The sequence below is a fragment of the Coptis chinensis genome, chromosome 6 (assembly GCF_015680905.1).
Source record: "Coptis chinensis isolate HL-2020 chromosome 6, ASM1568090v1, whole genome shotgun sequence".
In the NCBI taxonomy this organism is placed as follows: domain Eukaryota; kingdom Viridiplantae; phylum Streptophyta; class Magnoliopsida; order Ranunculales; family Ranunculaceae; genus Coptis; species Coptis chinensis.
The window spans coordinates 81,507,030-81,579,118 of NC_141461.1; the positions used below are offsets into that span (position 1 = coordinate 81,507,030).

The following is a 72,089-nucleotide window of genomic DNA, read 5'->3' on the forward strand; positions in this document are numbered from 1 at the left end:
CTTTTCACGTATGTAAAGTCAAAAAGTTTTAATTTTCTAAAAGTAGTCTCCCCATGCAAAAGCATATGTAGCCCATTTCTTGTTTCAACTTTCGAGATTAATGTAGCAGGTCAATGGCCAAAAACGTTGGTGGCTTAAGGCTAGAATTATATTACTGTTGTATTGTGTTCGACCATTCTGTTTTTATAAAATGTTTCTAGTGTCCAATTTCGTTTGACACAAAAAGTGCCCGAAAAACATATAGCAAACGAAAAAGTAAAATTTTATTATGCTAGCTGAAAAAAAATATATATCATGATTTGCAAATTAGACATGATTTATCACAAAATGTATCTTGTTCTTGACTTCTTTGGTGATCTAACTATTGTAGAAATAAAATAACAATATGCACTTGTTCCTTGATTCATTCATGGCTCAACCCACTTGTGTTTTCCATTTCGATTTCTTGTAAGTTTAATACACCTTAGACACGCCCACGTGCTCACGCTAAGTATATACTCCGGCACACCTCGTGCACTGTTAGTCGCTTATGAATGCTTTGCGTTAATTGTCAAGTTTGCCGCAGGCAAGCTGTTTTATCTCCGAGAACATGAGTCGGAGTTTTGAAAGGTTGAAAGGTCTCGGACACTGAGTGTTTTAAAAATGTATATTGTCCCTCAGTAATTTATAGAGTATATCAAGAAAATCCCCTCTCAGCTGCCACATGCGCACATATACCTTCTTAATTTCTTATACATCCAATTTTACCTCTTCTGCCCACCAAATGCAATTTATATACTCATCATCTTAGCTTAACGATCCCAATATTAACCAGTAGTGCAAGGTTTAATAAATACCCAACAATACCCTTACACCTGTTTAATAAAGCTTGTGGTTCCCCTCATAATGGTCTTAAACTGTTATTTGGATAATTAAATTTGAATACATATATAATTAGAGTAAATTTACTCAAAATAAGCAATCGATCATGATAACATCATGCTGACACTTACTTAGGTCAGTAAGTCAGTTACTTCCAAACAACTAAATAAGTGATCAAGTTAGGGATTTAAAGTTGGATTCCAAGAACGATGACGACTATATATGTTCCCAAAAGTTGGTGCTGCTAAAAGAAAGGCGCAGTTCTAATTGTCCAAGAGAGGTGATTAGGTTTTCCAATTGGGAATCTATTATTGCATTGAGCATGTATTGCCCATAGTAAAACTCAGTCTGTGTAGAAGATAAAAGTTAAAACTAAAAGCATCTTCGTTTTCCAATTTAAACTCACAACTAGATGGCAACATTCATGGCAATAAATGATAGTGAAAAACCAGTAAGGCTTGCAGGTGATGCTGTAGGAAATGTACAGAATTAATGAGAAAGAGAAGCACAGAGAGAGACCCTCGTGAGTCCATTAAAACTTGACTCTTATAGTAAAGGTTACCCCACAACAACTGTACTCTTCACGCACCTCAATCAAACACATCTCTCTCTCTCTCTTATCTTTTCAATCATCTCATCTCTCACTATTTGTATGTGTTGTTGTGCAGTACTGTGTACATTCACTGAAGTCTGATTGATTGGAAAAGCAAACATGCATGAAAGAAAAAGAAATAAAGAAAACCCAAACTCATTTTTGTTCTCTATATACTTACATAATGCTTGTACTTCAACAATCCTCTGATGAATATTATTAGGGATAAATTTAGATGACTATAAGCATTATATGAAATTGAGACTGCTTCCCTTTGATCGAAATAATCCACTTCAAAACCATAAATTGGCAATGACCCAACGAAAACTGCAAAACATTCATAACAAAAAACTCACAGCTGAAAACAAATGCTAGTACATAGTAATTATCAATGCCTATTTCATTTCCTTGTAATAGAAATAAATTTCTTAAATCATCAAATTTCGTGTACTGAATTACTGATATGAAATTTAAGGTGATTGAATGGAGAATAGCTTGCATTATAACTTCATGTATGATATCGCCAATTCATTTCTAAATCAGAAATACAAGATTAATAATCACCAGGAAGTTGCAACGTTGCAAGGTGGGTTTCAAATGAGTGAGCAAATGGCTAATAACTAATGTTGTTTCAAATTATATCTTTTTAGAGCAAATTGAGTTCCTGATCCACCTTCAATATTCACAAATGTTTTCTGATGAGAAACATTTACATTTTATTAAAACAAATTATTAGTCTTTAAGAAACACTGATTGATGACCATGATGCTAAACTTTTGGTTACATAGCTTCATCTCTAATCCTTGGTTGCAGCTCCATCTTTTCAACTATGCATGAATAAAAAAAAAGCCATATATTCTTAGAAATAAGTATCCTAATCCTGATAAAGAAGAATGAGATTCTGCAGAACAAAGAGATGAAAAAGGCTTTGTAATTCCACCCACCATCACCTAACAGTAACAAGTGTAAACATGAATACACAGATGGAGTGAATTAGAAGAATCAATTCCATTGACCAATATGTTCATGGGAATGTTATGATGAAAACCACACACCTCTACCAGTACAAAACAGCACACACACACCACAAATTTATTGTAAAAAGTACAAGAACTATTAAAGAACCAGATTCAAGAATTGCACAGCTACACACCACACACCACTTAACATTAAAAGCAACAAGCAAGTGCATGCAGAAAAAAGGCAGTTGAAGATATGTGATCAGAAACCATCTTGCCAATTCAACCATGATTTGGTTACCAATGTATATTATTAGTAGTTCATTCAAAGAAAAAACTGATAATATTGAGTTGTATGCCTAAAGAGTTTAGAGAAGATTACTTCCCTGATGAGTAGTTGATCGATGTATAGATCTTCATCAAGAAACCTGAAACCCTAAAGCAAAGTTAAGTTTTGAAACGGCAAAAACAGATCAGGGTTTCATATAGTCATAATGTAATGATGAACCACAACAGATAAGACTGACAACAGACTAATAGGGCTATCATAAGAAGATCTAGAAAGAAATGAGAGGGTAATGATGAAAAAACCTTTTTTTCATTCAGTCAGAAATAAAAAAGGCAAGAGAGAGAAAGATACAGAGAGAGAGAGAGAGAGTCAAAATCCTCCATCATTACACCAATCTGCACATGCCCAACCGCCTAAATTTCTGTTAATATCACGCCAAAAATAAAAACAAAATTGAGAGAAAAAAAGAAAAGAAAGAGAAACTACTCAACCTCAATAAGATCTAGATCATGATTCTGATTTATGTATGTGCATGTTGGAAAGCTGTGATTGGGGGGAATGAAGCCTGGTCCGAAGTCATCAACATATATAATAATCATGATCACTAAAAAAGAAAAAGATGAGCAAAAGTATATATCAAGATCCATATATTGATAGAGTTGATGGCCTCGAGCCAGACAACATTCCCCTCAAAGAAATAGCCCCCTGCACTCTCTTCATTAAAATCTAATCTTGTTTTTTTTACTCTTCAAGTAAAGGAGAGGAGTAAAGATAAGTGATGGGGAGGAATACATGATAATGATGAAGAGAATGATTTGAGTGATATTGGAAAGCTGAGAGAAAGCATTCAAGAAAGAGAGATATAAAAAGGCATAGAAGGAAAGACTGACCCAAAAAATGACAAAAGGAAACTGACCCCAACACTCCAGCTGGATTCCAAAAATGACCACGACACCATGCACGCATACTCTTTTTTTAATTCTCACAAAAGTTTTATTTATTCAATTTCGACCATTTTCTATTTATTTTTCTTTTTTATAGCGGATGACTCGGTTGTTCAATACTGCTAGTACTATTTGATCTGTGGAAATAATTTCCATAGAAAACATCCATTTTAATATGAAATTTGAGTTGCTGGGAACTTTTCACAACTCAATATAATTATAAGACTTAACAGGGAGCCAAACCTAGTGATATAGATAAGGGGGATGAGGTTGAGTGATGACCGGAGTCAGCAGGCACTCGAAGTGGCCGGTGACCAATACCTTTCTTTACCCCAAGCGGAAGTGTACCTCACATGGAAACTACCAACGCCACCACTCCTAGTGGTGACCAGCTTTCTGACTTTCCTTAAATGCCCTCACTCTCAAATTGGTATAATTAAGATGTAAAATGGAAATGTGGTTATAATGGTAATTGAAGAAGAAAATTATTACTTTATTTTTATTTAAGTGGAGCTCGCTCGCAATAAATTGATAGCTAGTTGGAGCGAGGAGCAACGTTTTTAGCCAGTTGGAGTGCTACCAATCCCTCAAAGTTCATCTCATATACAAGGTGAAATATGGGTATTTGCGGAAATGGAGTTGGCTTTATGCTGGTAGGGGGGATGTTGGAGCTTGATTAGGGAATGCGTTCCATTGGACATTTGGACCTAACCTAGCATGGTGTCCCAAGCTTTCTCACCAGCTGGTCTCATCTAACGTAATACTTTTTTGTACTTCGCTCCACAACCACCCACGCCAACAAATAACTTGAAATATGGGTTCACAACAACTTTGGCAATTCCCAAACTCTTGTTTAATAGTGATTAGGACTGGGTTGATCTCGTTACTTCAAAGTTCAAACTATCATGTAGTCAGAATTCGAACCCAACACGCTCTGAACCATTTGATACATAGTGATGATGATGTGATGATTGTTATGATGGAAAGCAACCAGACAAACACAAAGGAAATTGGAGTCAGAGTAGTAGTTGAGTTATTTAGTGGCCCAATAACGGAAAAAACATCACTTGAATATAAAACATTTCCAATATTTATGTTACTTACTTCGAATTTGTAAAAAGACTAGAAAGTGGAAAAATTTTATAATAAATTCACGGAGAATCGTCGCTGTCAAAAATCAAAATGTGTTGTACTCTTGGCGTGAAATGCAAGGCATTGCGCGCGCGGGGTCTAAGCTAATCGCCCAAATACTCCGCGACTGTATAACGATTAACGATATATATATCTATGGTCAAAGATCACGAGAAGACAAGTCCACGTTGGTTTCATTCTGGTTTTTTTTCTTTGTGGGCCTTCATACATGGCGTTGGCCCATCGTTAGATTATTTTACACTGTGGTCCATCTAGTCTCCCAAAAGCAATACTTAGGAGGCGGATTGGATCAAATTATCAGAATATCAGATAACATTGGCTGCAATTGTTGCTTATGGTTCTTAACTTCTTATTATCTTGTGTGTTGTTGGCCAAAACGTAGACTTGGGATTTTTCCCAGTCCATAGAGGTTTGTAGTCGGTGGCCAATACCACCTAACTCACTAACCAAACCTACCTCCTAATGGCAAGGAGGTAGCCGACCAAGTCAAGAGTATCCCCTGATTATCGAAAAAAAAAAAGTCAGAGTATCTCAAAAACCCACAATTATTGGAATTCTGCTGCCTGACCAGCTCACCAGCATATATATATGAGCTCATATTTAAGATTCTAAGAAGAGTGATTACAAGTTGAATTACTTGCGGATATGCACGCTTCATTGCTTCAAGGAATCAAGGCACAAAATGAGGTTTTCCAAAAAAAAATCAAGCTACATACGAAGAGATTGCATAGATAAATTTGATTTCACGTAAGGCGATGACTTTCTTTTTTGTTTAAGAAGAGTTATTTATTACTTCAAATATTTATATTAGAACAGGCATAATAGCATTAGGATCAGAGTTCCTATTCCTATACCAGTAGCTGTTGAGACAGATGAAACCTATCCCATATACATATATAAATGAAACTACCCCCTATACATACTAGCAAAAGGGCACATCCGTTGGACTTAGCAACACAGGCAAATTGAATAAGCGAAACAGAAGATTAACACATCGAAATCCTTATCTGTTTAAACCGATTCATACATGACCCAAAACCACGAGTACTTAAAAAAGAATAGTTACAATGTAAAAATTGAAAGAGAAAGCATCATTACAAAGATTAAACCCTGACAGATTTTGGGAACCTTTCCTTCAATTACCCTTGAGGTACACAACGCAAAAAGCTTCTAACAAATTGGTGGGTATCTTACATGCGAAGTATGACATTTATCCATCATTGACATTGAGTGCTTGCCATTGGCTATGAAGTACAGTCAATCGACCTCTTTAGTGATGGCTCTAACACTTGAGTTTCCAAGCAATGGGTTCTTATATGTTGTGATGTTGTCCATTCCTATAATTCTTTCAGCATCTTCGTGGAATCCATTACTCACCTAAACAAAACACAAAAGATACATAACATTTAATTTTTCGACAATAACAAGCAAAATGTATTTCTTTTTCTAACACTAATAAGTCTGCATGTGCAATATGCATCCGTTAACATGATTATATGTTTGCATGCGAAAAGAGATCAAACTCACCCTGCACCCTTATTAAGGAAATTGGGCACGCAGCCTTCCAAGAAGACATCTGAAGTTGATGATAATGTCATCAACATAGACCAACACCGCAGTAATAGAAGATCCTGAGTTGAGGTGAACAAAGAATAATCACAACGAGACTGCTTGAAACCAGCAATGCAAAGGGCAGATGAAAACTTTTCTCAAATTAGTTTCGAGAAGCTTGCTTGAGACCATAAATTGATTTGTGAAGTCGATATACCAAATTTTCCCTTGGTTGGCTTAAGCCTAGAGGTAACTTCATATAAACCTCTTCATAAAGATCACCGTGAAGAAATGCATTATTGACATCAAGCTGGTGTAGGGGCCAATCTTTTATAGCAGCTATAGAGAGAACGCATTGACCAGTAACTAACTTGGCGACAGATGCAAAATTTTCATGGTAATCAATCCCCTTCTTTTGTGAGTGTGAAACCTTTGGCAGCAAGATGGGCTTTGTACCTTCTAATACACCCGTTAGAACGGTATTTTATTCTAGACACACACATGCACTTAATTGGACTTTTCCTAGTAGGAAAGGAGGTAAGTGTCCATGTTCTGTTTTGTTCAAGAGCATTCGGTTCCGTAATTATTACCTCACGCCATTTTGGATTTTGAGAAGCTTGAGCAGGATCGGATGTCAGCTCAATTTTAGCAGACATAGCAGTAGTAAAAGCATAATGATTAGGAGAAATCATAAGAAATGTATTTATGCATAGGATATGGCAAATTTGAATGCAATGGTGCAGAACGATGCGTTAAAGATGAGTGCCAGTAAGAAAAGAACACACATAATCTTTTTCAAGGTGTGCTGGTTTATTATGTGGTCGTGTAGACCGACGAAGAGGAGCAAGAGTCTCATGAGTAGAGGTAAAGTGCCCTCATCAGCATGGGTGGAAAGAGTGGGTAAAACTTGACCAAGTGAATATGGAAGACTCTCAGTGTGACCTATCATGAGTGGAAATGGGAACATAGGAATTATTGTCAGGCGGTGGGGAGAACTACAGTAGGCTGTAGTGGTTGAATAGAGTGCTCCTGAAAAGGAAAAATAGATTCATGAAAGGTGACGTCTCTACTAGTAAATACAACATGTTTCTCTAAGTCATACACCCAATACCCGCGTTGTGCAAAACGATACCCAACGAACACTGATTAGTGACTAAGTTTGTGCACGTTTATAAACCTAGCTATATCAGCACTATCAAATATTATTTGTGCTTAACTCTGGATTTTAACGTAAAACCATACATTCTCTTTATTTCATGGCATTATGGCACAAATTTTCAATGCACAAATTTTGGCAGATGAACAGATGGACAATGCAGAGGTCATATCTCAGGTCATTGCTAAGGAAGTAGAACTGAACAATGCAAGCGACAACAGGGCAGTGATGTTGAAGCAAAAAAGTAGATTGAAATCAGATGAAGCAGGGGATAGAAATTCAGAATATTTCCACAATATATACAAAATCAGACAAGGTGCGGCTATGATGAGTACAAAATCAAAAGCCACATTATTCAGTACTATGAGAACAAGTTCAAGTGTTCACCTGTTCAAGATGACGATCTCCTAGACTCATAACTGATGAAGACAATTATCTTTTGACCAGAACTCCCGAGCACCTGGAAATACAGCAGACAGTCTAATGTTGATTAGAATTGTTTGTTTTTTGCGATTAGCATCAGTTGTTCATTTATCTTCATATTTTAGATCCCACAGACAGTGATTACAAATTGAAAGTATGATTTGAAACACAAAATGACTTACAAGTTTTCATCCACACAGCCTATTTTACACAATTGTGCTGCAGTTGTCCAGAAGTAAAAGGGAGATGTCCAATTGCGGAGACACACACAGTTGGTCCTTCCAGATACAAATACGACTTCATGAAAACTATATGAGTTTGAGATTTAAACTGCAGAGAAATACAAGAATGACACCTTGAACAAATGAAAATAAGCACAGCAATTGAGTTAATATAAAGTTAGAAATGGAACGACCGTGGCAGATACAATCTTTGCATAGAATCATTGTCCAGACCATTTGAGTCTTAGTTATTGGATTGGAACCACGTGCAGTTCCAGTTTTCAGAAGTAGTTAACCACTCTTCACAAGAATATTTGCTCCCAAAACAATGGTAACTTCCTGTTGATAATGAGTAGTATGCGTTGTCTTTCCCATGAAACCTTGGGAAGTATATCCTATTTTCTATCCCTTTCAGCCCTGCTGCAAGTACCAATATAGATGTAGTGTGGCTAAGAAAAAGCACGTGGTCACCCAGAGTTTCCAGTTTGACCCATTTCATCACTGACCTGTCCAGCTTAAAAACCCAAATCGGCTTACCCATAAGACCCCCAAAGACTGATACGATTTCATTATTAAACTCCACAACAAAACTCCTAATATTGGTCGATACAAAGTCTAAGATTGTTGAAGGAGTAACTTCAGGTATCGATATATTGAGGATGAGCCTCCAAACAGAGTTATCCTCAGTCTTGTTGGGATAAAAAACTCCCAACTTTCCATCTTTGCTCAGAGAATAAAATACACCATTGCGTTATACTGGATTGCAATCTGAAGGTACAAACGTGTACGGTACATCAAAATAATATGGATCCCAACTATCTTTACCTTTATGATAGACTAATATATCAAATTATCAATACAGGTCACTGAAGATTGATTATGGCCAAACACCACGCAACCTGCAGAAGTTGGTGGAGACGAGAAGGTGATGTTTTTAAAACAGTAACCACAAATTTCAAGATCAGGAAGTTTGATGGTTTCCAAACTAAAAGGGTTGAAAAAGAACACAGAATATTCCCCTTGTGACATTAACAACCACCCATGCTTGGCATGCCGAACAGTTGCTTGCTAGTTCAGGGAAATTCATGATATAGGAGTCACTGTAAATCGGGTGGTTAAACTGGCATACCGCATTCTTAGTCTTTGGGAAGAAAATCAACTGTGGTAACTGCTGAGAATCAGATTTGGATTGTAGAAAAAAGGGATGTTTGATCTGAGTGGTGGAATTATAGACATCCAGGCTTTGCAAGTAAGATGGAAACGAATACAATCACCTAAAAAGAGAGATCCTACGATCACCTCCAAGAGCTCTATAGGAAGATCCTCCCAGGTCTGCTTCTATTTGTTTACTTCATCTTTAATTTTCTTCTCTTCATTCTTTACCTGCAAACACGAATAAGGGACGTCAATTTTGAGTCATTTGACCCATTACTAGAAAACCAACCAATATACATGTAGGGATAGCAAAAACTGTTTGTACTAGAAAATGATGGAAATGTAATTTAAACACTTTTCTACAATCAAGAGACATAAGAAAGATTAAAAGAAGTTATGTTCCTATGTTAATATGCTAAGTTCTTACTAATACCCATGACTTAAAACTGATGCAAACCTAGAACATTTTGCTTTCTAATATTAACATGTTAAAACTTTCTTACTCATCCTCGCTATTCCATATTCTTCCAGCATAACTTCCTACATTTCTCTTAGAATAGTAATGTTGAGGTCCGATTCAAATATTTCTTAATAACTATCACTTTTGTCTTATGTTGAGTTAACACTTTTTTTTTGCTAAAGGGTAATTAAAATTTAATAGCAAAAAATGGTGTTACAGAGCTTAACAAGTTTTTTGCTTTAAAAGAGAGCTTATAGCCATCAATTCAGTGTATTTTCTTATCGCCATACAGTTCCAGCACATGCTGTGTAGTTGGGCATGAGAAGATACATAAACTTCTAAGCCAACTGAAAGAAGCAAAACTATATAGTGAACAAAACAAAAACTCAAAAGAAGATGTATAAACCATTACAAAGACAGTCAGCACTACAGGCATATCTGAAGGGCAGAATATAAACAAACAAATCAGAAGACATTGAAAACAAGGAAAGAGGAAATACCTGGAATTTGCAATTGGGTACTACCCAAAAAGGTCCATGTCAAATCTGTACAAGTGCGTGCATCCAAAAAGGAAGAAATATATACAATTTCCTTTAATTCTTGATTCAGTAGCAGAGAGTGACATAGAACTTTGACCTAACAAGAAGATTCGGTCACCTAAGCTCTGAACCTTCAACCAAACCATTCTAGAAAAATCCAGCTTAAAAACATCTACTGTCTTAATTATATTGTCTGAGAATGCCAAGAAAATCACTACTACTTGATAGATTTCCGTACCAGATGCAAGACAGAAAATACAAAAACGACTAGCTTCTACTGATAATTCGAATCCCCCCAGTCGATGTAATTTTCTAGAAAAAGAAGTACCATACTACCATGAACATCAACGACAACCAACCATCCATAAAAGAAAAGGTATATCTATCCGCTGCAACTAACTAAGCCATAAAAAAAAACCTTGCACAGCTTCACGAATTTTCCGTGGCAGTCCCAGTTATTCTTCAATCCAATTGTTATCACCAATACGACAAAAAATGCATGATTTTTTCTTGTTGCTAAAAAACATTACTACACATTTAGGATCACTAGGACGATATGTGAGAACACTAACACAATACGAACCATCTATCCAGACTTTTTCTAAAGAGATAGTATTGAAAAGATGACATTGGTCGGAAGTATATTTTCGCAAAATCAGCCAATTGTATAATGATGCAAAACAACCCATTTGAAGCATCTCTGGAACGCTTCTAGAATGATAGTCTCCATCACATAGAGTGCAAAATGTCTGATCACGACATCATATCTAGTGGCTCTGGTTTATGCCTGTAAATATCTGTTCCTTACAAGGAGAACCCGACATCATATCTATTAGAACATATTTTTTCAAAACCTACTCATAAATTTTGTTTAGCAAGATTATTTAAAGTTTAGCGGCGTCCTGTTCGTTTAATTATGTGGGATTGATGTGCTTGATCAATGAAATTACTGTACTAAAATCTACTACCCAGAAAGTACACAGTAAAAAAGAGATCATGTAACCTTTTCGATAACACATAAAGAGTCACATAGACATAGTTCACCATTGGCATTAAGTATTGGTTCAGATATGTACCTTCAACTTCTGTTCAGACTTTTGTCACTAGCTGAATTTTCCCCTTCCACGAATTTTGATAGCAACGTCTGCTTTCTTGACTTTGACTCACGGATTAATTTGCATGCACACGCCACGTGTCCATGTTTTTTAGCGGGGGAAGGAGCAAACTTGAGGCCCGGCGTTGGTAAGGGTGGCCAGAGCTAATGATCATTTTTAAAGATGATGAGCTAAAGGGCATCACCAACGGGGCATTTATCAAGTGAGCGGAGCGAAATTTTTTGAGAGGGGTGGGGGTACGCGGGACAATAAGTAGTTTGGCCTCTCCCTCTCCCTCCTTTCTTTCCTCTCCCTATTTGTCCTCACTTATTTCTCTCTCTCTCCTTCTCCCTCTCCCTCTCAACCAAATCCTAACTCTCTCTCCCCACCCACAAACCCATCTCTCCCTCTCTCTTCTCCACCCTCCGCTCACGCCCCCACTGCTTAGCAGTTATCTAGTATATACTAGCAAAATATAAATATGCACGGGACAAACATATGGTTAAGTTTTTAATGGCAATGAAGCCGAAGATACCCTGTGAAGCTGTGGTGATATGCCAAGTTAGAAATAATGGTGCACTGTTTAATGAATTAGTACTGATTGAAACACATGCGTTCCAACAGAGTTCCACTCAATTTTAACAACATGGGTCTACATATAGTTCTACAGAAACCTCCTGGTGAATTACAAGTTGAGAATTACATACTCAAAAAAGAACAACAGGTAATGCAGGTCAGACACTGGTCGTGACTTCATTTGATAGTTTTTTTTTTTAAAGTGAACATTAAGATTTATATTAAAAGAATAAGAAGGTTATATAGGTTGGGAAAAGGAGAAAGAAATAGGAAAAATGAAGAAAAAAGTATAACAAGAGGATTTGTAACAAATTGGCAATGTAACAACCCTATTAGGTAGGCTTCTTACCTTATACCACTTTGTACAAGCCCTAGTCAAATCTAAAATAGATACTTGTGCTTGCCTCCCACTTATAAATCCATGATGGTTTGCCACAGTACATAGCAAGGTCCTTATTAGCCATATTGGTAGCTTTTTTTGCAACTTGGTCCGCAGAGAAATTAGCCTCCCTCCAAGTAGATGTCAGCATACAACTCTGTAGTTCAACTATGCATTTATCACATCTTCTCTTAAGTCTCCAAGGTAGTTTCCCTGACCCAAAAGCCATGATTGTCACTGCTGAATTGGATTCTACCCAAATGTCCCTCCAATTTCTTTGAATGGCAACTTCCACACTTTCTAGAATAGCTAAGCACTCAGCCATATAGTTATTGTTCACTCCTATCTCTCTCCAGATAACGAGGAGAAAATCACCTGAAGCAATTCTGTATGTAGCTCCAAAGCCGGTAGTTCTAGGATTGTCGAGGGAAGATCCATCACAATTAATCTTAACAATACCATTACGAGGTGGCATCCACCAGCATGGCTGAATTCTTGGTGCTCTTGGTAGTATTGCATTCAAATCCCAGGTTTTGAGAATTTGGAGGTCAGCAATACTGTTGAGAGAATGCCCAGTAATGAGTATTGCAGCTGCTCTAATCTCCCTTCTGATCATGTAGGTACAACGACTAAGGTCATTATGTCTATCATCATGGTAGATTGCGTGTTCCTATGCTTCCACAATGTTACAATCGTTCCCACAATGGCTACATCTTGTTTCGACCAAATATGATCAAGACACTAAATGATGACGAAAGAGATGAAGAACGTAGAAAAGTATTTAAAAAAATGATGGTGATTGGGAGAATGATGAGACTGTACCTTGTGGTTGCCTACATACCCAAATTATCGATGAGATCAAGTCTCAAGAACGTAGTTCTGTATGAAAAATAGTTTGGTATTTATATAGGTATAGTAGAGAGTCCTTGTAGCTCAAGTAATCTTGTAGCTTGAGTAATTGTGATAGACTATAACTTTCAACTGATAATTATCTCTTTGATAATAAATGAATCTGTACATAAATCAATGTACATTAGTGGTAAGCCATGTGGCTAAGGTTGACCTTAGACACATGAGTTAATGGGCCTGTACATTGATAAATGGTATTGCAAATTGGGCTTTAGCCCTGTCGATTAAATGAATAAAATAGAGACTCCTACCAATAGACATTTGCCACGTAGGTGGGGGTCGAAACATCGCCCCCTCTTTGGCATGTGAATGAAGTTCATATGGCAAAAGAAGGTAAAAGAAAATCAAAGGAAAATCAATGAGAAAAGAATAAAGCGGAATGAATAACCGGAAGTGTGTGACTTTAAAGCGAATAATTATATGTAAAAATGTAATATCGATAAATATCGTGAATCGGATGAATTATTATTGCAAAGTTGATAGGATAATGATAAAAGAAAGTGTATTGATATATAGAAATGGAAAAGAAAATGACGTAGAACCGTGCATGTACACTAAATTAAGAGGTATTAGAAATTTAAAATGAATTGTACTTGCTTGGGAATAATGGGAGTTGGAAATAACCAAGGACTCTAGAAGAATTGGATGGTATTTGTGTGTCGACTTCGGTGTTATTATGACGCGCCTTTAGATAAGGGAGCTACTATTGCTAACAAGCAAATAGTGTAATAAAAGGACTTGGACGTATTTGGTGAAAGAAAAGTCAACAAGGATACAAAGGAATGAAAGTAGAAATTGAAATTGAACTTAACAGTATCAGTGAGCACATGCACGTCAACTAAAAGTCTAAAATAAGTACACCTCCAGAACAAGGTTTGACTTGGAGTCTTGGACTACTAATAGGAATTCGATAGACAGAATAGGAACTTATTTGAATAAGTTCCAAAACGCATCCTGAACCACAAAAAACATGAGCGAAACAAAAAATAAAAAAACCAATTAGGAAGGAAGTTGCAAGAAAGTTACCGAACAATACATGAAGTACAGAAAAGAAACAAGTGAATGGGATGACAATCCTGGAATTTAAGACAGAAAAGCAGAAAAACAGATCTTGGGGGAGGCAGAAACTCGAGTTAGCACCGGCGGAATTGAAGCTTGGGCAAACCGAATTGGGAGAAGACGACATCACTGCTGGACTACGGTTTTATCTCTTCTTTTAACCGTTTTCCCTTCATTGATATTGTTATGTGTAACTATACATTTGGATCACTAGCTCATGGTACTTGGTTCCTACAATCAAGAGTAAGGACTCGAAATCGAGTGGATTTATGAAGAATAAGACGATGCAAGAAGGTTGAGATCGAAAAAGATGAATTTAGTGATCGATTTAACCACGCAGATGAAACAAAGCGTGGTTGTACAATTAAGTCTATATTGGAATCTCACTCTATTACGAGATGGCGGTAATTTTGAATTGGATAGGAAGCTAAAGATTGACTGGCATAATCGAGCTCAGGATCGATTAGTTTCAAATTGGATCTGCGAGGCTATTTAAGCTCAAATTGTTTGGTTTCGATCAAAATTAAATTTGGCCTACCGAAGAAGACGGAGAAAAGTTTAGAGAATATGACAAAGTGGTGTCAAAGATTTTTGACAGCATAAAACATGTATGTTAGTATTTTTTTTTTAAAATTTTTTTTTTTAATTTTTTTATGATCAAATTTTGGTTAAGTCTGAAAGACTAACGAAAAGATTTGTATTTTTGTCACAGGTTAAAACGGTGGAATTACGAGCAAAAGATATTGACGAAAAGTTTCGAGCGAAAAGATCACGATGCCTTAGAAAAAATAAAGAAGCTGAAGAAAGTTTTCGCTGAGAAAGTTGACGTAATGTGAATTTTTGCCGCACGGAGAAACAGCGGTAGTTCGAGCAAAATATATTCATAAAGAGTTGACGGAGAAAAGTTTAGCGCAACAAGGTGTCAATGAATGTCATAGACGAATTAAAGAAGCTGATAGAAGTTTCGTTGAGAAAGAGCGGCACAATACTTTAGAAAAAATAATGAATGAGGAAGATAGTTAACCGAAAGTGCTAAGCGAAGCAAATGCAGATTTCGAAGAAGAAAACGAAGATTTAATCGAGCGACCGTAAGACAATTGACAAAGACAATTGATTAGGTAATTGTGTGAATGTAATACCATAGAGCTAAAATTTTTTTTGATGAAAAATAAAAATAAAGTATGAGTTTGTTATTGAATATTGTTGTTGTGTCAGATAACATACCTGCGGAAAACTGACAATGTTGTAGATTTATATAGTTGAAATGAAATAGAACGAGACGCCCCCAATGCTAACTTTAAACTTGCAAAATTAGATTGAGTGAAAAAATGCTCCGACGCCAGAATCCATTTAAAGCGAAGCGGGGTAACTTCATTAGATGTTGACATAAGCGAAGTATCGACTAAGCGGCGTAAAATCGTTCAATTTTAGGACCGACGAAATTAAATATGGTAAGTTCGCCGATTTTGTCGTAGCGATAATACGACTAACGAAGCGTAACGGCGTTCAACTTAGGCTGCCGAAATTAAACGTGGTAATTTCATGCGGATTTTGTCGGAGCGATAGTAACGACTAAGCGGCGTAAAAGTGTTCAACTTAGATTAACGAAATTAAACGTGGTAATGTCGCCAGATTTTATTGTAGCGATAGTAACGACGCGAAAAAGCGTTCATCTTAGGAGGCGGCGAAATTAAGCGTGGTAATTTCGGCCGGATTTTGTCGGAGCGATAGTAGCGACTAAGCGGCGAAAAGCGTTCAACAGGACCCACGAAATTAAACGTGGTAATTTCGTCAGATTTTGTCGGAGCGATAGTAACGACTAAGCGAGCGTAAAAGCGTTCAACTTAGACTGACGAAATTAAACGTGGTAATTTCGCCAGATTTTGTTGTAGTAATAGTAACGACTAAGCGAGCGTAAAAGCGTTCAACTTAGACGGACGAAATTAAACGTGGTAATTTTGCCAGATTTTGTTGTAGTGATAGTAACGACTAAGCGAGCGTAACATCGTTTATCTTAAACTAGGGGTGTAAAAACGGCCCTCAAGCCCTTGGCCCACCCGACCAGGCCCGGCCCATGGGCAAAAAAAGCCCTCAAATTTAAGCCCACATGTAATTTGAGGGCAGGGCCGGCCCGACCCTCATGTTTTGAGGGGAGGGTAAGGGCCTAGATATGGAAACATGAGGGCGACCCTCGGCCCGACCCTCTAAAGCCCTCACAAAGCCCGCATTAAGGCCCTCATTGGTATTTAGATTTTCTAAACAAAAATACATATAATACCCTTAGGGTTTTAAGTTTCACTTATTATAACATAGGGTAGAAATGTAAATTTAAAGTATAGTGGTTGATATAAATTCAACCAAATGAATTTGCATTATATGGATATATCTCTATCCTATAGAATATAATTATATATTCTATTGTATATGTTAATGAAGTTTGATAGGTTGTTTTCAAGAATTTTTTTGTAATAAATATGTTAATCGGTTAATGAAAACGATAAAACCAAATATGTTAATGAAGTCCAAACAAGTTGTATTCAAGAGTTTGAATAATTGCGGACCGACCCTCGGGCCGACCCTACGGTTTTCTAAAGGGGGTGAGAGGGCAAGGGTCAATATAATTCTAGTGTTGGCCCTCACGGGCCCGACCCTCATAGCATAAAATTTGGGCCGACCCGACCCTCAAATCATATAGGCTTTATGATTTGAGGGCCGGCGCCGCGCCCCCCCATTTTACCCCCTATCTATCTTAAAAACGAAATTAAACGTGGTAATTTTCGCCGATTTTGTTGTAGTGATAATAACGAAGCGGCGTAAAAGCGTTCATCTTATTTGAAATTAAACGTGGTAATTTCGTCCGATTTTTTGTCGAGCAATAGTAGCGTTGCGATGGAAACAAAATTATAACATTATAACTCAGGTTTTTCGTTCAATTTGTTAATTTTGTCCGCTCATTTAGTAAAATAATTTGTTGCGACGAGCCAGAAATGAACACTGTCAGAGGCTATCGGAAATAAACCAACAATGTCAAGGCCCCATTTCACAAATGACCAAGGTTTATGGATTGGATGACGCTTCGTCGCGGGAAGTTGACCCATATCATATATCATGTGTTTGACAAGGCACACACTTCTCGGACAAACGCTTAACATCCTTTGGCATGTATGGCCACCAATACCATTGGGTCATTGCTATGTGAGCGAGACTTCTCCCCCGGGAGTGGTGTTCACATAGTCCTGAATGAATTCTTTCGAGGCCTAGTAAATTGTTCGTTTTGCCCAAACAACGAAGGATAGGATTGAGACTTGTGCTGCTGTGATAGAGTTTTTTAGTCATCAGGAATTTCTGAGCATCGTCAGCTGCATGATCGTCGTCGGTAGATACCGAGACATTATCAGTGCCAAGCTCGTTGGAATCATCTTACAGCATAAGTGGTTAATCCAGTGCTGTCATAATAGTGACGACTTGATTTTCCACAGATAAGTATGCGATAGAATCAAGATGCCTTACATCATAACGCGGATACTGTACAGTAATGATAGATGGAAAATTTCATGCAATTCATTGAACGAAGTCTAAATAAACGTCCATTCTATCATTGCGAGCCGTATATTATCATTCAAATTGGCTACCGACTAGCTTAGAATAATTAATCGTAACTTAGTCGCCCCCAGCTGAAGAGTTGTGCGTATACCACAAATGACAGTTTCGGACTCGGCCATATTATTTGACGCGTCTAATCCCCAATATAGAGACCTCTCAATTATGTCTTCATTCAGCTTCAAGATGACACAAACAAGACCGGAGGCAGACTTATTATGCGAACTATCGGTGTAAATCTAGCAAGTAGCTGATATATCCGATAAATATTTCAAGTCATCGCCCCCGGGAGGTAATGACAATTAGAGATCGATGTTTTCCTCATCGAGTAATGCTTTCGACATAGGAATATTATCAATAAGAAAATCAATCATTAGCGAAACCAAAGTTTGTCTCTGTTTAATTGTATGAGTGCCAGAGACAATGTTGTAAATGCTAAGGTAACTTTTCCATTCTGCGACTCGATCCGTAGACATTGCGAAAAAACTTGCGCAGCGGATATTCGACAAGTATAAACTTCGACTATTCCTTCTTTGAAATAAGCTTAAGACGTCTAACAGCATAAAACAAGGCCAGTGTAATATTTTCAATACAAGAATGCCTCGAGACATATGACGGACATTATCCGCAACAGATGACGAAGAATCGTCCGAGGCAATAAATTCGTCTTTGAATAATTTTGCGGCGGATCGGTGGAGCGGTAGCGATTATGTAATCTGTCGGATGTTGAAAAGGAATAGGAGGGAGTAGTTTGATACCGCCAAGTTGATCTGGAACCGCACATTCGCGATGATCGTCAGTAAGTGCATCGAGTATTCGTCATAACTTTTGTAGAACGTGATCGTCGGTTTTGCATAAGAACCGCAGACGGCGCCAATTATGTTTCGACCAAATATGATCAAGACACTAAATGATGACGAAAGAGATGAAGAATGTAGAAAAATATTTAGAAAAATGATGGTGATTGGGAGAATGATGAGACTGTACCTTGCGGTTGCCTACATACCCAAATTATCGATGGGATCAAGTCTCAAGAACGTAGTTCTGTATGAAAAATAGTTTGGTATTTATATAGGTATAATAGAGAGTCCTTGTAGCTCAAGTAATCTTGTAGCTTGAGTAATTGTGATAGACTATAACTTTCAACTGATAATTATCTCTTTGATAAGAAATGAATATGTACATAAATCAATGTACATTAGTGGTAAGCCATGTGGCTAAGGTTCAGCCTTAGACACATGAGTTAATGGGCCTGTACATTGATCCATGGTATTGCAAATTGGGCTTTAGCCCTATCGATTAAATGAATAAAATAGAGACTCCTACCAATAGACATTTGCCACATAGGTGGGGGTCGAAACACATCCCATAATTGTTTTATCAGAGGGCTTCTACCATTAGTAGTTTTTCTAGCATCAGGTAAGGAGGACCGATTTCTAAACTTGAATTTTAAACATACCCACTTCCATACCCTCTTTGCAAATTCACACTCCTAAAGAAGATGTTTGAGGCCCTCTTCGTATTGACAACAAACATAGCATCTAGATGGCAACTTGACACCTTTTTATGAACATTCTAGTCAGCTACCGCTGCATTACATAAGAGTTTCCATGTCGTAGCTGCTGATTTGACTGGAATATGCGAGTTCCACACCATAGAATGCCAACTGATCTTATTCCTTTTGGCTCTAATTTCATCAAAAACTGACTTTACTGAAAAAATCCCCTTTAAGTCTACATTCCACATCAATTCGTCAGTTACTGTACCATCAGGTTCCCCTATGTTTTTAACACTTAACCCCACTAGTTCCATGACATGTTTGAGCTGTTCTGGGATGCCCTATGTGCCATTAAGGATAATTTCTCGTACCTTGTTTCTACACCACCTTCAGTGAGATTGAGTGCTTGTTTGATTGACATATGCCTGAGCCAAGCATCTCTCCACATATCTACTCTGTTGCCATCATCAACCCTTCCACTGAGTTCTAGTGTTTAGTTCCTTCATAGCCCATTTAATTCCATACCATATAGATGACTTTACATAGTACTTGATCAGCTCACCATCCCTAGTAAAGTACTTTTTCCTCATATACATAGCAAAATCATCTTTAGCGGTGAGAATGCCGAGCCATTTTCATTAAGAGTGCGAGATTGAGTTCTTTAAGTCTCCTGATGCCTAGTCCCTTGATAAGAACCCAAAACTGAAGTTTTAACCCCTTAATAATAAATTACATTTAGACAAATTATGTTTATAATAAATAAGAGTTAGTACTGTTTATGTACTTTTGTGTATTTCAGGTCTTAGAGTCAAATATGTGAAGAAATATGTCACTTTTACAAGAGAAAGGAGTATAGGTTGGTTGCTAAGAAGTTCTATGGTTAAAGCCCAAGTTTCAAGGAGAAAAAACCTTTTTAAAGCCTAGTTAAAGCTGAAAAGTCAAAGTCAACGCGAACAGAAATAGAGTATAAAAGTCATGATCAACAGAACTTCCGCAGGCCGTATCTTTGGACTCAAACCTCGGAATTTGGCCTACTATATGTTAAAATGACCGTCCCAAAAATAGCTTTTTAATGGTTCAGGCTTTGATTCAATCAAAGGAGTAAAAGTGGACGAAAAGACTATTGCAGTAATTTCCAGAAGAGAATCCCTTTTTATACTTAAGTAATTAGGTTTTGGGCTTGATTTAGTGGCCCAAAACATAGCTCCAAATCCCATACATGAAATTGTAAACCTAGCCCTCTCCTATATAAAGAGGACTAAGGTAAAACTTTAACTCTAACCCTCATTAGTTTAATTTTAATTATCTCTCTCTCTCTCTCTCTCTCTCTCTCTCTCATTAGTTATTTAATTTAGTCTAAACCTAAGTTTATGTTTTGTGAACCTAGCCACCATTAAAATACCTTCAAGATTATTAGTTAATTCAATTGTTTCTCTTCCTATTATATCTTCTTTCTATTATTTATTCCATGATAGTCTCATGATTCATAGCTAAACTTCCATTAGAGGGGTTTGATTAAAGCTTTGTTGAAGACTTAATGTGTTACTATAGAATCATTGTTTTTAAGAGTTTCAATTCTAGAGGGTAGTTCATTCACCATGAGAATGAGTTTAAACTTCCTCTCATGCTAATTATTAGTTGGTTAGAGATGCCATGAATAATTAGGAATAAAAAGACCTAACCTTTATGTTGAACCTTGTGTGAAAATATAAAGATTAGAGTTGCAATAAAAATCTATACCAGCATATTAGGGATTAATCAAGATGGATATCAAATCTCCTTAATTCCTTATTTATATTCACATCTTAGTATTAAATTGCCAAAGTTTAATTTAGAATATCTTTAATAGTAATTTCTCACCATATTAGTTCTATTAGAATTATTACTCTCTTCATATTGTTGAATTGTTTAAATTAGTGAAATGGTTACGTTCTAAACAACTAAAAGTGGAACGAATTCTTACTCAAGTTATTGCATGATAATCGAGAGTAGAACTTTGATAACAAAAGCCTACAAGCATATTTTACTTCTTCCTAGTTAAATTAGCTAAGATAGAGATAAAAAACGTGTTTTTAGTATTATCATCCCCCTTCTTCATGCGGTTTACACACCTTATCCCAAGCAACAATGCATGCTCTACTGATAGAGGGGTTCCCTGTCCAATTCAAAGAAAGTTTCTCAGAATTGATTCAACTTGTTTAATGGTACTAGATGGCCATTTATAGAAGCTCATATTATATACGGGGATGCTTGTAAGGGCTGACTTGATCAACGTGGCCTTCCCTTGGAAAGATAGTAATTTACCTTTCCAAATGCTAATTCTCTTTTTAATTTTGTCCACAAGACCAGCTATTACCACAGACTTGACTTTCCCTTGAACCAAAGGTATGCCCAAGTATTTCTCTAGTAATTCCCCCTCTTGTATATTCAAAGCTTTGGTGATCATGTTTTTTTTTCCGATTCCCCATTTCACTGAAGAAGAGTTTACTTTTCTACTTATTTATAGTTTGTCTGGTTGCTAACTGGTATGCTTCTAATAGATCCACCATACACTCTATTCCTTAAAGCTCTCCACTCATGAAAACAAAGATATCATTTGCAAAAAGAAGATGCGGGGGACTAGTGAAGTTTTTGGCAATACAGACTGGCTTGATAAATCTTAACTCCCTCAGATGATTGATGCCCCTACTCGAAAGAATCCTCTGCAATAGCAAAAAGAAGGGGGGATAAGGGATCCCCCTGCTTAAGAGACCTCTCGGCAGATATGAATCCGCAAGACCCTCCATTAATAAGAATTGAGATTTTGGTAGTTTTGAGCAGAACATGAATCCAAGAAATCCTAGCTAGAGTTCCATACTCCAAACTTGGTCGATCATTGCCATTTTGTGACAAGATGTAAAATAAAATTTATTCATCTAAGCAATGATTCAGGCCTCCTAAAATGGAACATGTTTTTCACATGAGTGTTATTAACCCTCCACCAGGGAGGGTTGTATCTCATGATCCTAAATTTGAAACCTAATAGAAATTTAGAAGAAGTAGAAGAAGATAATAAGAGGAGTCCTAAAATTTTTACAAGAAGAAAAGACTTGATTAGAATAGATAGTGAAAGCTATTGTAAAGATTTTGATTACAAGAAAAATAGGAAACTAGAACAAAAAAAAAACAAAGTGAAAAAAAAACTCAAATCTATATATGGAGTAAAGTTCCAAGCTCTCCTTGAAGACTCCCAACTCCTTAAGCATATCAAAGGATTGCTTTCCTCTCTTCCCACGTGAATCAACCACCCCATTTAATTCTACCATATCCATTTCCTAATCAAGACAAATAATGAAATTAAAGTGTGCACAAAAGTATTCCATAATCAATAATGAAGTTTAACTTGAGAGCTTGACTTGGGCACACATTATGAGAGTTTGACTTGATCAATAATGGAGAACCAAATCTTATGGGCCCACATAGTGGGCCCACATGCTTTGACTAGTGGTGGGTCTGAAAGTTGACTTTTATAAAGTCCCTTCTTTGTGTAGAGCTCATTGCACTGATCATTCTGATGGTTCACTTGCCAAAATTAGAGTCCAGGTTCAGAAGTTATGAGCGTTAAAAGTTTGATGCTTTTCTGCACGTTAATCCTGTTCTGACCTGGAAATTTCTTGTTTGAGTCCCCGAGCTTTAGTCAGGCTTTGTTGAACTTCACATGAGCTAAATTGAAATACTTCATGTATAAACACTATTTCGTGCTTAAATATTGGTTTTATCATTATATTTACGTTGACTGTGAAAACTTATAAAAGCACGAAAATATAATTATTTCATAATTATTAAACACATAATTAACCAAAATGTTATGTCTCTACGGGGTTTTATATTACAGTTTTGAGTGCTTATCAACAAGCCTTGTGGGATAACCTCACTGTATGGATGAAGCCACTTCAAATAAGCAAAAATTGTCTTTTGCTAACATGTTATACCACTGTCTTTTGATTTCCCTAGCTCTATTAATGCCAAATGTGGAAATAGGAGGGTGCAAATTGTGCTTGTGTATCCTTGGAAGCCATCCTCTTGTTCCGACTGCTGTAGATTTGGGAATAGCACAAACAATTGCACAATTGTAAGAGGGTAGTAATAGAGGACCCATAACTATTGGTAACACGTACTCATTCTGACCTAAAGCAATTTCTTGTGTAAACCAATTTCAAAGCATGGGTCGCTCAACACTAGAAATGCCTTTAGTGGCTAATCCAGCTCCAATTAGTGCTAGTATCTTAACTCAACAACGAGTCACTCATGTTCTATGTTCTATCGGGTTTTCCCGCTCAAAGTGCTCTTGCAGTTAAAGCTAATCATAAGTATCTTCCCTCTCCTCTTGCTTCACTGGCTTCCAATCCCACTCTTAATACTTGGAAGGGGTAAGAACCTAAAACAAAGTGGGTGTGCATTCTTCTTCAACTCTAGTCCTTTGGGACCTGTTAGTAACATAAGTAATGAACCAGGTAATGGTCAGTCTATAGAAATGGTGTCTCTTGTGACTAAATAGGTGGCCCTTCAAACTGATTCTGTTGAATTCCAAGGTATACTACACGAGGGTATAACATGGAGAGGAAATTACCTGTTACTAAGAGATTGTATTTCAGGATATATATGACATATCTGAAGAAAAAGAAAGAGGATATATATATATATATATATATATATATATATATATATATATATATATATATATATATATATATCCCTAACAACCATCATGGTGTTTGGGGGGTGTTCGGGGTTTAGTAGAGCTGCTAGACAGGCTACCTTAATGGGCGCTGGTAAACTCTAAGCAGAATATATCAAGAGGCGCAACTAATAATACCAAGACAAGTACATGGGAGACCTAAGGGTCTTGGGAACAAGAACAACAATCATAACCCCAAAAAAATATTAGTTCTTGTAGTTGGAACATTAGAGGTAAGAATGACAAAAATATAGCTAAGGTATAGATGAGAATAATTTGAGCGTTCTAGGCATTTTGGAGACCAAGGTGAAGAAAATGAATGTTAATGGTATCTTTCTAGTGGCTTGCCTTAATTGGTTTATGGTGGACAACTATGGTAGTGATGACAGTGGAAGGATTTGGCTTGCATGGGATCATTGTTTTGTTAAAGTATATATATAACATCAGTGAATCTAGCTAGGCAGAGGATCTATGCCAAGATTACTCTTTTACCTACAAAATCAGTTTTTATCTCACTTTAGTTTATGCTAGTAATTCTTCAGTGGATTGGTTTGTCTGTTGGGGAGACCTTTGTAGGATGCAAGATGGGATTTGTGGTCTGTGGTGTGTGATCGGAGACTTTAACAATGTATTATTTTCCGATGAAAGGATATAGTTGGTAGTGATGTACACCCTAGGAAAACTAGTCCTTTTGCTAATTGTCTGAACTGTTGTGGCCTCTTTGACCAATTATGGGAAGTTAATTCATTCAGAGATTGATAGGTGTTTGAATAATGTTGCATGCATTGAACACTTGTTATTATGCTACAACTGCTACGTTTCTACCCCAAGGTCTAACCACTCTCCAGTGGTTCTCACTTGGTTTGGTACAGTTATGTGCCACCTTCCCTTTCAGTTTTGTAACTTCTAGACTTTACATGGCATGAAGATTTCAAAGATACTCTTACTGATTGTTGGAGCACATCTATCACTGGAGTGCCTTCATTTGTTCTCTAGTACAAACTTAAAAAACTTAAAATAGTTTTAAGGCATTGAGCTAGAAGGAATTGTTCTAATCTCAAGCTCAAAGTCAAAGCTGCTAGAGATAGAGTGTTTGAACTACAATTGAATTTGAGTCCTATTGACACTAGGTTGTACAATGAGCTTAAGACTGCAAGAATGCTCTACTCTACCACTTCTTTGAGTGCGGGATTTGGAGGCATTATTAGGGATCACAAAAGAGTAGTTCTCTTAGCCTACACTGGAAGCAACCACCACAACTCTGTACTCTTCCAAGAGTTGAGAGCCATTGAATTGATGAAGGTCTTGAGGCATGCTTAAAAATCGGGAGTGTCAAAGTAGAGGTTTCATCTGACTCAATGCTAGCAGTTCATATTACTAAGGGTTATACACCTCCCTCTTGGTATTGTCTAAACATTTCTTAATCCATTAGAAGAAAGATATGCTCTTTTGTTTCTTGTAGCATCCGCCATGCTTTTAGAGAAACTAACAAGGCCGTAGACCTGTTAGCTAAACTATCTAGTATAGATGATGTAGTAACATCTTACACTTCTCCACTGAATGAATGCTTGCAAAGCATAATGGAATGAAGAAGATGCAACTAGATGTATTTATTATAGTGTTCATTAATACAAGTTGGGGTATACTTAACCCCAAAAAATAAAAAATAACCTTGATTATATATATTTCTAAAAGTGATATGAATGCATTGCATTTTAAATGTCATTCATTAGTTTTGGAGCATTCCTTTAATAATGAATGAATAAGTTATAGATGCTTTATTGTGTGTACATGTACTCTTCTATAATTGTTCTGAACATGAGTTTAGGGAAGTGGGTTGTATTGGTAACTTGAGATGTAGGAGTAGGAACTTTATTGTAAGCATAACAAAATGTGCTAATAGTGATAGCTAAAGTTTATATTGATATACATGGTTAACCCATTCATTCGTTTTATGAGTATAGTTTGTAAGAATATCATTATCTTTACAACAACCTATATGCCATGTACTGTAGTTGATCATGGTACGATAACAATACCATAGAATGCTTCATCCTTTGTTTACCCCCCTTCTTTGATAACAATTGTTTAGGTAAGTTTCCTCCTTAGTTATGATTACCCTTCTTTTAATGGAAGGTTATCCCTAAGAGGTAACTCCCAAGATATTCTCTTAAGATTCTTTCCTTATCATCGAGAACCACCCGGCCTCTTGTGTTTCCTTATGTTTAGGAACTGTCTATATTAATTCTTAATGACTTGGAGAACACTCCTGTTTAGAGGCGGTTCGTCACGTAACGAACCGCCGTTGAACATGAGTGTTCTCCAAGTCATTAAGGGTGACGGACTTGTGCTACTAAAGTCACGTGACAAGCATGAGTTTACTTGTCTTTAGAATTGATCCGATAGTTCTTGTCTCATACCGAGGGTTAGTTTCAGGCTATTTCCTAACCACGTGTCATCCGGACAAGATGGCTCGAACGGTTCTCAAAGTTGGGAGAGAAAGTTTTATTTCCATTTTGGTGTGGGTTTTTGGATCGCTTCAAATAATAATCTTTGTTCAAAAGAAATCCCCCCTACAGATGCCCCCTCTCGTGTCACTAGCACGTGATCTCTTGAAGTGTCGCTGCTTTTGGTGCGAGAATATTTTTTCATGTGCAGTTGCTCAACTGCTTAATTATCTGCTTCCCTAATCAAGACTCTGAAAAGATAGCTTAATTATATATGTCGCTTCCCAAAAAAAGATAATGATGGTAGTTCCATCACCAACGGGCGCGTTGTTAATTTGAGATGATCCCAACCATTTATTTTTTTTGAATATAAAGAATATGGTGAGAGAATTCTCATTATCTCTTCCGCCAATTTCTTTCGAATAGGTCTTCTTATTCTCCTTTAAGAATTAAACAAAAAATCAAAACGTTCTCCTTCATTCATCATGAATCCCAACTGGTCTCTCATAAATTTTGGAGATCTCTCCACGTTGGAACTTATTAGGGAGAAGTTTCACATTCCTTCAGACATTGGTCTCGAATGGGGAAGTATTCCTACGAAACTGCTTACAAGAAAGTTGGTCTCATCACAATTGGTCTTAGAACAAAATAAGTTAACTTTTAAGTTATTCTACTCCTATTTTGATCGGACAAGAAAATTGGTTTGCTGAAGTAAGAAAATGGTTTGGACAAGAAAATTGGTTTGCTGAAGCAAGAAAATGGTTTGCTGAAGCAGAAATTGGTTTGGAAAGAGTTAATTCGGTTTGCTGGAGAAGAGAAATGGGTTCGAATTGGGTTCAATTTTGCATTCTAATTTGGTTTTGGTGTAATGACCATTTTCCCTCCCTTCTATTAGTTGTGTTTAATTGGAACTGTCAAATGGGGGAGGAGTGTGTGGGCAAGATTTGTAGGGGGTTGGGAGTGGGTGGAGTGGGTGTATCCCTCCCTATATATATACAGCCCGGCTCCTAAAATGACCTTAAAATAAGTACCAAACTAAGTACCAAATCTAAAACAACCTATAACTTCACCTACAATTTTTTTTAAAACCTAATGTTTTGTGGATATGATCTACTAACCATAAAGAACATCTCTACAAAAATTCAACTCATTTGATATCCTCTAACTTAGATAAAAATTGTTGTCCACTTTTGAAAAAATATCTAACGGTCCAGAAATGTCGAGTTTTTGCAATCATCTTTTGCCAATGTTAAAAATTGTCAAACAAGTTGAATTTTTGTAGAGATGATATTTATGGTTAGTATATCATATCCACAAAAATGTGTGTAGTCTTGTCAAATGTGTAGTCTTGTATTAAATGTGTAGTCTTATCATATCCACAAAAATTTGTAGAGATCAATCAAATGTGTGTAGTCTTGTCAAAAGAGTATTAAAATTTTGGATCGTCAAATAAATTTCTAATTTGAACTCAACTTTTGGTAGGGTTAGACATGTTCAAAGGAGCTGATTTTTAGTGGAGATGATCTCCATGTGGGTCACATCACATCCCCATAAAATCAGCTTTTAGTTCATTGTGTAGGTAGGTAGGATTGAGTATGTCAATTCCGTATGTCATTTCAGAGGTCGCGATATATATATATATATATATATATATATATATATATATATATACTATATATATATATATATGTATATATATTGGGCTGGCTATCTTAGCCTTGCATGATTATTATAGCTTACAACATATTTATGCCACCCTTATCTCACTCCCCTCCTGGTCCCTTGGATCTCTTCTCTAGATCATCAGATCTAATTCACTCAAAAATCGTGAAATTTCAAAATTTTGAAGTATTTCAAAAACAAAAAAACGAAAAAAGGGAAAAACGTGAAATTGGGTTCTTCTTCTCCCAAAATTCATAACCCAAAATTTCGAAACCCACGAATTGATTTTGAGTTTGATTCACATTTTGATTTCGAGTTTGATTCAAAAACTGATAAAGTGGCTGTGCACACCAAGGAGTTCATCAGGAAACAGCTGGAAAAGGAACTGTAAGTATATAATTTGCGATGGTTTTTAACTGGTTTGGCAAAAATTGGTTTTTCAGTTGTCCACATATTCGTTTGATGCCATAATTCATAGCTATAATTCATATACAAAAGCAGAAGCCATAAATATTGGCAAAATCAATTTGTTTAAAAACATAAGCTTGTTTGGAGTAATTACCTTGAATATAATATGCTCAAATATTGTTTAAACATTACTTAATATTGTTTGAATATATGACATACACAAATATTGTCTATAATATTGTTTTGACTAGCATATTCGGTGAACTCTGTCAGAGTTTTAACTAGTATTTTCGGTGAACTCTGTCAAAGTTTTGAACTAGCATATTCGATGAATTTTGTCAGAGTTTTGAACTCTGTCAGAGTTTTAACTAGCATTTTTGGTGAACTCTGTCAGAGTTTTAACTTGCATTTTCGGTGAACTCTGTCAGAGTTTTGAACTAGCATTTTCGGTGAACTCTGTCAGAATTAATTGGGATTTTCTTCTGTTTAACTTCTGTTTGTTCATTTGTTTTTTAATGTTATTGTTTTAGGGTTCCATAGTTATTACATATTCAGGTGATTTTACATTTGCATATTTTGATATTTTTTTTTTCCTTATACAGTGAAATTCGATCTATAAATGAGGTGCCCTATATGTGGAAGTTCAGTATTTAATAGAGTCTCAAGAACCAAAATGAATCCTGGATGACCTTTCTGTGTTTGCGAAAAAATGACAAACATTTGCCTGACGATAAGAAATGTAGGTATTTTAAGTGGGCGGATGAAGAAAATAATTATGGAAGCTTGTTGTCATTGAATATAACTGATGAATTGAAATATAAAAATTCTTTTGTTCTAGCTCCAACATTTTCCCCAAATGAGAGTTGAGCTTCTATTTGCACAAGGAGGATAACGACTGATTTGGAAATTCACTCAATCGGAATGTTAATATTTAAGTTGTTGTTGGTCTGTCTTCTCTTAGCGGTTTTGTATATTATCAAGTGGCTGGTTAAGGTGTTATTGTCTTAGACTGGACATTGGATTTGAAGGTGTCAGATGTGTTATTACTTGATGGTAGATGGAATGAAACTATGTAATGATTATGGTGTATTGGGTGTGAAAGGGAGGAGATTTTCACTATGTCGTGTGGCGTTGTCGATGATGAGTTATCCTAAGTTGAGGTTTTTGGTGGAAATTGTGGAGGAGTGCTTGACTTCAGTTGCTTTGGATGTAGCTTCTGCTTTGAATGATGTTGCTATGGAGGTAACCATCAGTTAGACTCGGGGCTTTGGAACTATATCTTCGGGAAATTCAGGTGTATTTGGTTAGTAGTTTGAATTTAGTATGTGTAAATCTTGGAAGAAGTATTATTTTGAGTAAAAGTTAGTATAATCTCTATTTTATTTGGTATTTCATTTGTGTTATGTTCTATGATTATTTATGTTTATTTTTACTTGTATGTGTTTGTTGCGTTTCGTCGCACTTTTGAATAGACGTAGCTTTTCAGAGCTTCGTTAGAGCTTCTTTCACAGGTTTCTGCACTCAGTTAAATCCAGTTTAGTAATTGGTTTGATTCAATGGCTGCCGCAAAGAATTTTTGCTTCAGTAGAGAGGATGGCATCACTGGTTCAACAGCTTATTGCCCATTAAATCCTATCCATTACTTCTACAGAGTTCCAAGAATTCAAGTGTAGCAGACATATTGAAGTCATTAAAAACAAGAGTGGAGTAGACAAAAGAATGGCTGTAGATCTTGAGAAGATGGGCAACTTGTCAAATTTTGGCAACATCATATAGCAAGAAGCAAAAAAGTAGAGATCCATTGATCTTCCTAGTAGAAAAATAGCTCAAAGTAAGACTGACAACACACACACACACACACACACACACACACACACACACACACACACACACACATATCATTCATATGGTTGGAGCTCCGTCAAAACAAAACCATGCAGATACATGTTAATCAAACAACTAAGATGCTCTTAAGAAAACAATACTTGAATGTCGCCAACTAGGCACCTAGCTATAAGAAAACAATACTTGATTGACATATAATCTTTTCACTGAAGTGTGGCCACTTGATGAACAGAGGTGTTCACATTACAACCTCACTTTATCTAAATTCCAATAAGCTTACTCTGCCAGCCATAGTGAAGACAAAATCCATAACCGGTTCTTCAGGAATAACCGTAGGTCATTTGTGAATCACATTATTCATCTGCTGATATGCTTGAATGGGTTGGGTATCTCCATTGAACATTTGCCCTAAGTGCTTTGTCCTTTAGTCACCTTCTTCCTAGTTTGCCAGCTAAAGGCATTTTCGCATGCCAAAAAGCAAATGACATGAGTTGTTTACTCTATCCTTTTTTCAAAAAAATGAAAATATTCTATTGCCTCACCTTTAGATAGAGTCTAAGATATGAAATCCAGGTGGGTAGGGGAATTCAAAGGTTCATAGCCATAAAAAAAAAAAAAAAAAAAAAAAAAAAACTATGGGAGTACATTTCTCTGTATTGCTGTTTCACAATTTCAAAACTCTGATAGGCAAAACTCAAAGCAAAGGCTCTTTCATGTGTCATAGCAAAGGCAAACGCAAAGCAAACGCAAACGCAAAGCAAAGGCAAGACGCAAAGCAAAGCAAAGCCTATACAACTATTTAAATACTTGATTATCATAGTATGAATCCATGTGTCAGATGTCATGAGCTAACTTCAAAAATAACCATTATAGACCACATCGCCATATATATCAAGCAAAATAAAATACAGTACCCTAGCAACTTCCTCACAGCAGAGACATCAGCAAAATAAAAAACATATTTGAGTGCACTCAGTTAAACTGAATCGACAATACCGAGTCATTGAATACTAATGAGGAACTTCTATGACTGCATGAAACGGTTCCTGTGCAGATAATGCAACAACATGAGAATTGAAATCAACTGAAGTCAGTGGAGAAAAATTCCCAATATTAGTGTTGTGGTCTTCAGATTTAATTGTATCAATGAGGTGAGGAAGTATCCTTTCTAGCTCCTCTCCATCACTCCATTCATGAACACCTGCCTTGATAAGTGATGAATTAGTGCGTATCAGATCCCCTAATGGGTAATCCTTTCTTGGCATAATATGGTCGTCTTCTTTCAGCTTCAAACATGAACAATAGTCTCCCTTTCCATCACCAATGTAGGTAATTTGATTATTTCCTTTTGTGAAAGCAGAAGCTCGATCTTATCCTCTCTATTACCAGACCCTAAAGCAAACCAAAATAACTTAGAAGAGTGATCCGATAGAAATTTATGATACATGAATTCTCTGGAAGAAAATTACACATCGATCATATAACTAAGGGCCTCAGTTGATGTCCCATGCTCATTTTGCATGTATACTCTCCAACCCCTACAAGTCCAATAAAAGACTGGTATCAATATACCATGTCTGACATAAGTTAATCAAGACAGCACTAAACAAAAGTATTCAACAATCACAGAGGGGAAATCAAGGGACACAGAACAACACTTGACCCAGCATGAACACCTTTAACATGGGACATCTTTATAGTTATAGCTAGGATACAAACTCAATATTGCATTGTTCACAAATATGTTATTTTCTCCACTTAAGTTTCTTAAATTGTAACCATGTACAACTTTTCCAAATTTAAGAGCTCTTAAGTTAGAACAAGCTGATAAAACTGTAACAAGTGTTACCGAACTAGGCCTAACATCCATAGACATGAAAGTTACCAAGGCTGCCATATCTAAACCACTCTTAACAAGTCCAGACATCAATGAAGTCCATGACACAACATCTGGGACCAATATAGAATCAAATATTCGATGCGTAGATAAAATATCATTAGAACTAGTGAACAAATGAATCAAAGAGTTTTGAATAAAGCTATATTTACATTTCACATATTACGTATTATTTTTCTTGAACAATTTCACGAGTCATGGCTAGCAATCTGTCAACATCTGTGACACTTTCTTCCTGAATTGTTTAGGGCTATCTCTCTGGGGGATTTCCATCTATCCGCTTTCTTCTTCCCCCTCCCTTTTGTTTGAGAAATGTTGGGATTCAAAATCAATAGCTGAAATAAAGATTTAAAAGTCAAAATAAACCGCAAATTAAAATAAATATTTATATCAAATTAAACACCGAATTAAACATTAAATTTATATCAAATTAAACATTCAAATAAAAAAAACCTGTGATGTATTAACCGAAGGTATCGAAAGCTCTGCAACTGGAGACTCTTCATCATCTACGTCTCCTTCGTAGGAAGTTTCATTAAACTTTGAAATTCCAAAAACCATTTCACCAATCTTTTCAATAAAATATGAATAACCCTCAAAAGTATGCGACGCATCGTAAGCCACTTCAGAAGCAACCTTGATACAATGAGCCACTCTCAAAGGTTTATTTGAGACATTCCCGACCACAAATCCAGTATCAAACTCCATTCTATAAGTGTTAGCCTTTTGCATCCACCGTGTCAATCTAAAATAGCTTGGAATCTCATCAATGTCGTAACGAATAAAAACCTTCAAGATGTGACCACAAAGTATCCCCATAAACTGAAAATACTTGCATTCACAGTCTGCCTATAAGGTTCCGCTATCAAAATTCACTTTCCAAACGGACTTCTTCTGTGGGTCTTTGAACTTCAGCATGTAGCTTCCGGTTCCATTGGTGTCCATCTGTTGCCCATTAATTTTGTACTCCATCTTTGCCTTTTCTAGTTGCTCCTTAAATTTATTGAATATTGAGATCGTATAGACCTTCGCGGCATGCATAAGGAGGAAAGCATCGTTAAGCACAATCCGTGAACTATGCTCGGTGTGGTAATCAGAATCTCTTTCTTTCCTAGCAAGCAAAGCCAAAGACTTCTCATTACCATGTACAAACTGCATAAGCGTAGTCGTCGAATTGACAAACTGGTCATAATGAGCATTCATCGATTCACTTCGACCAGTCGTGTGCATACCAGCAAAAAAAGTGTCACTAAGATAACAAGGAATCCATTTCTCCCACATTGAATATATCTCTGTCAACCAAGGATTTTCAGACAACTCATACTTCTCAATGATTGTACACCATCTTCTCTCAAAATCAGCAATCCTATACAAAAAAGAAATAGTGTTCTTCAACTCAGTTACCAATGTCTCAAATTTGGTAAAGGACATCTTCTCTTGGAATTTATGCATAATATGCCAAAGACAGTAAAGATGATGAGTATTAGGGAACACTTTGGCAATGGCTGCAGTCATCGCTCTATTCTAGTCAGTGATGATTATAGTTGGCGCACGACCACCCATGGCTGCAAGCCAGGCCTTAAAGAGCCATAAGAATGTATCTTCTGTCTCATCAAGCAACAATGCGCAACCAAATTGAATCGACTGATAATGATGGTTGACTCCAGTAAAAGGGGCAAAAGGCATGGAATATGCATTGGTACGATATGTGGTATCAAAAGACACAACATCCCCGAAATAGTCATACTGGCATCGAGACCTCCCATCAACCCAGAAAAAGTTCACCGTAGTCCCATTTTCATCTAAATTAATAGCATAGTAGAACCAGGGATCCTCGACACTCTTTTGCATAAAATATTTTAGCACGGCAGTTGTATCACCTTCTTTAGGCATCTTTCTGGTCAAACCATAATGATGGTTCCAACAATCCTTCTGTGTAAACCCAACTTCCTCTCCATGGAAAACAAATGCCACTTTCCCAACAAGTAAACTGTTATCACTAAACATCTCGGTCAAGCACTTCGCTGCTTCAGGCATATGTTTGTTAGTTTTCATGCAAATTCTCTTTGATGTGACAATGGTCATTCTGAGCAACACTGACCTCGTATATCTCTTCATGTATTCTTTTCTTAATGCGAATTCTAGCTTGGTAACCACACCGGATAGTTAATGTACTTCTTAATCGGACTTGATCTCTCTTGTTAGAAACCCTTTCATGTGAGCAAACCAGTAAACAACTACTAACCAAATCCACATGATTTTGTTTCTTATACATCGTCCAAACACGAGTCTCAAATCCCTCTTGTTGACCATACTCTTTGTAGTAAGTCTTTGCTTCGTCAACACTTGTAAAAGTCATTCCTATATAAGGAGCAGCTAATGTTTGCATACATTGAACAGGAGATTTAGTAGATGAAGACCCAACCAACTATGCCTTCTTCGATATTGATTGATGTCTCTGTCTCCATTTCTATAAATTGAAAAAATTAAAAATATAAATAACTTAAACAGATAAAAATCTCAATGTACATAAACAGTGTAAATAACTTAAACAGAAGAAAATCCCAATTAATGCTAGTTAAAAATCTGACAGAGTTCAAAACTCTTATAGAGTTCACCAAACTCTGACAGAGTAAACCGAAAATGCTAGTTAAAACTCTGACAGAGTTTGGTGAACTCTGACAGAATTTACCGAATATGCTAGTTCAAAACTCTGACAGAGTTTACCGAAAATGTTAGTTAAAACTCTGACAGAGTTCACCGAATATGCTAATTCAAAACTCTGACAAAGTTCACCGAAAATGCTAGTTAAAACTCTGACAGAGTTCACCGAATATGCTAGTTAAAACAATATTATAGACAATATTTGTGTATGTCATATATTCAAACAATATTAAGTAATGTTTAAACAATATTTGAGCATATCATATTCAAGGTAATTACTCAAAACAAGCTTATGTTTTTAAACAAATTGATTTTGCCAATATTTATGGCTTTTGCTTTTGTATATGAATTATAGCTATGAATTATGGCTTCAAACGAATATGTGGACAACTAAAAAACCAATTTTTGCCAAACCAGTTAAAAACCATCGCGAAATTATGTACTTACAGTTCCTTTTCCAGCTGTTTCCTGATTAACTCCTTGGTGTGCGCAGCCACTTTATCAGTTTTTGAATCAAACTCGAAATCAAAATGTGAATCAAACTCAAAATCAATTCGTGGGTTTTGAAATTTTGGGTTATGAATTATAGCTATTGTTGTTGATTTTGGGTTATGAATTTTGGGAGAAGAAGAACCCAATTTCGCGTTTTTCCCTTTTTTTGTTTTTTTGTTTTTGAAATATTTCAAAATTTTGAAATTTTGCGATTTTTGAGTGAATTAGATTTGATGATCTAGAGAAGAGATCCAAGGGACTAGGAGGGGAGTGAGATAAGGGTGTCACTATAGCCTAACCGATATATATATATATATATATATATATATATATATATATATATATATATATATATATATATATATATATATATATATATATATATATATAAAAAATGCTCTAGTCAGGACCAGTCCGCACAAATTAAAATTAGGACAAAAAAAAATGTGACTTCCTGTATTCTCTCTCTCTCTCTCCTCTAATTTAATAACAACAAAACTTAGAAGCATATAGTCACACTAGGCTGTAAGCATGGTTGTTTTACAGAGAGGAGACTCACTTGACTTGCTCTGATCGACTTGTTCATACATCTGACTTGATCTGGATAGGATGCCGCGAATGGTTTTAGAGAGTGAGTATTCTTTATGGGATGAATGAATTCATACTCAGATAACAAGGAATAATCCACGCACTTTGGAAGCGTAAAATTATGTCATGAATTCCCCCGAATAGTATACACTATCTCCATCAAGAATGTGTGGAGAATACATTAAAAGAAATTCTTCCTCAGTGAACCAATGGAATAAATAGTGGCCATCCAAAAGACCAATTGGAGAAGTAGGCTTTGAAGGGAAAGCAAAACAAAATTGATTCCAAATTTCATCATCGAGAGGTCGGTCAAAATCAAAGTAGTGGCTGCTTTCTTCTTCACAGACCATTTACAGATTTAAAACAATATCTTAATCATGGTTTTGGCTACCTTGCCGACCAAACTCCTGAGGATGGGGTTTCAACTTTCAAGCAATCTGCTTGTTTCAAACAAATTCAACTTAGTATAACTTGGAACTCCTAAGCTCAGCTACCTTAATTGGTCGATTGACCATTAATTTTCACTCTTCATCATCAATTTCGATTGTGCATGTGTCCGATCAACAAATCATCGAAGCAATGAAGATATTTAATTAATGATGTACAATTGAAGACATCAACAAAAAGACTGGGTGAATGGCGAGAATGTGCAGTAGAGGAAAATTCTCTATAGTTTAACTTTATACTATTAAAAAGAGGAAGAGAACATGACGCAGGAGAGAGAATGATATAAAATGAAAAAGTTAAGAAAACTGTTTTTAAGGCCCTGAGTTATTTTGTGCGAGAGAAACATAAATAATATACACACGTGATATTCTTTTGTTTTTAGTTTGAGTCCGCACAGTCCGTAATTTATATATATATATATATATATATATATATATATATATATATATATATATATATATATATATATATATATATATATATATATATATATATATAAATAAGTACGTAAGTAAAACTTCACCTACAAAATCAATTTAAACCTATTTTTTGTGGATATGATATACTCAATATTAAGATCATCTCTACAAAATTTCAGCTCATTTGGAAACCTCTAATATTGACAAAAAACAATTGCAAAAATTCAACATTTCTAGACCGTTAGCTTTCTTTTTAAAGATGACAATAATTTTTATCTATGTTAGAGGTTTCCAAATGAGCTGAAATTTTGAGAAGATAATCATTATGGTGAGTTCTTCATAACCACAAAAAAAAAAAAAAAAAAAAAAAAAAAAAAAAAAAAAAAAAAAGGTTTGAATTCATTTTGTAGGTGAACTTTTATGTACGTACTTATTTTAAGTTAACTTAAATAGCTACTTTTTAGAGAATTACTATATATATATAGCCCGGCTCACCTACAAATAAACGAGTTGAATTTTTGTAGAGATATTCTTTATGATTAGTAGATCATATGCACAAAAGATTAGGTTTTAAATCATTTTATAGGTGAAGTTGTGGGTTGTTTTAGATTTGGTCCTTTATTTAAGATCATTTTAGGAACCGGGCTATATATATACCTTCCTCTAAAAAGTAGCTACTCAAGTTAATTTAAAATAATTACATAAGTAAAACTTCACCTATAAAATGAATTCAATCCTAACTTTTTGTGGATATGAAATACTCACCATAAAGATCATCTCCATAAAATTTTAGCTTATTTGAAAACCTCTAACATTGGCAAACAATAATTGTAAAAGCTCGACATTTTTAGACCGTTAGATTTCTTTTTAAAGATGACAACAATTTTTATCTATGTTAAAGGTTTCCAAATGAGTTGACATTTTGTGGAGTAGATCTTTATATATATATATATATATATATATATATATATATATATATATATATATATATATATATATATATATATATATATATATATAGTCTTTCTCTAGAAAATAAGTACAAACCCGATCCAGAATTAAAAACCCTGATCGAATCCCTGACAAAGAAGGTAGATGCTCTCGCGGTTCAAGTGAATGATCAAAAACCAAAACAGGTCATGAACATTAACAATTCCCCATGTTTTCTTTGCCTAAATCCCAACCATCCTGATGCCTATTGTCTCTTGCTATATGATTCCACTTCACAACCATCTGAAGAAGCTTGTGCTTTTAACATCCCTAATGCACCTTGGAGATAACATCCAGGACTTCACTTGACGACCGAATACACAACAGATGGCTCCTCCAGGTTTCACCAATCCGCCTGTTCGACCATCCACCAACTATACGTACTCCATACCGTCAAGGGAATAATCAGTAGTACCAACAAAGTTAAAAATAGTTTCCAAGCAATTCAAGTTCTAACTACCAAAACAACCGCAACCTTGTTCCAATACGCCAATCAAAATTATGGCTATCATACTTAGCTCATCAACAATAACCGTGAATTAGTTTCTGTTGCACCACCTGTGCAACTTTTCACTGACAAGACTAGTTAGACTTTCCTGTCTTACATGAATCAACAATCTCAAATCCTAACATCTATTCAGCAATCTCCTCAACCTTTAGTGCAGGATAAGAGTCAGAAAGGCATGTTTCCTAGACAAGCAGTTCCAAACCCCAAGCTCGCAAACACTGCCTTTGAAATCAACAATGTACCAAGTATAAGTAATCCAAACCCGGGTGAAGTGAATGTAATCACTACTCTTCGATCTGGCAAAATGGTAGATAATCAAATAAGTATGCCAGATGTTCACCTAACTGCAGTTGACAGTCACACTGTACCTGCTTTTGATGTTGAACCTACACTTGAAGCGCCAATTCCTACCAAGTTACCATCCATGACACTGGGAAACGAGCAAGCTGATTCGTATGCCAAATTTCGACCAAAGTCACTATTTCCTGCACGTTTGGCAAAGAACAAACCTGATAAATTTTTTGATGAGATTCTAGAAACTTTCAAGAATTTGACAATCAACTTACCATTTCTCGATGCCCTCAAACAATTGCCAAAACATGCAAAGTTTTAAAAGATATGTGCACCACCAAAAGGAAAACCTATGTCCATCAACAAGCATTCCTCACTGAACAGTTTCCTTCCATCACTAAAACCAATGGTATTGTTAAATACAAGGACACAGGCAGACCACTGTTCCATGCACATTGGGAAACAAGTATACTGCTACTACATTACTAGACCTAGGAGTAAGTAGGGGTGGAACCCCCCGGGTTGAGGCCTAAACCGAGCCCAACCTGAGTTTCAAATGTTTCAACCCGAGCCTGGGACTAAGCCCTAGTCGGTATTTAAATTTTTAGCCCAAGCCCAACTCAGGTTAGTCGGGTTGGGTCGGGTTGGTCAAGTTTCTTTGGTTTCAATGTTAAACAGTGAAGAACTCAACATCTTTTCATTGTTAAATAAATAAATTAAAAGGTAAATAACACCGAAATTCAATATTCTAACTAAATCAAAGGGATTTGATTATTTGAAAGGGAAACTAACTTGATTGATTCAATTATTCTCTCTAAAGTTGATGTTTTCAACCTCATTTTTGATAAGAATAAATCCTTATAAGGAAACAATATAACATAATAGAAGGAATGAAATATATACGTACATATATGCAGACGGGCTCGGGTTTTTCGGTTATTTGATATTCTAACTCGAGCCCAACCAAAACTGAGTCGGGTATTGACTTTACAAGACCAAATATGGACCACAGATCTGAAATGTTAGCCTAGGACCAACAAAAGTCGGGTTTTAGCCCATCGGGCTTGGGCTAATGATAACCCGTAAAAACTAAACTAGATTACTCTAACTTGATTCTTATGGTATCAATTATTTTTTGTTTATTTCCTACTCTCACATATATATTCATGCAATATATAGAGTACGGAATCGTTCCACTCTTAACTCTCTAGATTTAAACGAATTCAACTAATCAAATACAAAGAACAATGGTGAGAGTGATGTGTGATGTGAAATTTCTATTCTAGGGTTATACTATAGATTCAAATAAATCTAAATTAACTAAACTAATAGAAATAGGGTTTTTGATAACAGAGAAAGTATAGAGAAGAGTAATCAATCCACCTAATAACTAGTTCCATGCAAGAATCGAATTATTCATTGAAAAGAGATCATATTTAGGTTTTCACGTAACGATTCAACCTAAAGCCTCAACCTTTATCAGCCCTAGTAACAACCTACATCTCTATAGTCATTATTACTAGCATGTAAGATTATTACAACTAAGTCTCTCGACTTAATTACAACAATCCCTAGTTTAATTTATCATATGCTTATTTTGGAAGTCATACAATAAACTAAACTCATTGAAACACATACTCAATGAAATAATTCTACTAAGCAATCTATTCCTCATTAGGTTTTATAATCACTCTCTCTAATGGAGGGATTAGCCTAATATCATTGGATTAATTAAACTAAAATAAAGAAGGTAAAACATAATGTAAATTAAACTAAACTTGATTAAACAACTAGAACAAGTCATTATTAAATAAGTATTAACTCTATTAATCTATTTGAACAATAATAATAATGATTCAAAATGAATTAAAACTAATTTAGAACTAAGATTATGAATAACTAGTTATCAAATTAAAACAAACTAATTAATTGAATGTAAAAAACTAGATCTAAACTAAGTTCTTGGATAAAAATGCTAAGTAAAAAGTTAGATGCTTAAGAGCTAAGTCATGTGTCTTCAATGGAGGAGACAAGATCCACATTTTCATGCATGGGTTGAGGAGTCATGTTTTGGGCCAAAAAATCGAGCCCAAAACCCAATTTCTTCAGTCCACAGAGGCCTTTTCAGCTGAATTTGACTTCAACAGACTTTTCATCCACTTTTGTTCCTCTAATTGGGTCAAATCTTGGACCATTGGAAAGCTTTTTTCGAGCCAGTCGTTTTGACATAAGGTAGGCCCAATTCTGAGGTCTGAGTCCAAAGATACGGCTTTCGGAAGTTCTGCTGACTTTTGTGCGCTGTTTCTGCCCACGTTGACTTTGACTTTTCAGCTTTGACCGGGCTTTTAAAAGGTTTTTTTTTTCTCCTTGAATCTTGGCCTTTTATCATAGAACTTCTTAGCAATCACCCTTGCTCCTTTATCTCGCAAAAGGGGCGCATTTCTGCACATATTCAACTACAATGCCTGAAATACATAAGAATACGATAACAGTACTAACTCTTACTTATTAATCACTTAATTGGTCAAAAGCGATATTGTTAAAGGGGTTAAAACTACAGTTTTGGGCTCTTATCAAACCACTCCCAAATAGCATTTTGCTTGTCCTCAAGCAAATATGAGAAATTAGAATAAGTGACCAAAAATGGAGTTCTAACTAATCTCGTTTCGCCGAGTGCGATTTCATTGACTATATGCAATAAGGCCTTAAACCACTAGGAATTCCCTAGTGGACGAGTTATAGCCTCGTGAAAGTTTTCCAGTGAAGGTACTCACAAACTTCATCTATACTATAACGACTAAGAAATAAAAATATTGTTTCCTTATTTATGTCTCAATGATCTATACATCTCACTAGTATTTGAACAAGACTGATCGTTCTAAAACTTAAACTAATACATGCATAATAATCAAATCATCTTAAGACAAACAATTATACAATGAACTATGATATGAAATACAATGGCAGGTCTGTTTCTGAAACTTTTGGGTAGCGTGCCTAAGTAGGTTCTCACAAGGAATGTGTCAAGACATATAACACTCTGATTTTTCCACTCAAGTTTGCTAACTCCAGTGTGCAGTGGGCACACGTTTCCTCACAATCTCAATGACAATCCAAGGAAGCCGAGGTCGATCAAACACATCTACCATTTACTATCACACTAACCTATTCCTAATTGAGCTAGATGTCTTTATTAGGTGATACAGAGTCGTAGGTATTGGTTAAAGAAGGAAGAAAATGGATATTCAAAAAGACAAGTCTGGGAAAATAGGGTCTTCATATTATGTAACTAGAGAAAACCTTGTTCTTTTGCTTCTACACTTTGTTTCCATCCTTAGCCTTTTTATTTTGGCTTTTTGACTCTTTTTATTCTATTTTTAGAGTTTTTATTTTTATTTTATTTTCTTTGGATGGAAACTTCTTTTCTTTTTTTTTTTTTTTTTTTTAAGCAACTAACTAATTTTTGTTTACACAGGTTTTTCTCTTTTCTTTTCTTCACTCATCCTATTTCTCAGACTTATCTAGATAGGTAGGCTGATTTTATTTTTTATTTTGTTTTATTGAGTAAAGGATTTGTGGTTTGTGAAAAGGCTAATGAAAGGCTCAGTGGGGCGACTAGCGGATAATAAATTTCATATAGGTGTGAATTTCTGGCTATATCGATCCAAAGAGGGCCTAAATTCTCGCTTAGGATATGGTGTGGTGTTTAAGCAAGTGGATGTGTGATTTCTCTACTTGGAATTTACTTCTCCCTTGTGTCATCACTCAGATATTTCACTCTTATGAGGCTTTTAGGCTAGATACTCACAAGATATGTATTAAGTACTCTAACCTAGGTCTCAGAAAAATACTGCTAAGTACAATTAAAGATGCTCATGCAAGATGTTCATGAAAAGATGCAATAACTATTACCTATATATTAATCTATGTTTCAAAAAATAAATCCTAATTAAAGTACTACGTGAGATTTCTAGACTAATATCATCATGGAGAAGGGAACAATACTATTTTCACTAAGTGCATAGTATAAATAATATTTATGATTTTTAATTTTTTATAAAGAAAAGTGAGTAATTTACATCCTAAAAGTGCCTAATATTTGCAAATGTTTCTATCCCACCCCAAACAATCGAACGCTTTGTTCTCAAAGTATAAAGAGATAAGGAAATAATTGACCATAGAAACGTGGCAAAAATTGGCAGTTCCTGTAAAAGAAATATTGTACAGATGATATGATAACATGAAGCACAATTAAACTATTACGTACAAACTACCACAAACTCTACTGGAGTAAACATGACAGGCAAATGGTGGCAAAAAGATTTGAAATGAAATACCAAAATACGCCACCCCCAAACAAAATTGGAAAACTCTTTTTAAGTTTGAAATTTTTTTTTGGCCTATACTCCAGAAAGTTGGTATTGTACAAAAACTTGGGTATTTTAAAGTCAGATTCCCTAGACTTAATGTGATATATATGTATTAACATGCAGTTTTCCATATATCAATAATCTAAATAATTGTGGATCTTTCCATATATAGTTAACACGGAATGCACCACCAAACAGAATTAAGCATCAAGATTTCCTATGACATGGCTTAGTAGAATGGGAGTGAATTTTGATGGATCTAGAACCTAATTGAGCATAAAGTTTTTCTTTTTCTTTGAACGAAAAGGTGTCCAAGTGAATGATAGTGAGAAAATGGATGATTGTGGAAGATATGTAGGGTATGGATAAGTTTTAGATTGAAGGAATGGAAAAAATGAGTGCGTGGTTTTAGCATAAAACTTATTGGTGGCATGGGTTGGTATTAGCACACATATGAAAATGAAGGTATCAGGTGGCTCTTTAGGTAGTTCTTGAGAAGGTGGATCATCACAGGCTCTTAGAAACTCATTGAATTCCACATTTAGGTTGTTCGCATCCATATAATTATGGTATTCATCTCCATCTTTGAGGAATTCATCTATCTCGTCTATTGTGAGGTTTACTCCATCTCTTGTAGTGTCAGAAAGCAGGGTGGAAAATTCTTTCGCTAGTTCAGTTATGTTCAAGGAGTCAAAATTGTGATCTTTGTCTTCTTCCATAAGAGGGGTATGTATTAGTGTGGGGATGAGATCGTCGAAAGCAGTAATGTGATATACAAACCTCTCAATTGACTTAACTTCACCTTCTACAGGAAAACCTAGTTGTCTATGTTTTTGTCTAAACATGGTAATTTTCACAGAAATATTTCCAAAAGAAAGATCATTGAGCCATCCCGAAAATTGATTTGGGCATTGGCAGTTGCCAAGAAAGGATGACCTAAGATGATGGGAATGGAATCATGAGAAACTTTTGTGTCAAGAATAACAAAGTCGGCTGGATAGTAAAATTCCTGTACTTTAACGAGAATGTTTTCAACTACACCCTTGGGATACTTAATAGAACGATCGGCTAACTGCAAAGTCATTTTGGTTGGTTGAAGTTTTGTTAGACCCAGTTGTTTATATAAATAAAAAAAGAGTAAGTTAACACTCGCTCCCAGGTCTAATAAAGCAGTTGTTATGAAGGTATCACCTAAGGTGCATTGCACAGTAAGACGACTATGGTCCTTGTACTTAACAATTCCGTTATGTTCAGATAAAGAGGGATATTGTTCAGTTAAGAAGGCTTCATTGGGTATGATGGTTTTCCTTTTCTTGGTGCACAACTCTTTTAGAAACTTAGCGTGTCCAGGTAGACTTTTTATAACATCTAGAAAAGGTAGGTTTATAGTTAGATTTTTAAACACTTCCCTAATCTCATCAAAATTTTCATCCTTTTTAGACATAATTAGTCTCTCGGGATACGGTGGTTTATCTCTATATTTAGCAGAAGGTTCCAAAGTATAATTAGTCTTTGTTTTATCTTTAGCCATTTTCCATCTAGGTGTCCATATTGGAACCTCTACAGGTGTAGGATCATCAATTTCTATGACAGTATTCGATATGGTTTTATTTTCAATTTCTGTTTGCGGGTGGTCTTTAGGCATAGTTACTTTGTTATCAACTACTCTCCTTGAACGAAGGGTAGTGACTGCCTGTAGGTCCCCTGGGGTTATATTATCATTGCACTGAATACTTTTTATTTCAAATACGGTGTTTGTTAACTTAAGATTAGTAATCGCTTGACACGAAACACTTTGTTTGGTTATTATTTTGGTTAGGAGACATGTCAATAACCTTTTGGCACAAAGACTGCATCATTTGCATCGTTTGTTTCATCATATTAGAGTTTTGATCATGCTGATCTTTCATCAAGTTGGAGTTTTGTTGCATAATTTGATTTTGTTTCTCTAACAAGGTCACTACTATTTCGTTGGTAGATGGTTGAACTGGAATTAAGGCTTGTTGAGCGTTCATGTCTTGATGTTGATAGTTCTGGGACATGGGTACTAAACCTTTATTCTGATTACCTAAGTTTCCTTGTCCTTGATGTTGAGTTAACTGGTTGAAATTTGATGGTTGTGGTGGTGGTTATGCATAGACAAGAGGATAATAGAAGTCGGAATGCTCGAGACTAAAACAGACATTATAACGAGTATATTTAATGTTCATGACTAGAGTGGGTTGTTGTTGAACAGAGATGGCATCTACCTTTTTAGTGAGGGCATCGATAAGAGTTTTAAGCTTGGAATCTGGTTTATCCTCAAAAGAAGAAGGAGTGGAGCGAGAAGAGTCGTTATCTCCCTAATTGTTGTTCCTCTTAGATTGATCTTTTAAGAATGTATAAGCCTCCAAGGCTCCTTTACTAAGAAAAATACCGCCAGTCATGATATCTAGAACCTCCTTATGACGATGTAAAAGCCCCTTGAAGAAGGCACGAACAAGCGTGTCTTTCGTAAGATTATGATGCGGGCATTCAATGAGAAGATCAGTGAAACGATTCCGGGCCTCTGAAAAGGATTCATGAGGATTTTGGCGGAAGAAATAAATCTTTTGAAGCATTTCATCTGTCTTCAGTGGTAGGTAAAACTGTTCCATGAACAATTGAACAAGTTGAGCCCATGAGTCCATAGAGTTTGGCATTTGGGCAGTTAACCAAGACGCCGCCTTGTCGGCTAGGGTGAAAGGAAACACCCTAAGTTTAACTTGATCCGGACTTATGCTAGGATAATGGAATGTAGTGAGAACTTGTTCTATCTTATGCATATGTTGGTAAGGCTTCTCATGGTCTAAACCATGAAAAATCGGTAACAAGTTAAATATATTAGGGGGAATTCGAAAATCCCCCACTAGGTCTGCAAGAACGATGCACGACTTAGGGCCATCGGTTAGGGTTTTATAAAAATCAGAGAGAGGAGTCTCTTGTTCTTTAGCCATTGATGCAGGTGTAGTATGTGAAATTCTAGATAGGTGTGTGGTGTTTATGTCTACAAAAAAAAGCCTGATTATACTAGAATTAAACTCCTTTGACTAGAAGAGGCGAGGAGTGGACGGAGTACCTGAATGCCTCCTTGCTAAGCATTTGAATAGCGTCTTGTATACACGATCTCAGTGTTTGTATGATGTTAGAAACACTGAATAACTTGAAGAAATGAAAGCTTGAACTAACTTGTGAAAAATGGGCTGGTTCAGAGTAGGGTCGGGTCGCACTCTGGTCCAACTCGAGGTCCAGTGAATTGGGCGCGGGTGGCGTTCCACTGAGGTGCAGGCGTGCTCTGTACTTCACTGATGTCCAGTGATTTGGGCATGGGTGGCGCTCCACTGAGGCATAGGCGCGCTCTGTACTTCACTGATGTCCAGTGATTTGGGCGCGGGTGGCGCTCCACTAAGGCGCAGGCGCGCTCCGTACTTTATTGATGTCCAGTGATTTGGGCGCGGGTCACGCTCGAAAATAAGCTATCTAGGGCGCGGGGCGATCTCCAAAAAATTTGAAATTTTTACAGTAGTTTGCTAAGACGACTATTAAGTAGCCTGTAAAATTTCAGATCAATCGGACTATGAAAGTCCTTCTACTGCCCTTCGAAGTTTGTGAAATAGTTTTCAGACACAATACAAACAACTGAATGGTTAACCCATCAAAACAGAGACAAAAATCTCCAACATTTTACTGGAGACTCCTAACAGATCATGGGTATTCCTGTAAAATATTTAGAGCAATTGGAGTTCTACAAACTCTCATTATCGGCTGTTGTTCCAGAAATTAAGTGTTTTCAAAACTACAGAAACACACTGGAAACACTCCACTAGTTAGGAGGTCAAAACAAATCAAAAACTCGTCAAATTTTTATTGAAAACTTCTGACTTAGGATAGATACTCCTGTAAAAAGTTTAGAATTTTTGGAACTGCCTAAGTAACCTTGTCTGTTTTTCAAAAACTTACGGCTTGAAAACTAAAATGCAGCAATGTAAAGATCGTATTTGTTCACAAGATAAAACAATTAGGAAAATTCGGAAAATATTCCAGTAAATCAATAACACCTTAAATATTATACCTGAAAATTTTCAGAATTTTTGAAAATTTAAAAATACCTTTACCGCAGTATTCTTCGTTGTGATTCCGCAGACATAAGGGAGGGCGGGCGCGCTTTGTGCTTAAAACAATGAACAGTAATGAAAATATGAGAAAAAAGAAAGAAAAATGAAAAGGGCGGGTGGGTAGAGAATGGGGGATTGCCCCTTGAATTCAAGCAATTGAATTCTTGTCCTGAAAGAGCTTAAAATGGCAGCGGCGCCATTTGATAGCCCGTAAAAACTAAACTAGATTACTCTAACTTGATTCTTACGGTATCAATTATTTTTTGTTTATTTCCTACTTTTACATATATATTCATGCAATATATAGAGTACGGAATCGTTCCACTCTTAACTCTCTAGACTTAAATGAATTCAACTAATCAAATACAAAAAACAATGGTGAGAGTGATGTGTGATGTGTGATGTGAAATTTCTATTCTACAGTTATACTATAGATTCAAATAAATCTAAATTAACTAAACTAATAGAAATAGGGTTTTTGATAGCAGAGAAAATATAGAGAAGAGTAATCAATCCACCTAATAACTAGTTTCATGCAAGAATCAAATTATTCATTGAAAAGATATCATATTTAGGTTTTCACGCAACGATTTAACCCAAAGCCTCAACCTTTATCATCCCTAGTAACAACCTACATCTCTATAGTCATTATTACTAGCATGTAAGATTATTACAACCAAGTCTCTATACTTAATTACAACAATCCTTAGTTTAATTTGTCATATGCTTATTTTGGAAGTCATACGATAAACTAAACTCATTGAAACACATACACAATGAAATAATTCTACTAAGCAATCTATTCCTCATTAGGTTTTATAATCACTCTCTCTAATGGAGGGATTAGCCTAATATCATTGGATTAATTAAACTAAAATAAAGAAAGGAAAACATAATGTAAATTAAACTAAACTTGATTAAACAACTAGAACAAGTCATTATTGAATAAGTATTAACTCTATTAATCTATTTGAACAACAAAAATAATGATTCAAAATGAATTAAAACTAATTTAGAACTAAAATTATGAATAACTAGTTATCAAATTAAAACAAACTAATTAATTGAATGTAAAAAAACTAGATCTAAACTAAGTTCTTGGATAAAAATGCTAAGTAAAAAGTTAGATGCTTAAGAGCTAAGTCTTGTGTCTTCAAATGGAGGAGACAAGATCCACGATTTTCGTGCATGGGCTGAGGAGCCATGTTTTGGGCCGAAAAATCGAGCCCAAAACCCAATTTCTTCAATCCACAGATGTCTTTTCAACTGGATTTGACTTCAACAGACTTTTCGTCTATTTTTGCTTCTTTGATTGGGTAAAATCTTGGACCATTGGAAAGCTCTTTTTGAGCCGATCGTTTTGACATAAGGTAGGCTCAATTCTGAGGTCCGAGTCCAAAGATACGGCCTTCAGAAGTTCTACTGACTTTTGTGCGTTGTTTCTACCCGTGTTGACTTTGACTTTTCAGCTTTGACCGGGATTTAAAAAGGCTTTTTTTTCTCCTTGAATCTTGGCCTTTTATCATAGAACTTCTTAGCAACCAACCCTTGCTCCTTTATCTCGCAAAAGGGGCGCATTTCTGCATATATTCGACTCCAATGCCTGAAATACATAAGAACACAATAACAGTACTAACTCTTACTTATTAATCACATAATTGGTCAAAAGTGATATTGTTAAAAGGGTTAAAACTACAATTTTGGTCTCTTATCAGCTAACCCGACTCAAGTTCCACCCCTAGGAGTAAGTGTGATCTTATTTCCATATTACCTATTCAAATAGCTAGGTCTTCATGAGCTCAGATCTACAACCATGATTCTACAGTTAGCCGATTGCTCCATCAAGTATCCCAAAGAAATTGTGGAAAACATCCTCTTAAAAGTCCAAGACTTTTACTATCCCGTCGATTTTGTCATTCTGAATACAGAAGTTGCCTGTGACTCCATTCCTATCATTTTAGGGCGATCTTTCCTTGTAACTGCCAATGCAATTATCAACTGTTGGGATGGTTCCATGACCATGTCCTTAAAAAATCTTTCTGTCAAGGTAAATGTTTTCAAGTTAATGAAACAAATTCCAGATGCTAACATTGATGGTGAGATTAGCATGGTTGACAGTCTCGCACAAGAGTATTTAACAAACTATTTTTCTGATGATGATGTGCACCAATTTCTTTCTTTTGATGCCTCTAAATTTGATGTTAACTCATATAGTAAGGACGTCAACGCATTATTAGAGTCAGTACCACTATTTGACCCTACTACCGCGATGTCTAGTGATTTTGAAGAACCTCAATCCATCTTCTCTGTTGAAGATGACTTTCCTCATGAATCCTTGATCCCCACCCCTGATTTAAAGCCTCTTCCTTTAGATTTGAAGTACATACATCTTGATCCAGATGACAATCACCTAATCATCATTTCATCCAAATTGATTGCAAATCAAGAAGCCCGTTTAATTCATGTCATTAAAGAACACTGTTCTGCACTCGGATAATCTTTAGATGACATCAAGGGCATTGACCTAGTAGTGTGCACCCATCAGATACATCTCGAAGAAGGAGCATAGACATCGCATGAACCACAACGTCGTCTAAAACTCGCCATGAAGGATGTGGTGCGGGAGGAGGTTTTAAGATTGCTTGATGCTGGAATAATATATCCTATCTCTGATAGTGTTTGGGTAAGTCCAGTCCACATTGTCCCCAAGAAGTCTGGCATTACAATTATGAGAAATGAAAATGATGAATGCATCTCCACTCGCATCCCAGTGAAATAGAGAATTTGTATTGACTGTTGCAAACTTAATGCAGTGGACACGAAAAGATCACTTCCCTCTTCCTTTCATTGACTAAATGTTGGAACGTTTAGCCAGTCATGCATATTACTATTTTCTTGATGGATATTCAGGCTATTTTCAAATTGTCATCGATCCAACTTATCAAGAAAAAACAACTTTCACTTGTCCCTTGAGCACCTTTGCATACAAACGAATGCATTTCGATCTGTGTAATGTCCCTTGTACCTTCCAACGTTGTATGTTTCACATCTTCAGTGATATGGTTGAACGTTTTATGGAAGTTTTCATGGATGCTTTCTCCATATATGGTAACTCATTCAATAAATGCCTCTCCAATCTTTCTAAGGTTTTTACGCGTTGTGAAGAGAAACATCTAGTCCTTAACTGGGAAAAATGTCATTTCATGGTTACCAAAGGAATCGTTCTGGAACATATTGTTTCAAAAGACGGAATAAAGATTGATAAAACAAATATTTATAAGATTGCATCTCTTCCTATACCACAAACAATTCGAGACATCCGTGCCTTCTTAGGCCACACCGGATTCTACAGGAGATTCATTCAAGATTTCACCAAAGTTGCTCGACCTTCAACCAATCTCTTAATTAATGATGCCATATTTAATTTTAATTGCAAACAAACTTTTGAGACTTTGAAAATTGCCCTAACTACAACTCCTATTATTCAACTACCTTATTGGTCTAAACCATTTGAACTTATGTGTAACGCTAGCGACTTTGCTATTGGAGCTGCCCTAGGTCAATGTCGAGACGACAAACCCTTTGTCATTTACTACGCTAGTAAAACTCTTAATGAAGCTCAACGTAATTATACCACCACTGAGAATGATATCCTAGCTGTTGTTTATGCCTAGGATAAGTTCTATCCATACCTAGTTGGATCTTCGACAATAATATACATTGACCATGTAGCACTTCGGTACCTACTCGCGAAAAAGAATGTGAAATAGAGATTGATTTGATGGATTCTTCTCTTGCAAGAGTTTACTCTAGAAATCATAGACAAAAAAGGTTGCGAAAATGTTGTTGTGGGCAGACCATTTATCAAGACTCGTCAGTGATGTTGATAGTGATTCCGACCCCATCTGTGATTCCTTCCCTGATGAGCACTTGTACTCAGTCTTTTCCTCTCCCTAGTACGCTAATATAGTGAACTACCTTGTTACCGAGGAAGTCCCTTCCTCTTGGTCTCGTTCTGAACTTAAGAAGTTCTTCTCCATTATGAAATATTATTTCTGGGATGAGCCCTACCTCTTCAAGTATTGTTCAGACCAACTCATATGCCGTTACATTCTTCTGGGAACACAATGACGTGTTATCCTTCTGTCATGAACAATCTTGTGGTGGTCATTTAGTGGCAAGAAAACTGGGGCGAAGGATTTACAATGTGGTTTTTACTGGCCCACACTTTTTAGAGATGCACATGAGAATTACAAAGCATGCATTCGCTGCCAGTAGCTGGGTCGCATTACTCAACGTAATTTGATGCCCTTAAATCCAATTCTAATTGTGGAATTTTTTTATGTTTGGGGCATCAATTTCATGGGTCCCTTACCAAATTCTCATGGCTTTCTCTACATTTTGGTAGTTGTTGACTACGTGTCAAAATGGATTGAGGCAATAACATGTCGTGCTAATGACCATAAGACTGCCGTATTTTTTTGTAAAAGAAAATATTTTTTCTCGTTACTTAATGCAATATGATGCCTTTAAATCCAATTCTAATTGTTGAATTTTTTTATGTTTGGGGCATATCATCGATTTCATGGGTCCCTTATGAAATTCTCATGGCTTTCTCTGCATTCTGGTAGTTGTTGACTACGTGTCAAAATGGATTGAGGCAATAGCATGCCATGCTTATAACCATAAGACTGTCGTATTTTTTTTTTTTGTAAAAGAGAATATTTTCATTCGTTTTGGTGTCCCCAGAGCTATCATAAGTGATGGGGAAAAATATTTTTGTAATAAAATTTTTGAGTCATTAGTAAAGAAATATGGAGTTACCCACAAGGTGGTGAAGTTTTAGTTTTGGTGGAAGTATACTTCAAAAGAGTTTAGATAGAAGTTGAGGTTCATCCTAAATTGTTTAGAGTTTGAGTGAGGGAGATAGAAGAAGAAAGGTAAACTCTTGAATCTTAGAATGGTTCTAAGCTAATGAACTTGAAAGCTTTGATTGTAGATTAAAATGACTTGAAAACTTGAAATGAAGATTGATTAAAACATTGAAATGAAACAAGCAAACAAGATGGAGATTGAAACAAAGAACAAGTAACAAGTTGATTGAAATAAAAGAAATGAAATAACACGTTGATTGAAATAAAGGAAATGAAATAACAAGAAATTAACAATATGAAATTAAAAACAAGACAAAAAAAATAAACAAACCGAATAGTTTAGATCCTAAGATAATGAATGAGTTCTCTCTCCTTTGTTTTTTGTTTATATACCCCTACTGTTGCCATTCTAAACAAGACACGTCACCCCTTTCACTTTTGATTTTACTTTTGCTTTATGGGTACCTTTTTTACCAAGATAGGTTTAGGGATAAGTCTTTATAATTTGAAATAAGGGCCTCCATCTTTGGTCTTCTGATTTGAGTCATTTCATTTGACTTTGACTATGACCGGTTAACTTTGACTTTTTCAGCACTTTTCTATAGCAGCTACTGGTCTTCATAATACGCGTGATTAAAGCTCCTTTTGGTGTTAAGATGTAGCTTTTATGATAAGTGGTCTAAAATACCCCTTAACCTGAAAAAGGTAGTAAAAGCTATAAGTTGTCTTTTTATTAAGTGTAAAAGGGACTATAATGTATCAATATACGGGTAATAAAATGCACATTTGGGAGCTAATCACCACCCCCAAATAGCATCTTACTTGTCCTAAAGCAAGGATGAGAGAAAAAACTAAGATCATAAATGAGTGATTTATTATAAGTTATACTATTCTCGTTTCGCAGAGTGCGATTGAATTGACCATATACAACAAGTATAGACTATTTTTGCAATTGCACTAACCGAGTACATGCTCCACCAAAAATAGAAGTCCATTTGAGTATAGACTTCATTGACTAAATTATTTAGGAAATGTTTAGAGCATCATCAACGCATTGTTAAAATTGGTTGTAACGCGTCAGCACTTTTTAGCGATAGAAATGATCAAATAAATGTTACGTACCAGCACAAAATTTCTAAATTTCTTGTTTCGATTTCATTAAATTTGGCCAGTCCATCATTTCCCTCTATTTCTGTGGCGCCAAACCATTTTCGCGCCCATCATTTCCCTCCATTTTCTACATTATATATCATATCAATCACAGGTCAAACATCCATATATTTTTTTTCATTTCTTCATCTCCTCTCATCACTCATAAATTTTTTATATTTTGTCATGGGTTCTAGTAGCTAGTCATAATAGCAATGGGTGCAAAACGAGTAAGTGAATTGATTTTCGACGACGATGATGAAACTGGCACAATCGTTCAAATGCAAAGTCATACAGTTGTAATGATGTCAATGATTCTGGATATCAACACTTTATCTGTACCAAGATGGGTTGGATCTGTTAATGCTAGAGAATATACTAACCGCAATCATGTTGGTGCGCATGAACGGTTGGTGGCTGATTATTTTGCTGCTATACCCAATTATAAAGCAGGTAAGTTTCGTCGTAGGTTTCGTATGAGAAGACCACTTTTTCAACATATATTGGAAGGTGTAACTAATTTTGATCCATATTTTAAGCCTTCTTGTGATGCTCTTGATTTGCCTAGGATTTCGAGTTTGATGAAGATGACAGCTGCAATACAGATGCTTGCTTATGGTTGTCTAGCTGATTCAATGGATCACTGGATAAAATTTAGTAAGAGTATGGCTCATGAATCACTTCATCATTTTGCAATGCGGTTGTCAACTGTTTTGAATAACAGTACCTGAGAAGCCCAACGAAAGAAGATGTAACACGCTTGCTTGCAATAGGTGAAGAACGCGGTTGGCCAGGTATGTTGGGTAGTTTAGACTGTATGCATTGGGTATGGAAAAATTGTCCAACTGCATGGCATGTAATTCATTTGGGCCATGCTAGAAAAGCTACTGTGATTTTGGAAGCAGTTGTAGACCAGGAGCTATGGTTTTAGCACGCATACTTTGGAATGGCTGGATCGTGTAATGATCTTAACGTGTTAGATAATTCTCATTTATTTGATAATTTACTCAAAAGAACCGCTCCAGCTTGTGTTTATCAAGTTAATAACAAACCTTACAACATGGGCTGCTACCTTGCTGATGGAATATATCGACTATGGGCTACACTGATTCAAACAATCTCATCTCCTGCTACTCCCATGGATATTAACTTCATTCGCAAAAGCACAAGAAGTAGCTCGTAAAGATGTGGAGCGTGATTTTGGTGTTTTACAGGCTAGATTTGCAATTGTTAGCAGGCTTGCTCGTCAGTGGGATAGAGGAGCTCTATCTCGTATAATGAAGACATATATTATACTTCACAACATGATTGTTGAGAATGAGCGTAATGTATAACTTCCAAAGTGGAAACCACCTTCAAATGAATGATTGCGGCATGAAGTTGAGATGCAGAGTAATGACCATCTGCTTGTGCAAAACATGGTAGCCAGGACATTAAGTATTCGTTGTGGAGCTACTAATCAACAATTGAAGAATGATCTGGTTGAACATCATTGGGCACGTTATGGTGCACGCCACAACCAAAGGAACAACTAATAAGTTTGTTTAAGTTTGATTTGTCTTATTTGAATTTTCTGTTAACTGTGTTTTTTAAGTGTGCTTTCTGTATTTTTTGTTAAGTGTACTTTCATCAAGTTTGTTTTGTTTAAATAAGATTGTGATTTGTTGAATAAGATTTGCACATACTTGAAATTAAAAATGTTAAACTAAAAATCATCATCTTCATATTTTTTATTTTCATCCCTCATAAATGGATTGGGAGAGCGTGCTCGCCTACCACGAGACTGACTAACACTGTTTGTTGATCCAGAAGAAGAAAAAGACCCAAACTGTTGAGAAGGATGGGTTTGAATGTATGGACTATGAGGGGTTGAAATATATGAACTAGGAGGGTTGGAATGTATGAAGTAGAAGAGGTTGGATAATGAGGAATAAAATGAGCAGCAGGAATACTTTGTTCTTGTTCAACCCACTTACGATAGATAGCTGCTTGCTTAGCTTCCCAAAATGTCAGTTGAATACTACTAAACTTGCTTAGATCAAGCATCATGATATCTTGTTCTTTCTGTGTTTCAAGCCTTAGTATTTCGTCTTCTTTTTTCTTTTTCATTGAGAGGAACATTTGTCGTTTTAGCTTTGTTTGTTCTTGCAGATATTTTGCAGTTGTAAGTTAATTGTCTCTGACCTCCTCCAGAGTTAGTGCCATTTGGTGTGCAACTTCATCAGCATCTCTTTTCTTAAACTTCCTTTCCTTTGACCATTTTTCTGATCTGGGCACTTCCCTTGATGGTTGAATTTCTTCATCTAACGAAATATTAGTTATTCCAATATTGTTAGCGGTTGATCCACCACTGATGCCACCACTAACATCACTACTAGAAGTGGTTCTCTACTTTTTTGAACTACTATCACTTCTAGCTTGATAGAAGTGATTCCATTTTGGACTTAAAATTAAAATCCGATAACAATGCTGAAATTTAAATGGTTCATTTTGAACAGTTAAAAAAATAGTACGAGCTCGTGACATTGTATCATCCGCATTAGTACCACTAGCATTCACTCTCAATTATATTGTTGATCATAATAACCTTGAAATAAACTTACCACATATTGGATTATATTAAAACGAGCTTGAACTGATCCACCAGTTCGTGGTTGCCCTACATGACCAAGCTGGCTCATACGCTTGTTCATTTCATCAACAATTTTCTAAAAAAAAAACGTCTATTTTGGCCCGTTCTAACAACTGCATCTTCTTAAATAAAAATCCAACTATGACATAAAATTTCATCTTCTACGGCTGTGAAATTTTTTGAACAACCTTGAACATAGGTATGTTGGCTATTTTCTCAGCTTTAGTTTTCACTATTTCTACCACCTCTATTTCCTCTACCTCTAGATCTTTGTGAAGACATTTTGTGATTTTGGTGAAGAATAAAAGAAGAAAGAAGAAAGATGAGTGAATTGGTGAAAAATTAGTTAAGCAAGTATGCAATATATATAGGCCCAGTCCAATAGAACTAAATATATCCGTTAATATATCAGTTAATTCCAACGGTACAAAATCGAGCCGTTTTAATTTTTTATTAAAAAAAAATGTTGGACGGTAAAACTTGTCCAGTCCTATTGTTGGACGGGACAACTTGTCCCGTGCGGCTCATTTATATTTTTCTCAGGAATTTGGTTTGGAATTTGACAATTGTTAAAATACAAATCGTGTTTTGGCAATGCGTTGGGGTCGAAATTGCCAAAATCATTTCCATTTGTCACATTAGAAATGGGATTTGGCAATGTGTAGATGATGCTCTTAGTTTGTCGCTGCCATGCACATGCCAGGCGTCTACTACTCCCCAATTTTAGGCCCATGTCGGGTTTTGGGCTACACTCAAGAAAAACCGTAATAATAACCAAAGGCAAACAAAACCCAAAACCCTGGACCAAAAACTCTATTTTCAGCTGAACCATTCTAATGGCTGTAAGCAAGGCTATCAATACATCGGTTTGGGTCGGATTTTGAAAAATCTGAAACTAAACCGATAAGATAATTGGGTATTCAAAACCGAACCGAACTGCTAATATTATATACCATCCGAAACTGAACAGAACCGAAAATTATAAAATCAATCAAATTCTAAATTAAATCTATTAATTCCAGCCACATAATTGATCAAACCTATACAAAATTAATCATAAATATTACTAAAATTCCATTTTATCAGTTTGGGTCCATATCGGTTCGGTGGAGGACAAACCCGAAACCAAACCAATAGCTATCTCAAAATACCCGTCCTCATATAACATTTTATTTTCTAAGTCACCCCAAATCCAATTCCAAACTTTTCCTTCTATAACATCCATGCTAATATCCTAATAGGAGTCGAGAACTTTCTGAAAACCAGTGTCATTTTTGCACATAATCGCTATCTGTTCTAAGACACATACTACCTCCTCCCTCGACGCTTTTGAACCATTACACATTTCAAGCATCTTAACTTGTGTTTGTTGAGAATCAGCAAGCTAGACTCCTCACAGTATCTCTCACACTTTCAAATTTGCCTCCATATGCAAGTCCAGATTGGCGTCTGCCATCTCCTTTCCCCCTACGAAATTAGGTGGATCAAAGTCACTTTCAGTGCAACCATCTCCCATTTTAAAAGATGGTGAATGGTCTCATCTCTTACAGTATAATTGTCTTCCCTCCACTCACATGCATCATTTTTTGTACTCTAGTCCTTAACCCAGAAAATTTGGTCCTTAGCTAAGTCCGGTTGAATTGAGTCCTTGTTCAGCTCCATGGATTTTGGAGAGGGGAGCTGGCTATTATCCTCTTATGCCATAATTGGGGAAATCATGTTCTTCTTCTTAATTAAACCCATGTGGGTCTAAAGTCAGATTACTAGAGTCATGGCAAACAAGGTCGACAAGAGGGAACTTGAAGATAAAAAGGATAAAAGGTGGCCTAGGAAAAGGAAGAGTCGTATGTTTTTGTATAACTAAATTATTTTCAGAATTTAACTTAATTTTTGCATTTGCATGAAATGTTTAACCCAACACCTAATCCACATTACTTATATTTGGTGGACTCACCCCATGTGAACTCGCAGGACCATTAATAGTGTTCCCCCTGTCCCACACATCACCTTAAGCTTATTTCACAAAAAAAGAAAGGGTTTTATAGATCTGGACCCCTATTTTGAAACGAAGTTAGACCTGCCCCCCCCAAACTCACACACCGTGAAATGTCTCTATTATCTCGTGGTGAATTGTCCTAACTACCCTTTGTGTAAAAAGCATTCTAATTGTACATTTGTGTAAAAAAACATTCATTTTTACCTAAAACCTAACTCCATAACTCCAGACCATTAATGACAAAAGTACATCGAGTTTGTCATTCATAACTCACAGTTCTAACTCAAAGTTCTAGTTGGTTTTCAGCCAGTCAAGACCATAAGTACAACTAGAATAACTACACCTGAATTACACCACTTACTAACTTTTTATTTAGACTTGCACCCCTAATTCAATATAAACCTATAATTAGAGAAACACTCCCAACATTACTATTTTATTTAGATTTGTCCCCCTAATACAAACTTGGAACAAGAGAAACACCCTCATTCTTAGATAACCAAGAAAGGGTAGTTAGGACATTTCACCATGAGATAATAGAGACATTTCATGGTGTGTGAGTTTGGGGGCAAGTCTAATTTCGTTTCAAAATAGGGGTGCAGATTTATAAAACCCAAAAAGAAAATATATATTTCTAAAGCGATATTAACGTTTAATATTTATTTTAGGAAAAAAAACACGATAATTAAAAAAAAATGACTTCCTAAGCACTTTTGTACATTTCGCATCTTATGCATCCATTAAATACAACCTCCATTGACCTATACAATATATTAGACACAATTAAAAAGCCATTTTACGTAGTTGTTGCATTCTAAAGTTGCAACTAAAGTAGTTGGTTTATGAAATCTCTCCTCCCCCATTTATTCACTTCAAGATGTGGATCGATAACTCACGTACCACTATTCTAATTATATTTTATTGATTATTTTGCATTTTTTGAGATTTTTGTTGATTGACAAATTCTAGATGACAAAATTAAATATTCAAATTTGTTCAAATTAAATGGCGCCGTTGGGGATCGAACCCGGGTCACCCGCGTGATAGTCGGTAATACTCTCTTCTCTAGTATAACTTCCACAAACAAGATCTTAGTGCATATAATATCTTCACACAAAATGAAAATAATCTTTGGATATGGAAATAAAATATAAGATAAAAGAATTTAGAAAATAGAATATGGAAGAGATATTGTCAAGACATGAGGAATGAATGAAATATAAATTGGTAATCAAATAAAAGATAAAATTGAATGGTATGGTTTTGAATTATGAATGGAGTGATTGGCAAGAATATGGAGGATATGGGGGAATATATATGGGGGCAAAAATATAAGGTATTAATGAATGATTTAATATAATAAAATCAAGGGAATAAATAATTAATGGAAATGTGGATATTTAATGTGGTGAAAAAAATACAAAAAAACAAAAAAAAAAAAAAAAAAAAAAAAAATGGTAAGAATCTACGGTGCAAATATACTTATCAATTCTCTAACATTTCCTTCTATTTTTTATAGCACAATTTATTCCACGAGCTCTTACTTATTAATTCTTTAAATGATCTTCTTTGGCTCATGGGCTCGGGCTTTGATTGGGCTTTGACCAACATTTTTATTTCTTACAAAAAATATTAAACCAAATTAATAAAACATATTTTGTATGGAACTTTTCTAAAGACATGCACATATATGCAAATAATCTTTTATGACCAAAAAATAATGTTATGGAATAAAACAAATGTATGGTTTTACATTAAAAATACACAATTAAACATAAATGATATTATAAAGTGCATATAAAACTATATATAAACTATACAATTTTAGGCACTTATCAGTAGTCCTATATCTCTTCTGCGACATCCATATTGACCACGTCGAGAATGAGGCAGTACAAGACAAACTAAAAAACTGTGAACTAGAAATGTTAATTTAAGACTAGAGGCAATAAATATATCAGACCACAACTTAACAATTATTTTTCCAGACAAAGATTTAAGAGTTTATATTGAGTTTCCTATATACCAAAATGCATTTTCAGTTTCTATTTTTGATATCAATTATCACTAAAGGTTCAATTAATCACCATAATACCGACATTAATAGGTCTAATGGTTCAAGTAATAACCATAAACACTGAAGTAGAATTAAGTAGGTCTATTGGTTAAAGTATTTGCCATAATATCTTAAAGTAGTAGACTTAGTTGGTCTTGGTATTACCACCACTCTGTTTCTTTGTTGCTACATAGTTCAGTTTTCCTGCATCGACCTTCTTGTTCTTCTTTTCACGATCGTTCTTATCCGTCTTTAGCTGCTCCCTTTGTGTTTCTCTTTCACAAACCTCCTCATACTCTCACTGCTTAGGAAAATGATCGAATTCCTTACCACATTCAGTACACTTCTTATCCGTCTTCAGCTGCTCCCTTTGTGTGGTGTCTACAGCTGCTCCCTTTGTGTGGTATTAATCAATAGATGGGGTGGGGAATTCCCCACCCGGCTATTAGTCAATAAAAAAGCTTGGACAACACTTAAAGTAACGTCTGTTTAACTTAAAAACTCGGACGTCACTTCAACTTACGTTTGAAGCTTATTTTTCTATTTGTGACGGTTTAAGTCCATCGCTTAGTGATTTATAAGTTATTGAGAAACACGGATGTTGTTTTGAATGACGTATGAAGGTGGACCAATATTTGTGTATAATCCTAATGGTGCCTATGTGGAGTCTATGTGGAAGTGGATTTTTACACTCTCCATTGGAGATGCCCTTATTGGTCTGAATTTAGATATATGGTCTAGGTAGGTCAGGTGGAAGGGTATTGTAGATAAAGAAATCTTTGACAATTTTATTGATTGTTGGACCCACTATATCCCAACAATTTTGGTAAAACCCCCCTAGAAGCCATCAGGGCCTGATGCTTTGAACTTCTTGACTACTCTCCATATGTCCACATCAGATGGTACTTCTCCTAAAATATAATTTTCTCTATTGGTGATAACTGGCTTGAAAAGGTTCATAATGGATTGATCAATTACTGGGTTATCAATGATGAAAAGATCTGTAAAGAAAGTGCATGTTGATTACTTCACTAACTTCTTCTCTTCCTTTCTTCCATGTACCTTATTCGTTCTTCAACTTTTCAATCTTGTTCTTTCTTTTTCTGTACATTGTTGATATATGGAAGAATTTGGTATTCCTTGCGTAGTCTTTTACCTAATTTTGTCCAGACTTTTGCCTCCACATGCTCGCTTCTTTCTCAAGTAAATCTTCTAGCACCTTCTTGAGGTTTTGAATGCTCTTGTACTTATTTTCATTCATGTTTCCAGTCATCAATTTCTCCAACTGCTTCTTAACATTCTTTCTTTCAAAAACTACATTATCAAACCCCCTTTTGTTCCAGACCTTAAGTTTCTCTCTTGTGGCTTCTTGTTTCTACCCAACTATGCCCGAAGTACGATTATCATCTATAGAATTCCATGCAGGGCAGAAAATATCGATCGAAAAATCAATTTTTCACCGATATTTATCGTTTTTTCAACCTACCAACTTTGAAACATTTGAAATATCGGCTCTGAAAATTAAATTAATTTTAAACCGATATATATCGGTAAAACCAATATAAAGATATATATCAGCAATATATTCCGACATATTCAATATATATCGTTTGACTTGGTTGGACAGTTTGACTTTTGACCGATTTTGTTGACTGTTGACCGATATATCCTGATATATATCGTTATATATCGGCGATATTTATGATATATCCTGATTTTTTGATTTTTTTTAATATTATCACCAAAATGGGCAAAAATGATATATCGATCCGATTTTTCAATTTTTCTGATATGTATCGGTTTTGGGAGGGTCCAAAATATCTTCAAATCCCGAAACTTTCAGCCTTGATTCCATGCTTGATTGATAATGTTCTTGCACTTGTCATCTCGCAGCCACATTTCTTAAAATCTGGATGTTCCTTATCTCTTGGGATCATGGTGAAAGGTATTGCATTCTCTATTCAAAACAGAGTAGCAGTGCACATAGTAGCAGATGGTTGTGGAGAGCTATTTTGCATTGTTAAGTGGTTCATAGTTTATACTTGGCTTCTTTTTGTACTTAAATGTAACTATTAACTTTGCATTATTCAATAATATATCTTCTTAAAGAAATTACTCATAAACAAATTCCCTGCTTCATGTTTTTCTTTTCATCGAGGTACTGTGTTTAAAACAGAAATCCTACTATTAAACATCCTCGATTTTCGTCCTTCAAACCTCTCTGACTAAGACCACCTTACCGGCAATACTATGTCTCCTGCCTATTTATTGTGTACAGTTAGAATTATAATAGAAAATTTTCAGTCCCTAATTAGACGGAGTGATACATGAGAAGCATGGAAACAAATCAAGGAATAGTAAGTCTTTCAGTTACAATATTGAGTTTGCCGATTAATTGAAATTGTGCTAAGAATATATGAACGTAGAGAACTCTGATTAGAGGTAACTTATTATAGGTGCATAGTTCTGAACTCATCACTGATGATTACTTTCTCAAACCATGGTCAGACAAGTTAAGTTGTATTTGACGATGCATTTCACTACCGCTATAGAAAGTTTTATGCTCCAATATGTTGGGGAAAATGATACTAATCGATCACCACTAAGATAACTTCTACTTGGACAATCTACTACTCCAATAAAAAATCTAATCTTCCACTACAACCAACAAACACAATCCTAAACTATGGATATAACTATCACAAACAGGCAATAAAAATATAAAGTAAAACATACCACAACACAAAGATGTACCGTGGTTCGGCCAATGATACCTACTTCCAGAAGAGCTAATCTTTTTATATGTATAGGAAGGAAGATTACAATCACTCTTCTCAAGTCTCTCCAAACTTACTAGATCACTCATCTCTCCTTACAAGCTTTTTCTCTTTGCAAGGGTTTTCTCTCAATTTTGGTTGCTCTCAAAATTGGGTTTCTATTCAAGACTTGGTTTTCCAAAACCTAACTTTTGTTTTTATCGTAATCTAAAATTTTGGTGCATCTGCAAATTTCCTGTTCACTGTAGAAAAATCAGAACCCGACATCTTCAGGCATGAGCACGGGCGTGCTCTTGGCAAGGCTAATCAAAGAGCGTGTGCGCCCTCTTATTTTTTCGTCTCATAACTCTACTAGACATGTTTCGTAAAAGGCTGAAAAAAACTATCTTCTTTTTTTATGGCAAGGGCGCGGCGTGCCTTGGTCATGACCAATCTAAGCGCGTGCGCGCTCTGATTTATTCACACGAACAGTACTTGTTTCTCCTTCTTCCTCATATAAGGGATAACTCCAACATTCTCCCCCTCCCGAACAGTGAGGGGGGATACCTCCATGCATTCTCAAATCAACAAGAGGACTGTGTTACCATTCTGGTGATAGCACAACAAACATCAAATTTACCTTTCGGTAAAACTTTGGTCATCATATCTGACCCGTTCTTGTCGGTATGGAACTTCTCAATGCACAATTGATTGTCTTTGAGAACTTCTCTGATCCAATGATAACGCACATGTATATGCTTGAATCTAGAATGAAAACTTGGATTCTTGCTCAAATGGATGGCGCTCTGACTGTCACATAGAACTACAAACTATTTCTGCTTTAGCCCTAGTTCATCGAAGAACCTCTTCATCCATAGCATCTCTTTGCAACACTCAGTGGCTGTAATATACTCAGTTTCTGTAGTGGAGAGGGTAACACATTTTTGCAACTTAGATTGCCAAGAAATTGCTCCCCCTACAAAAATAAATAGATAACTGGAAGTGGACTTCATCGAGTCAACATCACCTGCCATGTCTGCATCTGTGTAGCCTTCAAGCAAGGGCTTACTCCCACCAAAACATAAACACGCCTTGGAAATGCCCTTGAGATATCTCAATATCCACTTAACACCTTCCCAATGCTCTTTACCCGGATTTGACAAAAATCGACTTACAACACCAACTGCGAAAGCAATATCCGGTCTTGTACACAACATTGCATACATCAAGCTACCCACTATGGATGCATAAGGAATCTTTTCCATTTGATTCTGCTCATGCTCACCCTTTTGACACATATCTTTGGTCATGCGGAATGGCCGCAAAGCGGACTAAAGCTTGATCCATGTTGAATCTCTTCAACACCTTATATTAAGAAGGTGTTGAAGAGATTCAACATGTTGAATCTCTTCAACACTCGTGATCTAAAGATATGTGTCAAAAGGGTGAGCATAACTTCCCTTTTGACACAAGAAAGATATGTAGCTTACTTGAGAAAGCCATAACTTTCCACTCTTTCTGTCATGAATGATCCACATACCAAGTATCTGCTTTGCTTGACCCAAATCCTTCATCTCAAAGGACTTACTCAAGTGTTTCTTCAGCTTGGATATCTTATTGTTGTTTTGGCCAACTATCAACATATCATCCACATACAACAAGGGCACTATGAAATCCCCATCTGAAAATTTATGAACAAACACACAATGATTGAAAGAAGACTTTTTGTATCCATGCTTCACTATAAATGACTCAAACTTCATGTACCACTGTCTCGATGCTTGTTTCAACCCATACAAGCTCTTTTTCAGCTTGCATACCAGATGCTCCTTGCCTTTGACCTCAAACCCCTATGGCTGGTCCATGTAGACATCTTCTTCAAGATCTCCATGAAAAAAGCTGTCTTGACATATAGTTGCTCAACCTTTAGGTTCATCCTTGCAGTTAGACCCAATACCACCCTGATAGAAGTCATCTTGCTGTTCTGTAAGGGTGATGAAACATTTATGAGGGCTGTGAAGAAAACCCTTGATGAATTCACTGAGTGTACTGGGCTTAAGTTGAGTAGACAGAAGACTACACTTTTGGCTGGAAGTATGAGCTATCATGAAGCAAAGGAATTGGCGGACATTATGGAAGTGCAACTGGTGCAGCCCCCCATTACTTATCTTGGGCTCCCACTCACTGCATCTAGAATGGGGATCAAAGAATGTCTTCCTTTGATAGAAATGGTTACTAAGAGAAGTTCAAATTGAAAGAATAAGTCTCTCATTAATGCATGAAGTTTCCAATTGATTCAGTCACTTTTATCCTCTCTCCATGTTTATTGGGCTAGAACTTTCATCTTACCCAAAAAAACATTGAATGACATTGGTAAGATTTGCAATAGATTCCTTTGGGCTAGTCCGGACATGACACCCAAAATGCATCATGCTACTCACGCTCTCATTCGACTTGAGAAAGATCAGGATGGACTGGGGATAGTAGACCCGAAGACATGGAATAAGGCTGCCTACTGTGGCCTTGTTTTTAAGATTGCAAGCTACGAAGACTCTTTATGGGTTAAGTGGTCAGTTGAGCATCATGTTAGAAAACAACACTTTGGAATATGAAAAGTCCAGCTGATTGCTCGTGGGTTGTCTAGAGGAATGTCTTAAAGCATCAGAAAGTTGCTCAGAAGTTAGTAGGACACTAGATAGCAAAAGGAGAGTAGACTTATGTATGGCATGACCCTTGGTGCCATGACACTCCTTTACTACAGTGGCCTGAAGTAGTGCAACTCTTACAGGTACCGGAGAATGCGCTAGTTAGAGATCTTATTTTTTATGGGAGATGGAACCACCTAGTTACTAGTCTGCCTACTAGTGAACTAAAAAAGAGCATAGAGGATACTGAGTTGAACCCTATGCTATAGCAAGACCACATCATCTGGACTCCAACAGTCTCAGGAAGATTCACAGCCAAATCAGCATACATGGCACTCAAGCAGACTAGAACAAAAGTCAAATGGTATAGAGTGGTATGGGGTAAGTTAGTTGTACCTAAACACTCCTTCACTGGTTGGCAACTGTTTGCTAATTGTTTACCTACTCATGATCGATTCGTTAGGAAGAAAATTATTAACCAATTTACTTGTAGTCTCTGTAACTCTTCTAGGGAGACCTAAAAGCATCTATATTTTGATTGTCCATATACTAAAGGTGTCTGGGCGAGGGTGAAAAGATGATTAGGTTGGAGCACTCAAGTTAAGTTATCAACTGCCGAGTGGTATAACATCAAGAGGATTTGTAGAGATGACACTATGGAATCTGAAATTGCTAGAGTTGTTGTCTGCGCCACTATATATGCCATCTGGGTTGAAAGGAATTTGAGGAAGTTTCAGCAGAAGCAGCATATTGAAGATCAAGTCTGCAAAAAGGTGAAGAGGGAAATGAAGTTATATCTGTAGACAGTGTTGAAAGAAGTCCTTGACACGGTGGTAGCCAGAATTCTTCTCAATGGGATGGGGATACAAGTTTCTTTCACACCACGTGTCCTAATTTGGTGCAAATGGTTTAAGCCTAAACTAGGTGAGTTAGTAGTTAATACTGATGGATCGGTCACAGAAGAATTCAATGGGTTTGGAGGTGCGATAAAAGATGAAGCTGAAGTTGTTCAGCTGGCGTATACTGGGAGTTCTACAAAAAGGTCGGTCATTACCCAGGAACTCTTGGCTATTGAAGACGGGAATGAAGGGAGCAATTTGTATTGGAGCTCGATGACTTACAGTTTGTTCAGACTCTAAATGTGCAGTAGGAGCAATAACTGGACTAGAGGAACCTCCTTGGTATTGTCTTAACATTATTGTTTCCATTCAGCTATTGAAACAACAGTTTGAACTGGTTGATTTTAAGCATGTGTATAGAGAAACAAATAGGGTAGCTGATTACTTCTCTAAGTTATGTAAGTCTTATGAGGATTTTGTTTTCTATTTTCTTCCTCCTTTAAACTGTGCTCTAACTAATATTGTAATGGAGGATGCGCAAGAAAAGGTGTACTTGAGATCTTGATTAATACAAGTTGGGGTCTGCCTAACCCCTAGCTTCTTAAAAAAAAAACTACAAGAGAGAAAATTTCATCAAAGTCAATACCTTTCCTTTGACAGAATCCCTTCACAACAAAGCGAGCTTTGTGCCTTGGGTGTGGATTATTCTCCTCATGCTTGACTTTGAAGATCCACTTATTCTTGAAAACTTTTCTTCATTTCGGTTTCTCAACTAAGTCATAAATATGATTCTTATGCAAAGAACCCATCTCATCTTGCATGACCTTCAACCACTTCTCCTTGTCTGTACTTTCAAGAGCCTCTTGATAGTACATATGTTCTCCACCATCAGATAGTAAAACATATGTATGTGGTGAATACCTGGTTGAAGCTTGTCTTTCTCTCTCCGATCTCTTTACCCCATCTTCTTGTGGCTCAGGAGGATGCACTTCTACTTGCTCAGGTGGTAGTTCATGCACTTCATCTGCATCTTCTATATCAATAGGTTCTATCCCATCATGAGCAATATGATCATTATCATGAGCTTCAAATGTAACCCATGGTTCTCTGCATTCTCAATGCCTTCTGCACGTTCCACACTAGGAACTTCTGGTTCTAAGTCAACAAGATCATTAATGAAAGCTTCTAGCTTCTCACCATTCACAAAGTCTGCTATAGTTTGGTCTTCCAAGAACACATCATCTCGACTTCGGATCATCTTTTTGTTGATCGGATCATAAAGTTTATAGCTAAACTTCTCATCCCCATAACCCAGAAAAATGCATTGCTTGGCTTTGTCATCAAGTTTGGATCTCTCATCCTTGGGAATATGAACAAATGCCCTACACCTAAATACCCTAAAGTATCCATAATGAACATCTCTGCCTGACCATACTCTCTATGGATAATCACTATTTAGAGGCTTCAAAGGCAATAAGTTGATCACATGTACGGCTTTACACTTGCTTCTACCCAGTAACTCTTGGTAACTTAGAGTGAGATAACATGCATCTCATCCTCTCTATAATGGTACAATATATCTTCTTGGCTATACCATTTTGCTATGGTGTCTTGGGAACGGTCTACTCATGACAAATCTCACGACTCTTGCAATACTTTTCAAATGGCCCAATATACTCTCTCCCTTATTATCTGAGCGAATACACTTCAAAGGCTTCCCCTATCTCTTTCCACCATGCTATGGAAAGCTTTGAACATGCCAAGAACTTCATCCTTGGTCTTCAAACTATATGCCCATATCTTTCTTGATGCATCATCAATGAAAGTCAAGAAGTACAAAGCTCCCCCCGTGGGACTTCACTTTCATAGGACCACATAAATCTGTGTGTACTAGCTCAAGGACATTGTTCTTTCTGTGAGAGGGGAATCTTTGGAAACACACCACCCTGTGTTACTTTCCAACCAAACAATGAGTACATCTATTTAAATGCATACCTTTTATGTTTGGCAAGACATTTTACTTGGCAAGAACTTCTATGCCTTTTTATCCCATATGACACAGTCTCTTATGCCATAATTCGGAGGAAGCTTATTCTTGTACTGCATTTAACTCAGCTTTACATAAACTAGCCTGTATCTTATAAAGCAGCAAGTTTTCTTCCCTTTGGCTACTAGAATGGAACCTCTACTTAGTTTCCATACCCCGTTACTAAATAAGTTTTGAAAGCCATCATCATCTAACTTCCCAGTGGAAATTAGGCTTAGCTGAATATCAGGGACATGTCTTACATCCTTGAGTGTCAAGGTGTAGCCGACATTGGTTTCTACATGAATATCCCCATTGCCTAAAATCTTCGAGACTTCATTGTTGCCCATCTTCACCTCACCAAAATCACCCGATTTGTAGGTAGTGAAGAAACTCTCGTAGGGTATGACATGGTAGGAAGCACCTGTATCTACCACCCACTCTGTACCCTGGTATGAAGTACTCAAGCATAACTCGTCACCATCTGACATAATTCCTACTTCACCTTCTGTAGCTATGATTGTGGAGTCTCTACCGGTAGTGCTTTCTTTCAACTATAACTTGTCTTCATGTACGATACTAGTCTTCTCATCCCTCTTCAATTCTATACATTCATACTTGAAGTGATCATGGATACCGCAATGATAACACGACAAGTCTTTCTTAGGAGGTCTACTCAGGCTCCTAGATTTTATTTTGTCATCACCTCTAGAATGAGGTAGCTTTCTACTTTTGCCTCTCTCTTGCTTTTTTGTAACAAGGATCTCTGAGTGATAGGAGCTATTATGTGCGTCCTTTTTTGTCTTCTCGTAGAGGTCTTCTAATGTCTTCCACAGGCTAAAAGTGGTGGTCACTTGGGATACAAGGCGAATTACATTGTTGTCAATCCGTTGTAATGCACCCAATTGTTTTTTCATCAAGCGTCTTCCACTCAGCCGCGACAATTGCGTCTGGTTTTACTCCTCCATTTCCAATGGGTTGTGCCAAGTCCTTGCACATCCTGACTTTCCAAATAGTGTAGTTACCTCTATTTAGACTAGTCATGCGAGTGTTTATAGAATGGTCCATCTCAACAAGCTATTTCAACTCAAACCTCCTCTCATAAATTTTATCAAACACCTTCTGGGTAAGATTTGGATAACTATTTTCTATGATTAATTTAACCATGGCTCCGATACCACTAGTTGGGGAAAACGATACCAATCGATCCCCACTAAAATAACTTGTATTTGGACAATCTACTACTCCAATAAAAAATCTAATATTTCACTACAACCAACAACCATAATCCTAAACTATGGATATAACTATCACAAATAGACAATAGAAATATAAAGAAAGTAAAATATACCATAACACAAAGATGTATCGTAGTTCGACCAATGATACATACTTCCACAAGAGCTAATTAATCCTTTTATAAGTATGGGAAGGAAGATTACAATCACTCCTCTCAAGTCTCTCCAAACTTACTAGATCACTCATCTCTTCTTATAAGCTTTTTCTCTTTGTAAGAGTTTTCTCTTAATTTTGGTTGCTCTCAAAATTAGGTTTCTATTCAAGACTTGATTTTTCAAAACCTAAATTTTGTTTTTATAGTAATCTAAAATTTCGGCGTGTCTGCAAAATTTCGTGTTTTCTGTAGAAAAATCAGAATCCGGCATCTTTAGGCATGAGCGCGGGCGTGCGCCCTCTTATTTTTCAATCTCAAAACTCCAGTAGACATGTTTTGTGAGAGGCTGAAAAAAAAACTATATTCTTTTTTCATCAAGTGCAAGTGCAGTTGTCATTTGTCCGCGAACCAATGAAGGCGTCGAGATCGGATAACCAACACAAAATAAAATTAGATAAAGAATCGGCACATTTTGAAGTTCTTATAGATTTTACGCAACTAGCTACAGGGCTTGCACCTTATCCTATGAAGAAATGGCCATAAAGCCTTATGGATTCTGATACCGCCCTCAACTATCTTCTTACATCGCTTTCACCTTTTACTTGCCCGAGTGTACGAGAGTAGTGCTGAAAGTTGACAAATCAAACAAAATAATCAAGACTCAAAAGTCTAATCAATAAATTAAAAGCATAAAAAGCATCGTGCAATTCCAGAGTGTACAGTCATCTTGGTAAGCTAGACTCAGTGGTCTGTCGAAGTCTTGATCATGGGGAATAATATACCGATAGTCTCGTAAATGCGAATGTAATAAAAACCGTCTGCTATGTATCCGATGTCCTCACAATGCTACATTCAGGATCGTGGTGACATCTCTTCGGCTTTAAAAATGTTTCTAAGGAAATGAGGAAAAAGGTGTATGTTATCTCCCCATGTTCCTGCGTTCATCACCTAGTATTGGCATGCTACTCGTTAGGAATCCTTACCTACCAAGATTTAATAGAAGTCCGAAGAAGAAATGCAATTAGGAAATGAAGCAGGAGCCGGTTATTTGATTAGTGGTATTAACACGAAAACCACGCGCCACTATTCACGACACCTAATATTGATTGAAAGACCCCAGGAATCATTTTTAAGGTTACAGCTCACAGATTGGATGAAATATGAATTACAAAGAACGCCAGTAGATGCTTCAGTCCAACTCCAAAGCGTGGTTAGATAACCTTATCGACCATTCATTCCCACTGAGGCTACTGCATAGCTTTCACAAAATAAATGGAGGACGGTCATTCTCTTTATAAATACTAGCATTTTGGGCACGCTCGATTGAGCGTGAAATTTATTCTGGCACGCCGCATGCAACGCGATGCACATGTTTGTTTTTCGTGCTTATTTTATAATACCTATCCAAAACTATGAGCGTGAAATTTATTCTGGCACGCGCGATGCGCTTGTTTTTTTTTTTGTACTTAGTTTATGCTAACTATCCGAAACCGAAATCAATCGGGTTAATAAAAAACCCTGATTCCAAAATTCAAATTTGAATTGATCATAAAAATTTAAATTTCCGACCCGATTTGTTGCTCAAGATGTAAAGAGATATCACTAACACACTAATTTAGACTGAATATGTTAAATTTGTCAGGATAAAAAAATAAAATAAAATAAAATGCGCGATATGATGCGAACTCCGAGTCCAAAATTTAAATTTGAATCAAACATAAAAATCTAAATTCCTGATCCGATTTGTTGCTATAGATGTAAAGAGGTCCAACTAATACACTAATTTAGACTAATTGTATTAAATTTGCCGAGACTGTAAAAAAAAAAAAAACAAAAATGGCAGGAACTATAATATTGGTGTTTTTTGGAATGTTATTTTGTTTGGTCAAATTTGGTCAACTGTCCAAACCGGGTCAAATTTGGCCAAAAAATTCTGATCTGATGGTGACAACTTAATGAGTTCATTTACATTTACACCCATACAAAAAAGACAAAATAACAATAAAATAAAGATGGCATGAACTGTGATATCGGTATTTGGCAAGGGGCAAATTCAGGAAAAAAAATCCGGTCGATAGAAAAAGCTACTGTTACTAGGGGAGCTTTGTTTACACGGTAAAGATTTACTTTCTTGACGCTGAATATCGCGCTGAAGGCCAAATTTTTTAATTCATTTGTTAAAAAGAAAAAATAGTGCTCAAGACAAAATAACAAAGAAGGTGATCGACTTAGCGAATTTTGGCTACACCTACTGAAGTATGATAACAAATTAGCTACGCTATAAAACTATAGTGATACTAGAATTAGAGGGTAAATAATGAACTCTATAAAGTTAAAGCATCTCTAGGTGGTAGTATTACCTGAAGAAAAAATTCGGAATTTTCGAAATTCCAACTTTAGGTGGTAGTATATTCGGTTGCATCACCTA

At 36.2% G+C, this 72,089-nt stretch overlaps 2 long non-coding RNA genes across 5 annotated transcripts; both read right to left on the bottom strand.

Moving 5' to 3' along the window:
* Positions 1-243: 243 nt before the first annotated feature.
* Positions 244-4,267, bottom strand: LOC147494784 (uncharacterized). The gene is made up of 2 exons (XR_015200198.1): positions 3,193-4,267; positions 244-3,096 (listed from the first exon to the last, which is right to left on the bottom strand). It is a non-coding gene; the product is annotated as an uncharacterized LOC147494784 (long non-coding RNA).
* Positions 4,268-5,783: 1,516 nt separating this feature from the next.
* Positions 5,784-12,427, bottom strand: LOC147494785 (uncharacterized). 4 transcript variants are annotated; one of them, XR_015200202.1, is made up of 5 exons: positions 10,264-12,427; positions 8,110-9,531; positions 7,892-7,964; positions 6,325-6,807; positions 5,784-6,174 (listed from the first exon to the last, which is right to left on the bottom strand). It is a non-coding gene; the product is annotated as an uncharacterized LOC147494785 (long non-coding RNA). The 4 variants fall into 4 exon arrangements; XR_015200203.1 differs by having other exon boundaries at positions 6,325-6,428; positions 10,264-12,419; XR_015200201.1 differs by lacking the exon at positions 6,325-6,807 and having other exon boundaries at positions 10,264-10,399; positions 11,379-12,413.
* Positions 12,428-72,089: the final 59,662 nt, after the last annotated feature.